At 48.2% G+C, this 69,981-nt stretch overlaps 6 protein-coding genes across 11 annotated transcripts; 3 read left to right on the forward strand and 3 right to left on the reverse strand.

The window, feature by feature from the left end:
• Nucleotides 1-14,529: 14,529 nt before the first annotated feature.
• On the reverse strand, nt 14,530-18,105 carry LOC142979479 (uncharacterized). Its single transcript, XM_076124398.1, has 3 exons — nt 17,106-18,105; nt 15,571-15,730; nt 14,530-15,277 (listed from the first exon to the last, which is right to left on the reverse strand). Exons 1-3 carry the CDS (start codon nt 17,350-17,352, stop codon nt 14,743-14,745), a joined length of 942 nt encoding a protein of 313 aa, XP_075980513.1. The 5' UTR covers nt 17,353-18,105; the 3' UTR covers nt 14,530-14,742.
• Nucleotides 18,106-20,987: 2,882 nt separating this feature from the next.
• LOC142979491 (high mobility group protein D-like) lies at nt 20,988-22,235 on the reverse strand. The gene is made up of 2 exons (XM_076124420.1): nt 22,077-22,235; nt 20,988-21,823 (listed from the first exon to the last, which is right to left on the reverse strand). Exon 2 carries the CDS (start codon nt 21,819-21,821, stop codon nt 21,444-21,446), a length of 378 nt encoding a protein of 125 aa, XP_075980535.1. The 5' UTR covers nt 21,822-21,823; nt 22,077-22,235; the 3' UTR covers nt 20,988-21,443.
• A 2,835-nt stretch (nt 22,236-25,070) lies between these two features.
• On the reverse strand, nt 25,071-27,453 carry LOC142979541 (uncharacterized). The gene is made up of 2 exons (XM_076124517.1): nt 27,266-27,453; nt 25,071-25,873 (listed from the first exon to the last, which is right to left on the reverse strand). Exons 1-2 carry the CDS (start codon nt 27,393-27,395, stop codon nt 25,200-25,202), a joined length of 804 nt encoding a protein of 267 aa, XP_075980632.1. The 5' UTR covers nt 27,396-27,453; the 3' UTR covers nt 25,071-25,199.
• A 2,801-nt stretch (nt 27,454-30,254) lies between these two features.
• On the forward strand, nt 30,255-35,828 carry kel (kelch protein). 3 transcript variants are annotated; one of them, XM_076124212.1, is made up of 9 exons: nt 30,255-30,562; nt 30,796-30,849; nt 33,559-33,872; nt 33,946-34,029; nt 34,101-34,535; nt 34,609-34,885; nt 34,955-35,087; nt 35,152-35,334; nt 35,401-35,828. In XM_076124212.1, the coding sequence occupies exons 2-9, from the start codon at nt 30,828-30,830 to the stop codon at nt 35,774-35,776; spliced, it is 1,824 nt and encodes a 607-aa protein (XP_075980327.1). In that variant the 5' UTR covers nt 30,255-30,562; nt 30,796-30,827; the 3' UTR covers nt 35,777-35,828. The 3 variants fall into 3 exon arrangements, with proteins under 3 accessions (XP_075980327.1, XP_075980328.1, XP_075980326.1); XM_076124213.1 differs by having other exon boundaries at nt 33,564-33,872; XM_076124211.1 differs by having other exon boundaries at nt 33,578-33,872.
• Nucleotides 35,829-36,656: 828 nt separating this feature from the next.
• LOC142979159 (calpain-9-like) lies at nt 36,657-50,141 on the forward strand. 4 transcript variants are annotated; one of them, XR_012959816.1, is made up of 12 exons: nt 36,657-36,893; nt 37,765-37,964; nt 41,944-41,989; nt 42,382-42,541; nt 46,390-46,484; nt 46,562-46,696; nt 46,890-47,453; nt 47,535-47,707; nt 47,784-48,217; nt 48,289-48,721; nt 48,793-49,155; nt 49,496-50,141. XR_012959816.1 is itself a non-coding variant. In XM_076123945.1 (12 exons), the coding sequence occupies exons 2-12, from the start codon at nt 37,802-37,804 to the stop codon at nt 48,965-48,967; spliced, it is 2,286 nt and encodes a 761-aa protein (XP_075980060.1). In that variant the 5' UTR covers nt 36,658-36,893; nt 37,765-37,801; the 3' UTR covers nt 48,968-50,141. The 4 variants fall into 4 exon arrangements, 3 of the variants coding, with proteins under 3 accessions (XP_075980058.1, XP_075980060.1, XP_075980059.1); XM_076123945.1 differs by having other exon boundaries at nt 36,658-36,893; nt 48,793-48,848; nt 48,941-50,141; XM_076123943.1 differs by having other exon boundaries at nt 48,793-50,141.
• Nucleotides 50,142-52,132: 1,991 nt separating this feature from the next.
• Nucleotides 52,133-58,132, forward strand: Mtp (microsomal triacylglycerol transfer protein). The gene is made up of 9 exons (XM_076124287.1): nt 52,133-52,568; nt 52,981-53,178; nt 53,569-53,667; nt 54,063-54,368; nt 55,742-56,053; nt 56,142-56,351; nt 56,461-56,896; nt 57,008-57,315; nt 57,402-58,132. Exons 1-9 carry the CDS (start codon nt 52,317-52,319, stop codon nt 57,945-57,947), a joined length of 2,667 nt encoding a protein of 888 aa, XP_075980402.1. The 5' UTR covers nt 52,133-52,316; the 3' UTR covers nt 57,948-58,132.
• The last annotated feature ends 11,849 nt before the right edge of the window (nt 58,133-69,981 follow it).

A 69,981-nucleotide genomic window follows, 5' to 3' on the forward strand; every position in this document is an offset into this window, starting at 1 on the left:
TGGATAGCGTGCCTGACTGCCTGTATAGGTACAGTTTCCGTCATCATATAAGTAGAAAGAATACAGTATGTTTATGTTAACGAGTATAAACTGTACAAGTGAGTGTTGTGAGTAGTGTGTGTAGTGACAGCTCAACAATGGTCGGTGTGCTCGCGTCAGCTGTTGCCAGGCGAGGCCTTTGTTACGACAGTTCGTTACTTTCGATACTGCTAACGCCATCTGTTACTGTTGCGCGTAAACCGCGAGCACTTTGCTTTTCTTATCAGCTGATTTTAACAGATTATAATAAGATAGCAGCTACCTATGTTTGAAGTCATTAATTAAGTGACGATAAGGCGTTTTGGTGCTAGTAAAATTACAAGTACATAATGACTAATTGGTAATGTTGAGAAACAAAGAGATGACATGCTTTTTATTAGATGTTAAATTAAGTTTTCAGGCATTATGTTAATGTGGAAATATCATATAAGCGCTTACTAAGTATAAGCAGACAAGATGTGTTCCGCGACGTGGCTAACATTACCGAATTACTCGCCGCGAGTTATGACACACCATGTAATTGAATTTGTGGCTCACGCCCTCACACCACCCTCTACACCCTACTGTACCTACTGTAGCTTAAATGTTTCAAAATAAGTATTTACATAACCAATTAAAACACCGTTTTAAAATAAAAAATCTACAAGTCCCAGTTCATACTGACAGTTAGTGTGTAGTTGTGATTGCTGTGTTGTTTATATTGTTATTCAGGTTTCAGTAAACTTATAACTGTTTGTCAAAGAATTTAAAATGTGAACACTGCACTGTGCAAAGTACCTACATTTATGGGTACAGGGAAAGTAGAAATAAAAGAAAATGGTACATAGAAAGTTGAGATCAACTGGTGTAGCTACATACATAGTCATACTGTACGATGTACCTACACGTAGGGAGCATGACAGTGCACACGCATTACTTGATGGTGCGCGAAAACCTCCTTGTTTATAACATTACGTCGTTCAGCTGATATAGCGAGGGGGTGTGCACTCGAGCGATGATCGCCGCCGCGGGGGGAGGGGGAGGGAGCCAAATTAACGAACAAATCATCTTCAGCCGAGTGTGCACCCACTGATGAAGGAAACTGACTTCCATACGGGAGCCATTGATGTGAACACACCTTGTTATCGATACGTTTCACTTGCCTTGCCTATAGTTAGCCCATCGTCTGACAGACACCTTTTGTTTCGTAAGATAGTAGTCAAACCCTGAAGGTATAATGTTTGTATCAAACCATTTTAAAAGAAACAAAACTAAACATTTTGCAAGCGTCATCATCACCACAGTGCCATTAAGCACTTTTAATATTCGGGGCTCCAAATAAAGAGACCGTTTTTTCAGTCACCCTAAAATAAAGCCGGCAGACCTAGCACAAAGATAAAAGCTGGGCTAGCAACAGGGTGTGACCGATGCACCGCGGCGCGGGGCGAGGGCGGGGCGCGGCGCGGCCGGCGGGTCGGGGGCGGCGGGGCTGCCTGGATGTTCATCACGGAACAATAAGCGCATTGTCGTGCTGCCTCCACCACACCTCGCTGTCACACTGCACCTCAACCTCTGCCTAACTGTCTAGATATGAAATGGATATCACCAATTTACTACAATAAGAACTTCCGATATGTCACTCGTGTAAAATAGATGTAAATTAGTCAGACTACGGGACTAAACTCAATTAACTCTAAACACAAGTAGTAGACTGTAAGTTTTCCCCATCATCTTGCTTTCAGGTTATAATGACCCGTATTGTCCCAACATGTACATATAACAGCGTGCTATTAAATGACACAAGCATGTTCTCAACAAACTTGTAGTAAGTTATATCGGATGCTTAGCGTAATTGTTGCACATTACTTCACATTAAACAAATACTTATTTGTCCAAATTATAACGTGCATCCAATTTGTTACTCCCTTTGTGCTCCTCCTGCGTTCTATATTCGACTAAATACCTTTTACGTTAGAGTCCAAAATAGGGTGACAACGGTCTGATATAAGTTAGTACCCCTCTGTTCTATTTTGAACCAAGTCACGTACGCTTTAGAGTCGCTTGTTGTTTGCGTAAGTCGTTGATTATAATTCGAGAAAGTCACCCTTTGTTCGAATCGAACCAGTGCCCGTCCAAATAGCACAATATTTAATTTAGCTCGATGCCAATGTTTCATTGTGTTTTATTGAAATAGATTTTTCAACGAGGTCACTAGTTAAGCAGATAAACGATCACGACGTTTAAACAGCTTGCAAGTACTCGGAACACACGACCACTCTGTATTCACGTACACGGAGCGGCTACATAACTAATGCGAAAAGTAGGTATCCGCGCCAGGCTGCCTAACTCGGGGATCGTTTCACGAACTGGTAAATAATCTCCTCGGTTCGTTAGCAGAGGATTTTTATGAAATCCCTCGAACTAACAGGCACGTGAGCGATGTCGCGGACACTACCTAGTATATATTATCAAAGGGCAGATATTATCGCGGGTGTCTCTACTATTACACACGTGACACACGCGGGTGTCGTGTGTAGTGTAATGTCTCTGTATTAAATTTGATAGTTATAGTTCCGACGATACGATCGCGGCCCATTTGTTTAATGTCTCCATTTCCCTTTAAAGCCAAATTATAGTAATTTGAGTGTGTAAATATGACCACAATCGTCCGCGACCGTCCCGCTTAATGTGGATACCCAATTTGTATTAACTACCTCTAAATATATACCATAACGCTGTTATGTGCGGTGGTAACGGCAGATTTGTGCCTCCAATCCACTCACGCGATTATCGTCATTATTTCTTATGTAATAGGTGTTGTAATATCGTGTACGTGTTTGTGGTTATTTTTTGGACATAGTCATAAAAGTTGATGCGTTGATCTCGCGGAATCGTCGTGTAATATTAACATAACTCTCCTTTAATATTGTGAGACGATACTTCACGATACCACGTCTTATAACGTGTTGTTATGCACGTTTCTTAAAACGATTTCAGATAATTTAATTTTATTTTACGAAGAATGAAGATACTAACCGCGATTATATTAAGTCATTCAATTATAAAAGTAATTTGTATATTGCTATATCGATCCTCTTTACTAAATAAAATAATGTTACGAACTTACAATATGGAACAACTTTAATATAAAGCAATATTGACTGACAGGGCGTAGCACGGTGTTACGTCACTGCGAAAATGCGTAGCAACGGCACTGCGTAGCACCCGGCGCATAGATGCTGCGTAGAACACTCGTAGCGCCTCTACGAAATGTATATTAACATTCATTTAAGTTACTTCGTAATATTTCCCTTACGACTTCTAAGTTATTTAAAAATGTGTGACTGATGACTATGAACTAAGCTATTTTTAGGTATTTTAATGATCCGTGATATTAATACCAAACATTGTATCCATCAGTTTTAACCACACGATAGCACGAGGCTGATAGAAGAACCTATAAAGTATTCATAAACTGAACACTAGTGACGGGAAAGCAATAAAGCCATTGATCATAATATGTTAATAGTATCTGTCAAATGTTTGTACAGCTTCTGAGCTTTATTCATAGCAATAAATAACTGTAGCCATTCATCACCGCGTGGCACCTGTCACCTGACGTACCACTGTGCAACTCAACTGTACATGTATAAAGTACATAGCACTATTTATTACAACAAGGTAGGTTCAGCTATAAAGGGACGCATCTCAGGGTAATTGCCCTCCCCTCCGAGATACTTGATCAAGTGCCTTCAGGAGCAGTGGGGGAGAATAAACGACTGTAAGTCATTTACAGTAAAACAGAATTGTCTTGAGATAGAGCACTCGTTAACGTGCCTATAATAATTCTTGCGTTTAACAGCGCACCCTGGCTATATAGTAGAGAGTCAAATGAAAGTACCTACTGTTAACGACTACTTTTTATAGTTCGTAGATTGTTGTGCTTATGTATAAGATAACCTAAATGAAGTAATAACTTAATAAATAACAATGAACTTTATAATATGTATGAAGAAAGGTTAAAGGGGGTTATCTTACTTAATAAGCAAAAAGTTTGTTGTTTAAACACTGGGTTACTCACGTTATCTCACGATCATGACCCGCATTTGAAGTCAAACATTTTGTTTTTGTATTTTATCCACTACCTACGAATTGATATTTACGTAACTGGAAGGCTTGTATTGATATTGCTACATAGAGCGGTACAGATGAGTTTGACGGAGGTCTGTGCGTCCTTGTGAGTTGTGTGGGGGCGCACCTGGAGCCCGGAGCCCCGCGAGCGCCGGCACTGACCTCGCAGCCACCGGCACAAGGACGCTCCCCACAGACACACTGTGTGCTGCACTCACCTCACTGTCTACATCTCTTCTATTATTACTACTACATTTAGGCATTGCATGATACATTTGAAAACTATATATGTACCTTTTTTGTAACCCATTACTATCCCACTGCTGGGTAAGGTTCTCCTCCCAAACGAGAGAGTTTAGCCTTAAGTCCACCATGCTGGCCAAGTGCAGGTTGGGGACGTTGCATGCCCTCAATAAATGTATTAAACAAATTTTAGGCCTGTAAGGTTGCATTACGATGATTTCCTTCACCGTTAGAGCGTTATTTAAATGTAGAGGTTTCTCGGTAAATTCGGTAACAATTAAAGCCATGACAGATCGTTGCAGCTGCCGTCGTCTGAGTAATCGTTGTCTTCTCCTACAACAATCCCAATAAGGCAACATGCGGGGGGTGAGCAGGGCGATAAATTGATCATCAAGTCACTGGCGACAACAGCGCCACCAGCCGCGGTGCCGTCACAACCTCCCTGCAAGACTCATTCATTATTGTCAGTTAAGTGGTAACTCTTTCCGGTCCTTATGTACAAAATCCTTAACAGATTTTGATATAGAAAGCTTTTATTACAATGGCAGCTTTTATTACATTTCAGCTGGTTTATTGTATTAAGGAAGGTTTATTGCTGATAATAGTGCTGCTAGAAATCTTTACGTAGAAGACCCATTAAACGGCCATTTTTTATAACAAATCGCCGTTTTGAAATGAATCTCAATCTCATGATTCGTCTCTCCGCGCTTTCATACAAATCACAATTACAAGCAGCTCCGGTAACAATATCGACATCAAACGATGTGAACACAGAGCGCGAGCCGTCACGCGTCATCGCGTCACTGTTACACGTCAATTACACATCACAAGTGCCGACAATATATTGTAATCATTTTCAATACGCGACGGAGCCTTTGCCATTAAAAATTCACTTTCTTCTGAAAAACCTTCACCGTACGTAGCTACGTCTTACTTCCTGTCTTTGTTCTACTCTACAAGCAAATATAAACCTTATCACGGTCATATTAAACTCAATGTTATAATCTGAAAACTACAGCCTACAATTTTTGGGTATACAAAGCCGCTGTGCGATTTTCAACTTTATATTGGAGTGTTTTGAGTGGTTGTTTGATTGAGTCGTGCGTATTTGAACGTAGTCAATTGTGAGGCAGTAGGGAAATGATAACATTATACTTGTCTAAGTATAATTGGTGCGGGAGTGAGGCCGAGCCGGGCCCGCCGCCGCCGAGCGACGCCGCTCTCAATGTTAATAAATCAGGGTGAACCAAATTAGAGCACATTTTTGTAGGCACGCGGAGAGAATCAATGAAAACATAATTTAATTTTACTTATTGAAGATAAAACCGAGATAGAAAGGAAAAGGATAAAATGGCGACATCATAATTCTTTGAGGCGCGCAGCTGGTTATACTCAAGCATTCGGTTCAACAGAGTTAACCGATGGTTAACGGATGACTTACAAGTTTCATGAGTGTTGGTCCCTGTTGTCTAAGTCACTGTTCAATAGTCGATAAACCAAATGAAAGACACTGAGGGAGCTGTACGCGTTCAAACAGAATTACAACGTTATTGAACGTATCACATGTTAATAGAGTGTATCATATAAGAGGCAGCATCAGTGGGGGATATACCGGGAGGGTGCAGTTTATCACGAGTGCACAGCATCACGTCACGTCACGGCGCTCACGGTCGTTACATGAGCACAGCGCGCGGATGATAACCTGCCGTTGTTTGTCCCTGACATTACCGCTCCACACCGCCGGGGCCATGGTGCTCAGCTACACAGATAATATACATATTGTGTACACATCAGGTGTGAGGGACGCGTGGTGCCTCGCCGTGCCTCGCCGTGGTGCATGGTGTCGCGATAACATTTCAATCAACACTTCACACTAACGACTGTGTTGTGTGTACGAGAATAACTCACGAAGTTATCTTTTTGGATGTCCTGAAAATTTTGTACGAAGCTTAAAATAAACTCTTGAAGAGAATTCAACATTATTATGAGGTTCATGACAATTGTGGCGTATAATGTACGTAGTGTCAGCAGTCTTCACTTACTTGGAGGATATTATCCGGTTAAAGACCATTTACAGACGTGCAAAGATATGGCAACATCACAACAAATGTTACAGACACATGTCTATATTGTATGAGTAGAACATTCTTCTCATACACGATACTTGTGATCGTAAGGTCGACTTTTATTGCCTCATAGATACGTGTATGTTTCCATTGTGTCAGGACAACGTGGCTTAGTTATTAACATTCAACGTGATAAACGAGAAGTTTACTTTTAAACATTAAAATATTTGTTTTTATATTTGTGGCTAGAGTAGTCATTTAAAATGATTAACTAATGACAGGATATTGATAAATACCTTGTGGTTAAATAGGTAAATTAGCTTGGATAGACTAACTAACGATAGATAAGGAAACAAAAGATTAAACAATATGTTTTATAATTTACCTACTGTCATCAACGGAATATGATAGTACCTAATAATGAAAAACAAAACAAGACGTCGTTACGAGACTGCTTATAGCCTAAGGGAATTGATAAAAAAAATCACAATACTTATCGTCTCAAACAGTGGACACGTAACCGCTAAGAAGTCGCGATCTCCATTGTCTCCGCACAGCACCCCTGTACCGAGCTGGCGTGCACCCGCGCCCTGCCGCCACTCGCGCCTATATGTATGATAATCATATTTTATAGCGAGCGAAGTCGCGGGGCGCAGGGAGGCAAGTGATAACAGTTTCCAATCACAGAGAGTGTGCACTGGTTTACGAGCACACGACATGTTTTACGAGTTCACCAGCGACATCAAGTGATGCCTGCTCACTGCTCACTGCTCCTCGGAGGGTGACGCAGCGAGGAAGACTTCATCAAGCTCGGCTGTTAAACACATCCGTACTACCCTCTCTGTAAATATCACCAGACATCTACGTAACAGTTCTTTATCAACTTTGATAATAGCCAAAGTGTCGTATAAAGTTTCAGACGATTCTTATTAGTCAAGCAGTCACCCCTTTACTTCCAAGAAAACCTTCTTAGATAGTGACACGTTGTATTGCACAAGAAAGGTAACAGTGGACTGTACACGACAGCAGTATACTGGTACAATGTACCCGTATGAACAGCGATATGATACAAAGTTTTAATACCACCACGCTGGGCATCTCAGTGCCTCGAAGGGTACACTACAAATCCGAAACAACAAGTTTGAGACGTTATTGATCAAAATACGACAAAGTAGGTAGTACTTCGGCAGCTTAAACAATTTTGATAGTTCAACCAACAAAAATATGATTAATAAAACACGCATGTGTTTCGTAATGGGATATTAAGTCATCGATTTAATACCTGCTCGTTCACAAATGTGCGCTCAAACATCGAGCCTCGTTCACACCGCTGCGCTGCCGCTGCCGTAAATGGTCGTGTGACCGTCACTTGCCACCCACGACTTGTACGAGTAAACTTGCACGTGCCTACCCGAAAAACTTCATAAATTAAAGAGCATCAAGGAATATCCAAGTCATCAGTCAGATGTGTTACAATCCAGTCTCTGTATAGAGCAAGATATACATTGTCACTATACAGTAGTATCAGCGACGCGCTTCCATGAATTATAAGAAGTTAAAGTGGTTTAGCGATAGTTTTATGATGTCGCCGCTGTGTTATTTCACCACAAAGCAGGCTACATAGTAAGTACGTTTTATATTTACGTAGTTTTATTGTCTAGTCTTAACATGCCAGTTGCGGTCTACATCGCTGGCACATTCAAACGGGCAGTCGGCGTATAGCAAAAGAGCCTAAAGGAGCGCTCGGCTGAAAATGAAAATGAAACAAAATCGTAAATAACTGGCTCTTCCTCTTCACCCCCTCCTCCCGCACCGCGTCGCACCCCTTGCTTCGCTCTACTGTTCTCGTCGACAATAGCCTTGTATCGTTTGAAGGCATCTGTCAACATGTGCACAACTTCGAACAAGTTATACAACTACAATAATACTAATCTACATATTATATTATCTACTACTAACTCATAGTGTAGGTATTCTCTGTGTTACGCACAGATTGTTACCGCTACTGTTGTGTTAGTTATACTGTTATACGATATCCTAGGCAAGTAGCTACTGTTGTTGCCATACCGACGTAACACCACTTCCACGGACCTCTTTACACTTACCGATTGAGATAAAGGCAATAAACAACTATTTCAAATACAATGTTTGTTATGTTAAAAAGGTCCATATTCTTAGTAGACACAAACAAAAGACAACCTTACAATGAACTAAACGCGAAACAATTCGTAGCAACACTCATTACTGCGAAATGACCACTACGCACGTGGTGATTTAATTATACTTATTACTCTCTAGACTACTCTAGAGACTCTATATAGTTCTAAGCTCGAATATGAACTGCTACGTCACAGGTAAAAGCTCGCAAAGTGTGCCCCTCATTATCTCAACATCGTGTGGTAGCAACAGTCGTGGTATATAAAAGTATCGTGAGAATCCTTATTGAAGCGATATATTCCAGGAAGCCGGCAGTTACAAATTGTTTCTTGGAATTAATTAGGTATAAATTGTTGATGTTGTTTACCAAGTACTGTTATGTACTGGCATGTATCGGTACATAGTAGGTAGGTACATACTGGTAGGTAAGGATATGTTAGTTCAAGAGACCTCTCAATTGAAGTGTTCGTCATCCGTATGATGTTCAATTGTCTGCTGCCAGGCTATTCTTTAATTTTGACCAGGTATCGGCTGCCTTTATAAGCATTACTGTAGCTCGATTCTCTAATACTATCGACTACCGACAACCGGCTAGCTATCGAGAAATTTTGCTCAAAAATCTGTTTAGCGCCGCCGCCACCGGGCTTCGTAAGCACTCTTTTGGCAGTACATTTTATATGTCAAACTCTCGATACTCGACAGAATTGCGTTACTGTCTATTCCTCTCCTGACACTAGAAGCATATTTCAGCAACTTCAGCGAACTGAGCCGGTTTTCAGAAGGAGTCTGCGCTGCTCCCTGAGCCGTGGTGGGCGGTCTCTCGCACTTCATTAAAACTTCCTCCCTTATCTTCACTCGTAACTCGTAACGCAGATAACAGCTCCGTCCTCCCGCTCACTGCCTACTATCTGTCGATAGAACAATGTATCTACTTAATGAAATCACTTTATACTTCTAACATAAATATACCACCTGACTTACTTACGGGGCTATAACTTGCTATTTACTTTGACACTCATTTAGTTAATTGAATTGATTTGGTTTAAACTGAGATGAACTACCGTGAAAATATAATGATTCTTTCAATTCTATAGTTCTGTTTATAACTACTAAGCTTTAGGGTTATCAGCAAGCACTGCTCAGCACAACACAGAGGCGGCACACAGCAACGCACTCATATAAAGAAGTGTAAGTAACCTCAAATTATAAACAGTGAGCGAGTACTTGGTGTGCTCCATGTAACGTACCCTCACTTGTTCCAACATGTCGCGATGTACCGCGGGGCACGGGTGAAGACGGGCGCGTCGCTAAGTGCGCTCCTAAATATTCATAAGTGAATACAAACTTTGAAGCGTTTTTTCGCTCGATTGAAAGTTCTCGTTATCTGCCGCCAGGGGGAGCCAACTTCCACACAAATTGATAAGTGGAGTTATTCCTTTATGAATTTTATATAAGTAGCTACATTGAAACTCCTCAAGTTTGTATCGATACGGCGCTACTTTCAAACGAGTTCTGAATTTGTGAGCACTTCATTGATACCAATTTGTTCAGTTATAACTTTTGTAGGTCGTTCACTACACTTGCATATTTGCTGTCCCTTAGTTGCTGAACTTGCTGATGTAAACTGTACGATATGATCAAATATCATTGAGAATTGCAGTAGAGACTACTAGAGACATATTAATTTTATTGGTAAGCCACGCCATGACGGCGTATTCGTGAACCTTATTTAGCGTTGGTAAAGCACTTTGGTTCACCTGTATTAAAGGACAAGTTTGTAATGGTGTCATTGTAAAATTAAATGAATTAATTTGGGCAGTGACATAATGTTCGTGTGTGGTGTTGTACATGGCGCCTGGTGGCTGATAAATCAGTGGCAGGTGTAAAACAATCGCCGTCACCGCTCATCTGCGGCCGCATTCATTACGTGTGGGGTGCGTGGGGTGCGCGCACACCCCACGCACCCCACACGCACCACCCCGCGCACCCCGCGCCGCGGCCCGCGGTAATGGAGTTACCATCAACACGCGACATGTAAATAACAGTTAAAACATTAACGACCTCGAGTACACTTGCCACTTATACTTATTCCTCGTGTACCACCAGATGGATACTCATATTCTACTTAATGAGTGTGCGTATTCACCCGTCAGGCGTTTATAAAGACACTAGCACACGCTGAATGTTAACATCCTTGCAATCGCTGGGCATTCGATGGTTCCCGTGCTACACTGGCTTGCGGAGTGAGACATGACGTGGCCCATGCTCAGAACAACGCTCCTGAAGTAAACCGAGCATCAAAAGACTATACTTAGTTTAAATCGACAACAAAGCTGGCAGTGTCTTCTGAGACGAAGAGTTCTTCATCGTTGTCGTCAGATGATACCAAAACAAACATTGCTGTTTGTGTTGGTAACATGAGTAGATACGATTCACGAATGTCTAAATAAATAATTTACAACAAACACAACAGACACGCCCTCGTCGTAATCACAATACTCTACTTATCGTCTATTCCACGGTTTGTGTTCTACTCATCATTCGGGAACAAGTCAAGTTGCAGTACACCTTCATCTCAAGTCACTTCATACAATCGGATTAGATACGGATTATGAAGCCTAATAAGATATCCGTAAAATGCTTTAATTTGATGAAAATTCTCGCCTTACAATAGAATCGTCAACAAGATGCGTTTGTAACCGCTACATGATAATGCTCTACACAATGTTACACCACGGATGTGGTCACTTTGCTTCAAATATGTACATTTATGCACGAATTTGTTTGACAGTGAAGTTATTGCACGCTAAACATAAGGTAGACTAAATGTTTTAGAACTTAAAATGTAGCTTATTGTCCTTATTTGTTTTGAGCCTAAATATTCTACCGTATAATTTTGATTAATTTGATATTGTTGAAACAATAATGATTGATCGGCGATATCATACTATAATATGTACACTGTGTTGTGTAGTGAAACTAATTATGAGGTTACAATAGCTCACGAGAGATGTATTATATTGTCTTCATAGCGCGGTAAGATGATCCGGAGGTGCGCGTCGCTCGCGCTTGACGCCTTGACGTGGGTCCGCACTCCCCGGCTGATGTAATTGGCCGCTAATTATCGTGATGAGGGTCCCGGCTCTCATGTTTCATTACACTCATGTACTAATATTTAGGTACAAGTTGTTGTGGTGCTCGTAACGTGCGGTGAAAACTATCTCATATCTCAAACAAAACGAGTCAGTAGGCGTTAATTCAGTATTTTAAATAACATATGGCTATCACCTTCGCGTTTGGCGCAGTAGTTTAAGTGGTCAGCCGTAGAGCTGCATATGGTGGGTTCGCATCCCACCTGGGACAAATCTTGGTGTGATGAGCACGATTATTGTTCTGAGCCTGATTGTCAATTTAACCATATACGTATGTATTTACAAGTAGGTATATAAGTATGTCTATCAGTTATTTGGTTACCATAGTACAAGCTCTGCTTAGTTTGGAATCAAATGACCGTGTGTCAGTTGTCCAATGATATTTATTATTGTCGCTAGGCGAATGGCAAATGTATGACGTATCAACATGTGTAACGAGTGTATAGATGTATGATGACGTCATCGTCTATGGTGGTCGTTCGTTGACGGCGCAGTGTCGTCGACAATCACTTAACACATGCTCCGTGTCACCCGGACTCGCCTGTCACTGTCTCCGTGTCTCTGTTCAAGTATCGCGACATTGTGTATCGCGGAGGTTCCCGCTACTTACTATTACTGGTTAGCGAATAGCGGCTGCAGCACCCGAGTGTCCTCTGATTTTCCTGTGTAAATGGTTCTTCAACTTTTCTTTCTAAAAGGTGACTAAACAAGGCTAACGTGTGCATGATATAAAGTTGTAGCACAACAGTTACAACATTATCCTGACGTTATTACTTACAATGCCTGGTAACTGCTCCAGCTAACGTAGAGCATGCGTGATGGGCTGTGGGCATGTAGTTTCATCTCGGTAGTTCCATGAGTGAGATTGAAACCTATGACACTTCAAACACAAGTCTGATGGTGACCACTGAGCTATTGTCACTCTAATGTGTTAGGTGATGTAAGTTCAAGCATCAGTAGCACGATTCGCTACAATCAATACAATCGAGTATCTAGAATTTGACATTTCAAATGTACTGCCAAAAATAGTTCCTACGATGCGCATTACAGGCGCTGATCAGATTTTCACACAAAATTTCTCGATGACAAGTGGTTTGTCGGTAGTCGATAGTAGTAAAGAATTGAGTTCATTCAAGATTGTAGTTGTAAAACTGAATAAATGATACAGTATTATGTATAAGTTATCTTAGTGTGTTAGTGTGTCACACATACTCGACGTGATTAGGTGATAACAGGACGCCACGTAGGTGAAGAGTGCAGCTCGCTCACTCTCCCTCAACATAATGACACTGATGCCTTGATCACACCTACCGAGTGGTCGGGCGAGACAGTGCGCTCGGCCGAGTACTCGGTGTGTATTAACACTACGACGAGTGCATGGCCGAGCTCTCGGCCGAGTTATTTGGCGAGACAGCTACTCGACCCCTGTTCTATTTGCTAGGCCGAGTATCCGCCCCCGCGCTTCCCCGCACTGTCTCGCCATCCCACTCGGCAGGTATAAACATGCATTCGGCGTCGGCCCTTTGACGTCACTCGTTCTTGTGCTAGGAGCGGTATGAGCAGCATTGTGCACTTTTTAATTACCGTTTTTTGATCCATCTCCTATGCTGAAACTGAACTGACTGCCTAATCGACGCAAAGTTCTTAAAATACGTGTAAACACCTACTCGCTCAGCCAACTCTCTCGGCCTAGTATCATTATACTGTCTCGCCCGACCACTCGGTAGGTGTGATCAAGGCATGACAGTTAACACAGTGCACAGTAAGCGAGCACCTGGAGCGGCGCGGCGGCGGTGACAACAACACTTACATATTATTATAATACCTCTCACACTTGACACTCACGCTGTACGACACGTGTGTGAGTGGTCACACGCACACACACACACACAAACATGCAAATTCAGTCTGTCGTCTCATTTAAACATAGTATTGGGAAGGCTTCTATTTGATTTATCGGGTACTCTGAGTCCCCCCGCGCGCCGCTCCCCGCCGACCCGAAGGACATTATTATCGTTTAATAACGCACAAATAAAAATATACCTTATTCACCAGTCGATAACGTCGATATTTGTGTCTGGGTCCATTAGGTGAGCTCGAGTATGGTAAGCGAGTAGGTATTTCCTCAGAATAAGTGAGTTTGGTCCTCCCGAGGGACAAAAAGGTCCGCCCGACAATAGATTCTTTAAACAGGCCAAATGACGTCACGTTTCAATTTATCCCAACTATGGACCGGCGCTGGGCGAGGGGGGGGGGCGACCAATTTGCGTTTCTTTGTTGCGCAACGCGCCGCCGACTGTGGATTTATTCCAAAATTAGAAAAAGTTGCCTCCATTTTACTTGTTCCCTTTACACCACTTACGATGGTGTCACGAGAGACACTCGCCAACTCGAAACAAACATAACACCAGTACAACTTTTAAGATTTTGATATATGTAAGTACATTATACACACCTAGTACGCAACCTTAATTAAAATCCGATAAATAAATGTAAGTCCCGCTTGTAGAGAAATGCAACATAGTCCGCAGTGTCGCGCCGGCGGCGGCGCTGACACTCAACAACATGGAGTTTACAGTTCACACATTGAAAGTGACAGTTCTGAGAGTATCGCCCGTCGCCACACACTGACGGGGATCCTTTAAAATTTGGTTCATCTTTCACTCTTAGTACATCAACGAAATCATTTGGAGCATTTTAATTTAAATAATAATGTTAAAACATTACATTGTCACCGGTAAAAGAAATGAAACAAAGCAGCGTAGTCAGAGATCTTAGTTAACACTTAGTGTATTAATACCTATAGTAATATGTATTATTTACAATATTTAACATATAACGCTATATTCAGGAGCACAACCTTGTACCTCGACGCATGAACGATCACTAGATCACTACGCTACTGTACACTGTACACTAGCAACTAGTAGGAACTTCAGTCAGCGCGCACGTGCGCTCGTCCCGTCTAGTGGCGTCTAGTCACCTTCCGTGGACGCGGCGGGACTGGTGGGACTAGTGGGATTAGTGGGATTGGTGAGGTTTACTTCGACGGTTACTCGCTCATTGCACAGTCGTTCCGCCACGTCGTGGTCCTCCACCTGCAGGTCGTCGAGGATGGACAGCTTGGAGTCCTGGTCGTCGAGGAGGTCGGCGGCGCGGCTGAGGTCGAGCGCGCCGTCCTCGTCGTCCAGCAGGCGGTGCAGGAAGCCGAGGCACTCGCGCCGGAACAAGCGCTGCTTCCTGGGCGGCAACTCCTGGTAGTCGTTGTGGATGCCGCGGAAGAACTGGAAGTAGGCGTCGTTCTCGTCGGGCTCGAAGGAGGCGGAGCTGGCGCGCTCGGCGGAGGGCTCGCGCGGCTCGGGCGCCGGCTCGGGCGGCGTGGTGAGCGCGTCGTACCACGGCCGCGGCAGCAGCGTCTTCAGCACCGCCGGCTCCATCACCACGGGCGGCGCCTCCGCCGGCGGCTTCAGGTCCAGGTACAGCGGCGTGTACGCGAACCGCGTCGGCCGCCTGCTGCCACATACATATACATACAATATACGATACGATAACAATCAACTGAGCTTTGTAGGTTTTATCTTACACTTGCAAATACTTAAAGAATTAAGTGGTATATTCTCACAAAATGAACTGAAACCATAACTTATTATAATAAGGTTTCCTTTTCTTTTGTGAATCTATGTTCGAATGTTTGGAATCAGTTCTAATGATGGTTATGCCAGTTATGCCTCAGTGATGATGGATCACGTGTGCCGTGTGCGGTATACTAGTGTATGCGGTATAGTGTAAGTAGGTATACTGACGTGTCGGTGGCCATGTGCTCGCGCAGGAAGTCCAGCTCGTCGGCTAGGTACCACTTGGAGACCATGCGGCCGCGGCCGGTGCGCACGCCGTACAGCTCGTTGCGCAGGTGCCGCGAGTACGAGTTGCGGATGTGCGACCACTTGCGCCGCACGTCCGCCACTGAACAACACAACATTAAACATACATTATAATATAAGCTATTCACACTTCTCATACGAGTCTTCTATCTACATCTCACCACATATCTCTGTTTCGTAAGTATGGTAAATACATATACCTACTATTACAATAGGTATTTACTATTACTGACACAAAAAAGGAAATCGTCACTAGATGTGCCTTATCTTTGTTTAAAATTAACGTGAAGCGCCCAGGCATTTCTAAATGAATCCTACAATACTATTATTCTTAATATCAAGTGACAGTAGCTCGATTCTCTACTACTATCGACCACCGACAACCGGCTATCGATGAATTTTACACGAAAATCTGTTAAGCGCCTCTCCCGGGCTCCGTAAGAACTACATATTTTGGCAGTGAGTGGCCTCTGTGGCGCGGTCGGTAGTATATGCGACTGCGGTGCGAGAGGTCTCGGGTTCAAATCCTGGGTCGGGCCAAAAAGTCTTTTCTGAGATTTTCTTCTGAGTCAAACTCTCGTTACTAGACAGTACGACTGTAGATAATTGCGCTACTATACCTATTATATTATATTATATTATCGCTTGCGTCACATAAGAGAGAATGGTTCAAAATTTTCCCCGTTTTTGTAACATTTTTTATTATTAATCTGCTCCTATTGGTCGTAGCGTGATGATATGTAGCCTATAGCCTTCCTAAATAAATAGGCTATGTTACACTGAAATAATTTTTCAAATCAGATCAATAGTTCCTGAGATTAGCGCGTTCAAACAAACAAACAAACTCTTCAGCTTTATAATATTAGTATAGAAGTATAGATTAGTATAGATAAAAATACCACGACCAACTAAAAACATTTATAAAAAAAATGTGATTTAGTTTGTTCTGTACATAAAGTCAATGTTATTGTAGTTTTAAAACCATCATCAGTTAATTGCTCTGTAACACACGTCTAGCCTGTTAGCTAAGGTAACCTCAACTGTTACTCTATATCTATACCGACAGCGAGCAGTCAGTCGAGATGTAAGTATGAAGTGTATCGTGTGTACGAGTGTGTCGTCACATCACATTCACCACCATTCACTCACTCGTTTGTAATGTGCATCATTATCAATATTATCAACTTAGCATACCTATTTGCCGCCTACGCTGACACTAACAAACCACTGTTTTGACGACGTGGACTAATTTATACCTTATGTTCACATACATAGAGTCGTTTCTTAAAATAAAACAAGTAGTGACAGCTGATAGATGCCCAACGACGTGTCACAATGGTGACTGTTTGTTTGTTGAGTAAAAGCACAAACAAATAAACATAGTGACGAGCAAGACAAGTGTGTGTGTGTGTGTGTGTGTGTGAGCGGTGTGGGTGCGTCATGCGTGTGAGACGTACCGGTCCAGCGCATCTCCCGCGCGACCTGCAGCCAATTCTCCTTGACCTGCGTGTAGTAGGAGGCGACGGGCATGTTGTTGCGCGCGTACAGAATGGGCCGCTCGCGCACCAGCCGGATCATGCGCCGGTCGTCCGCCTGCCCCGAGTCCACCATCCGGCCCACGTCCCACGCGTCCCCCGCCTTCGCCTCGTTGATCACCTTCAGCTTCAGCGCGCCCGGCATGGCCTGCTTGCGCTTGCTCGCCATCAGTGTGCCGCGCTGATCACCGGCCGGTCGTTGACATTGAACTCGCGCGAAACTAGCACGAAGTAGCGTGGATCGCGAACGAACACGAGTATCCGAGGAGTACACGTCACCCCGCGGCGGGCGCGCGCCGCAAACACGACGACGCGCACAGCGCCAGACACACACGCGCAGCGAGAAGCAAGCTCGCAAGCGTGCCGTCTCGCTCGCACGCCGCGCCACAGATAAGGAGCGACCGGCACAAACACGAAAACACGTGAAAAAGCAAGAGCGCAGACGCTCGGCAGGCGAGGGGCGCGGGCCGTGGCGCGGGGGGCGGCGGCCGTGGTTGCTTTTATAAATTCCACATCGCTGGTTATCGATTCTCGTCGCCACTCGCCGGCGGCCGGCGGCGCGGCGGCGCTCGGACGTGCGCTACTAGTTTTTCTATAAACTTGATTTATTTTCGGCAGATTCTATTTACACTCTGATTATACCTAATCACACCACGGCACCGTCACACTCACTCAACGTACCAACTCGTTCATACACATTCACTATTCATTCTATTTCATACATACCTAATAAACAATACGTTTTAGACAATACTCGAACAATAACTTGTGCTAATCAAGACGGAATGGACACTGACTTTTGCTCTGTATTATCTTTCGACGTTTACGCTGAATATATTGAATTTATAACAACTGAACAGAAACTGCAATAACAAAAGTAAAACAATAATAACATGTAATTTTCGCAAACACCATTAATACTTGTAAACGTGAAAAACTAACAAACAAGTAAACAATCACGACGCGTTGCCATGACGACGCATCAATAAAGTCAATAAATTAGGGTTGCCATCTCTAAAATGTGGAAAACCGGACAAGACGCGTGAAACCCCGGAATTTAGAGTCCGAAAGCCGGACACATCAACAAGAAGAGCAACCGCGACGGGAGGAGTGGGGGAACGGTGAATATACTTGGTTCGTCGGTTGATCGTGGTGTGCGAGCATAGTGCGTGTCTCGCAGGCGGCCCAATTTATTTTATTTATATTTTTTTTAAAACCCAGTCTACAAATCAAATCTTCCCCGGACGCTCCCCGGATGCCCTCTAAACTAGGACAAATCCGGGGAAACCCGGACGGATGGCAACCCTACAATAAATAAAGTTGCCAAACCGGCAGTTGGTAACGTTCCGTTTTAGTCTTAAAAATTGCTTAAATACCTGCTTACCTACTTATTTTTATCAAAATTAATTCTTTATTTTTTCAAAATAAAAGAATGTTATTTAATTATTTGAAGTACCTAATAGATGTGAAGAGACATGACACATAGTCACATAGACTGACATAGACAACCACGTTTGTTGTCGTAGAACATGTTTACTTTTACATGTTCTACTTTTGCTTAACATGACTGTAATATATAGATTTTTCTATTGCACGTTTGCCGCAGTGGTTAAAGCGGTCACCTCGACGCAATAAGTAAATAAGTTTGTATGTAGGGGGTAATCTCTCAAAATACTATTTTAAACCGATTTTGAAAATTCTTTCACTTACATGTAGCTCTCTGCATTATCCCTCAGTGCTAAAGTCTATACATTATCTTTATGTCATGCATATTGACCAAGCTTATATTATATTATAATATATATTTGTCAAGCAAGTCGAACAATTCTGCCCCTTAAAAATAGAAATATTTGCATACGCTGCCTAGACAGTTGCATAAAGCTATAAACAATGTACCTATGGCAATTTGGTTTGTCTTCATCTTGAGGCGGTGAGGCGGTGAGGCGGTGAGGCTGACTGAGGCAAACATTGAACGTAGCGTCACGTTTATTCGCCGCGCCGAGTGTTATCAGTTATCAAGTAATCAGCCGATACATGAGACTACATCACACGCTACTATGGCCACAGAATAATAAGTACTCTATGGCTCTCTCCTACCATTATTATTGTACCATTAACCACAAGTCTATCAGAGGATCTGAGTCGATAGCGAGAATTTTTACGTAACAAATAACAAACAAACATAGGTACATATTGACAAACTTCGCATTTATACGAGCATAAGTAGAATGTCTGACGTGAAATAATGTCAAAACTTATTTGATTTGATATCTGAGTCGTGACTCGTCGCCGCCGCGCCGTGCTGTGTGTGCATTGTCGTGTAGATGAGATGATGTGACGGGGTGACGCAACAGATCATCGACAACCAAGCGACCCCTAACTTTCAAGAGCACCCCCCCTCCCCTCCCCGCGAGCCTGCGACCCCCGGCCCGCACCCCTCACGCTGCTGCGCTGCAACGCTCCCAACTATTATTTAGGGTTGTCGACCGACTCGTTTTATCAAATCATATTTTGAGTGTTGATTAATATGGCGCTCATAAGATTCATAGCACGAAAAAATTGTATCATGTCTTTGTAGTTAATTCAAGATATATTATTATTCATGATATATTATGTAATAAAATCGGTGCATTGGAACACCACCAACATACCAACGTTCACGTACGTAGGTGCACCGTGGTTAACTGTATGTACCCGCGCGTCACCTAGCTGTACTACGATATACTTCATGTACCCTGGTTTGCTTGTAAATAAAGATACGGTGACGATACTTATACTTATTTATTTATAAAGCTCTTGCAAATAATATTTCATCAATTAATCTAATCTAAATATAAATATATAGCTCAAAGGTGACTGACTGACATAGTGATCTATCAATGCACAAACCACTGGACGGATCGACCCAACCTTGGCATGCAGGTACATGTTATGACGAAGGCATCCGCTGAGATAGGATTTTGATAAATTTTACTTTATCCCCAAGGAAATAAAATAGGGGATTATGTATGAAAATTCTGTCCTAAATTGCAAATCATATAATAATATAGTCTATAACTTTACACTAGCTGACCCGCGCAACTTGGCTTGCGTCACGATAAGAGAGAATGGGTCCTAATTTTCCCAGTTTTTGTAAAAAAAAATACTGGTACTCTGTTCCTATTGGTCGAAGCGTGACGATTTATAGCGTATAGCCTTCCTCGATAAATGGACTATCTAACACTGAAAGATTTTTTCATATCGGACCAGTAGTTAAAGGCAAGGCAGACGACTTCACGGGCTCCCCACTCCGAGGCACAGAGGCCTGCAGTCTCAACCTCGTGACTCCGGGTATTCAGGGACAATGTTTTTTAAAGAAATCTAACAAATTACTTTTTGGTCCTACCCCAGATCCGAACTCGAGACGCACAGGAGCCGCAAATTTTATTATGTACAGTATGTACGCAGTAACGCGATTATTCAATAATTATGATAGCGACTGAAGGAGGTAATGAAATGGTCGGTCGTGCGAACATTGTGTACTGTGGAGCATCGTCTGCCGCTCTATCTGGTGTTGCTCCGTGTTACCCATCCTTCCTCACTTGAAACCAGCCGCTATTTCACATTTTGGGGTCTTATTATTTTCCTGTTGAATAAATAAGTTTTAGTAAAGCGTGCCTCACAGTTGGCAACCCTGCGATCACCCTTCATACATTTCACCCCTCATAATTATAGCGCACAGCTTTCATTCAGCGCTACAGTTTTTTACTTTCTCGTGTGAAGTATTTCAATGGCACTGGGATTATAATGGCGGAACAGAAACTATTGTTATTCACTTAAATCAATATATTCGTACCACATCGTACACTCGTACTACTTACAAATGCAATCATATCATTATTATTATTTACAATGTCGTGAGATCTATTTAATACAATTTTATTCTTTCAGATGACAACCAAAGGGAAGGTTTCTGGAAGTATTTCCGAAGGAGAATCCAACGAATTGGATGTACTTAAAGAAATTTAAAACAATTGCAATGTGAATGGAACATTAAATCACATTTACATAGCTACTCGTTCATACGATACTACGAATAAAATGAATAACTACAGCTACCGCAGACGTCACATCATTACACTTATACTAAGGAGAGTTCTCTCGTCGAGCGCGCGGTCACTGCGCGGTCACTGGGCGGTCACTCGGCGGTCACTAAACTAATGCAATGTTCGAGTGCGTGGGCGCAGGGCGCGGACCGGCGGAACGCAGGCGGCGGGCGCTTCACTCGCTGTCGCCGGGCTCGTCGTCGTCCAGCCCGTCGTCGTCGGCCTCGTCCTCCGACTCTGGCTTCTTGGGCTTGGCGCGCTCCTTCTTGGGCTTGGGCTGCGCCGGCGCGCGCGGCTTGCCCCCGCGCTTCACGCCGCGCTTGGCGAGCGGCTCGGTGGCGTTGAACGCCTCCAGGTCCTGCGTGTACTGCTCCTTGGCCTCGGCGGCGCGCTGCTCCCACGTGCTCTTGTCCTCCATGGCGCGCCACAGCTCGCCCGCCTTCTTCGCCACCTCCGTCACCTTGAGGCCCGGATGGTCCGCCTTGATCTGAGCGCGCGTGCTATTCAGCCACAGCAAGTAGGCCGACATCGGCCGTTTCGGCTTCTCCATCATATCTGGCGGCAAACATAATTCCATTATTACAAACGCACTCCCGCTGACCTCGAGGCCCGGCGTCGCGCGGCGCGTCACTCGCGCGCGCTCCGCAAACGTTTTTTATTCATAAACGATGCGCTCTCGAATGAACGCGAGTAACGACGCCCCATAGCATTGTTTTATTTGTTTATACACAGTGTACTGAGTACTAAAATAAGCAATACGAAGAAATTTATGAAAAAATGCAAAAGATAAAATTGAAAAGCTACTTACTTATAGCGGGTCGTGAAGTCGGTGCAGGTAAAAGAATCCAGAGAGAATGTAGTGCGGGCGCGGCGGCCCTTGTTCGCTGGAGGCTCGGGGCGCACTGTGGCGCGGCGTGGCGCGCGCCGCCGGCCCCGGCTCGCCGGCTGCCCCACAGGACGCCTCGCGCCGCCCGCTCTCATAAACACGTTTAACGCTATCGATTTGAATTCCACTCGAGCGCTGTAATGTGTCAGCTGCTTTATTTTTGCTAGCGCTTCGAATGTAGAGTCGCGCCGAGGACGCGTCGTCGCATCTCTTGCGTTGATAGCGGCGATGTGTCGCGTCGGCGCGTCCTGTGTTTAGTTATGAGATGCAGGAAGTCTTCGTTTTCTCTTGAACTCGGAGATGAGACTCTAATATAATGTGGCGGGGTTTAAGAGTTAATGTAATGTTGGTTGATATTTTTTTTGTAATTAAATAATAATATGAATGAACGATGGTAATGAACTTCTTGGCACACGGAGCATAGAGCGCTAACTTTAAAAATTAATTATGACGTAGAGCAACATTTTACGGCACTTTTTAAAGCTCTTATCTTTAGAGCGATCCACAAAGTTGTGCGATAAATTGACACTTATATTAAACGGGGAGGTCGGGAGCGAGACGAGGCGAGGCAGAGACGCAGCGACGCGTCGGAGACAGTAAAACTTACATCAACCCGGGATCGTATGATTCCTGGCGGAATGAGCGAATCAGTTTTTTATCGTAAATTGGCATCATTTTTACGAGCGCACCCCGCCGGCACACACCGTCACGTGTAACGGTAAGATCAGAATACAATGTTAGACGTCTTCATCGCAATGCAACTGAATATTGGATTGAAATGAAATCAAAGCCTCCGTGGCGGAATGGTTTAAGTCGCCATGCCTTGATACCATTGCGTCGGGAAGTCGTGAGTTCGATTCGCGTCTGGTTGCACTTTACTTTGTGTCCGTTGTTTGCATATTTGTTAAAGTCCCCACGACATGAGAGCAATAATTGATAGTGGGAGATTTATCTTTAAAAAAAAATACCGGTATTGAATGGGAATAGTGCTGTTAGGTAAATAATATATTTACATCTATTATATTATTTATTTGTATAGGTACATGAGGCCTGTTATATCCGTAAATGTCGGTATAGGACCAGAGCTACATGTAATAGACCGGCGGCGTGTCGCAGTTTACGATGTTAGTCCCCCAAGTAATACGCGGTAAGCCTATTGTCTTACACCGGGCTGGACCGGGCACGCGCACGTTATTGTGCGTGATTGAGAATAATTTAATATCAATTGGGAAAAGACAGATAACACTGTCGACCTAAAAATCGAGCCCGATACCTCGTGAAATGATTTAAACAACTATGATACTAGGTTGACCACAAACCATACGATGAATGATCAATGAAGTTTTAGGTGGTAGACGGTACTAGCATGTGATGAGTACATAAGATATAATTATGTACTCTCTTGGCTGACGTAGAACTTAAGATGTTAAAAGAATCACCACACAACGCGTCACTAGTAAATTGTCGGAGCTCTTAGCTTTAATGAAAAAAATCGGAAGGAACAGGAGAAGGGCCTGTCGTTTTCTGCGAAACGCGTAAAATGGGCTCGGAGGCAGTCGGAGGTGTTACGAGACGTGCAGTACGTGCGTCGAGCAGGCTCGTGCATGTCACCGCTCACATGTGCTTCCTCTGACAGAAAACAGCTGTAGTGTTCCGGGAACGCGTTAACGAGACATGTGGCATCACCCGGCGCCGCCACACTCAGCTGATCGGCGCCGGATGCCGCTACCTGCGCCGCCGCCGACTACGGATTTGTTTACTGTTCCCGCTATGTTCATTTACCTAAATATTTGACTTACTTACCTGCCATATGCCGACTTGGAAATACTCCTAAGGATCTTTTTTGTAGAGAGACAGTAACGTTTTAAAAGTTCCTTGCAAGCTTGACATATAAAACTGCGGCGTCGCTATGGTTCAACAAGCAGCGCCGAGACAAGCACACAACGCTGTGAGTGCTGACTACTGGTGACTACTGGTGACTACTGCTGACTACTGCTGACTACTGGTGACTACTGGTGACTACTGGTGACTACTGGTGACTACTGGTGACTACTGGTGACTACTGGTGACTACTGGTGACTACTGGTGACTACTGGTGACTATTGGTGACTACTGGTGACTACTGGTGACTACTGGTGACTCTGCTCACTGTGCTGCAGCCGACTGACCCCACGTATTGTGTGTCACGGATACATTACCGAACCCGTATGGTTTGTTCTTCCTCGTATTCCGCTTGTAAGTTACATCAACATTCAAGCACATATGTTGTATCATTGATTTACTCACTTACCCATTCATATTTTATGTTTTATACAAGGAGCAGGTTTGAAGTTACTTTTGGTTAATAGAGTTAATGTTCATTGAAGCGGCCAGCTTTAAACATTCATATCTGATAGCGTTAGGGCTTCCCGGTCAGTCCCGGTACCACTAGATAGCAGTATTTATACTTAAGTACCTGTGAACGATAGGAGCAGGATAACCCCGTCGAAATGAACAAACAACGCACTTATAAAAACCTTTATTATTTTAGAGATCCTTGTTTGCATCTATTACAAAATAAGTATCTTAGTAATATCTATACACAGTGTTACTCATACAAAACAGAAGACTGTAATGAACTTCCTGTATTCTGTTTTGTATGTTGTTACTCGTCTAATACGTATAAATTCCTGGGCGCAGCACTTGACGCACAGAGCTTCGTCATCTGTGACAGCTAAGTGCTACGTTCTATATCACACTCATACGTCCACAGCTATTCATACAAGTGTTTATTCCGCATTATTTATTAACTTACTAATCATAATTCAGTCTTTTTTTCTAATGAGATAATGATAGCAACTAGATGCGCTACGAGTGCGTGAATATGGTGTCAGCACCGGATGCATGCACTGATCGTCACTGGTCGTCAGTGGCGTAGAGCGTGCGCTCCTGGTGTTGGTAGTACTGCTGGTGCTGGTACTGCTGGTGCTGGTACTGCTGGTGGTGCTGGTAGAGCGTCGCGTAGCGCAGCCACGCGCGGTAGAGGCGCGCGCGGCGGCGGCGCGCTCAGGAGGCGCCGTCCTTGTCGTCGTCGGGGTCGGGCGCGTCGCTGCTGGACGAGGAGCCCGCCTCCTGCGCCCACAGGCTGGCGTAGCTCTGCTGCTCGGCGATGAGCGCCTCCTCCGCCTCGATGACGGCGTTGAACAGCGTGCGCTTGATCTTGATCTGCGTGGGGAAGGGGAAGCGCTTGGTGGACTGACACATGCTGTTGAAGAAGATGTCGAGCGGGTCGGGCTGCGGCGGCGGCGGCGCCTCGCGCTTGCGCTCGTAGGGCGGCTCGCGCTCGCGCTCGCGCTCGGCGCAGTGGCGCTTGGCGCCGGCGCTCGCCTTGCACAGGTAGTCGAGCTTGCGGTCGATGACGGTGAGCTGCTCGCAGCCCTTGCGCTTGGGCGAGGAGTCGGCGTCGCTGTCCGACTCGTCGGAGGAGTGGTGCTCGAGGCCGTTGTGCGCGGCCAGCGGCGCGGCGTCGGGCGCGGCGGCCGCGGGGTACGGCGGCGAGCCGGCCGGCTTCTTGCGGTTGCTCATGTAGGGCTGCAGGAACTGCATGAGGCCCGTGTACTTCCACGGGTAGTTCTTCTTGGCGGGGTTGCCGGGCTCCTTGGCCTGCATGTCGCTCTGACGCTTGAGCGCGTCGCGGTAGCTGTCACGCAGCTTCTTCCACTTCAACTTGACCTCTTTGACTGCAACAAACAACTCAACATCAGACAACATGTAGCACACCGCCACGCGCCACGCACGGCCGTGTATCTATCGCTAGGCGCTAGCACAGTCTAGTACCTATGCTCATTGTTAGACATTTCCTCCATTTATCTCAGTTCGATTACCTACAGTTGTTATATCTTACTCCCTCGTTACTTCATACCTGACGACTACTTACTGTTAATATTGTGTAATCAAGAGAAAATATGCCAATGGGCTGTATATATTACATACCTCCTAATCGGTTTATGACACTGTTTCGCAAGAAGAGCCCTCGCAGACGAAGCTGTGCTTAAAAAAGCTAAATGTAAAGTAGGAGTAGTAAGCATATCAAGGAGGAATGTTTTCAGTAAACAATTGAATGCCATTTAAATTATTCTATTAGATACCTGGGTACAGTTTTTTACAAAATTAAGTACCACTAGCATGATTACAATTTAAAGTTTCCTCATTTTTACTTTAGATTCGGTAGTAGTAGCAGTAATATTCGTGAGACTTGTACTAACGAATATACCTGTATACTTTCGTATATAAAATACCAGTTAGTATTGCTACAAGCACTGACCTACCCTAACGGCTCATCGTGCTCCCGCGCCGGCATCATCTGTGGACTCCCACTACATACCTACTCATTTAAGTTTTTGTTTAGGATGTCCCATTAATCGACAACAAACCAAAAACGATACATAAATAGTCCCAGGTATAGTGGTTCTTTAAAAATGTATTTAAATGATACATTTTCAAAAATATATGTTAATCACCGCCTTGTACTAAATAATTTTTCAAGTAAAATTAATGTTCAATTAGAAATGTTCACTTTGCTTATTTTATTTTTTTTTATGATTTGTAACTCAACAATGCTACCGTACATAGTACTTGAAAAATTATTACAAGGTGCTGATTTATATTTCTTTTAAGGCTGAATAGTGAATTGTATAAAATTCATGACGAAGTTTTCTATTTAAATATTTTTTTTGAGAACGTCTACGCTTGGCTCATCTTTCGTTTTAGCTTGACTTTGATTTATAAGACAATGATAATAAGTAATGTGGGTATTCATATTAGCAACAAAGTATTGAACTCGTATCGGTCAGTCCCATTAGCCACATACAAGAGCTGGTAAGCACAGCGCAGTGGTGGCAGGCAGGTGGCGCCAGTGCAGCCCCGGGCGGCGCCGGGCGGCGCGCGGCGCGCGGCGGCTCGGAGCCCCTCAGCGAGCACCTCGATATCGCACTCACTGCGCGCCGAGCTACTTTTCTTTATGCGCCTTTATATGGCAACAATAGAGGCGCGACGTGCGCGTGTGTGCGTCGACGCGTGTACGTGTGTATGTGTGTGTGTGTGTGTGTGTGTGAGGGGGGCGGGGTGGTCACCTGACGATAGGTCGGTCTCCTTCATGACCTCGGCCCAGGCGGCGTCCTTGAGCTCCTGGTCGCGGTACTCGATGGCGGTGGTGTTCCAGAGGCACGGGTACTTGCGCACGGTCTCGATGAAGTGCTCCATGGCGGCGGGCTCGGCGCGGGCGGTGCGGCGGCGGCGGCGGGCTCGCGCGGCACACTGAGCGCGGCCGGCGGCGCGCGGGCCCGCGCGGGGGGCCGCGCTGCCGCTGCCGCCGCGCCGCTCCGCCCGGCCGCGCCGCCCGGCCCCGTCCGCCGCCGCTCTTACGTGACTCGCACTCGCCGCCGCCGCGCCGCTATCGCCAGCCCTTCTATCGCACGATGACGTTCATCAATTAACAATTTGCTATCGATCGAAACCACATCAATTTCTTACTACTCATTGCAATATTAACCACGAGTCAACGCGCATTTTTTCATCAAGCATCTAGGTTTCTTCTTATAATGCGAATGCCTAATATTAATAGCGGCAGGTAGATAATAGTAGGTACCTACATATGTTTCCCGATATTGAGAGAGATTCAGGCATTTGGCCCTTTATAGCTTTTAACAAACAAATAATAGTTGATTTGAGCCTATCGATTAATTATCCGCTAACCCACTCACTGGTGGCACACGGTGAGGGAAAAGCGCTAATAGCACTTAATAACCCAAAAATAATTCGTAAAACCGACCTAGTTACCTACTTATAACTAGATATTACGTCTCTCTATTCGCATATACATTTTCGTAATATCTAGTTCCTAGGCACAGGCAGATATTATGCAGGTAGTAGACAAAAAAATTCTGTAAGTATAAACAGACTTCGCAAGCCTCCGACCGACCCCATGAAGCGACCTGCGACAGGCGGCGGCAGGCGGTGCCGGGAGGCGCGCTGTGCTCGCACAGACAGTGTTGTGTTGTCCAAATAAATAAAGGTTCGCAGCTTCGGAAGGAAGTTTCATATCCGCGCGCCGCAGCCGCCGACCGACTATCATCGTAATATTTATAGCCACGTTTGTTATTACTTACGTCTCTTACCCCATACCTTTGTCCTGTTTACCCGCGGCCACTCTCCCACTGTGTTATATATTTATGATTATAATATCAATAACCAGCCCAAACCATTAAAACAACTGTTCGATGATAACAACAATATTGCTTGCTACGACTGATGATGAAGGTCTTGCCACGCTTACGTGCCAGACCGAAGATGACAGGCGAGTGCAAAACATGCAGTACAGAGATGTTTAGTCCCTCCACGAAGATGTTTAGTCGAACCAGTGCTACACGATATATAATTTCTTTACGTCTTCGACTTCAAGAATTAAGTTCTCTCGCTCAAGGAAGGAACGTTTATTCCCGCTGCCAGTTTGTTGGTACTGATGCCTACTTACGCACTACTTTAGACTTTCTTAGTTTTTGAACTTCGCCATAGGTTAAGGAATGTTTGAGAGAATCAACGTAGTTGCAGTCACGTGTGGGTGCTACGTAAAGAGCAGCACCTTATGGACCAAGTCCAAGTCCACAATCACATCTTCGGTGTTCTAGCACAGGTACATAATTATTCATATCGTTGCAACTTCCACACCTCTCGGTTTTTAATGAAGCTTACTCCTTGCCCTCACCCCCAGTTCGACCGCACCCGCCGGCCGCTTAGCAACAGTCAAAATCAGCTGGAGTGGAGACTCGCTACTCCCCGCCTCTCCCCGCAGCCCATAAACCTGCCCCCGTCGCACCCGGGGCTCTAGCCGACTCATGTCGTCTCGCTCTCTGTAACCGCAAGAAGCCACGCCTATCGTGCACTCTTTGACACTCTTTGTTCATCAACAAAAATGTAACAATCAAACCAACAAATACGATTCTGACAAAATCAAAGAAGGACATTTGCCTGACCGCTTCCCCTGAAGCTTACTAACAGCAGTATTATCTAGATGAGATATAAATAAGATGATAGTTGCGCTATGCAAAATGCCGGCCGGCGCGGTGCTGGCACAGCTGTTCTCGGATCGATGCGCCCCCCGCGTGGCCTTGCACCGCGCCGTTTCGCCCGCCGCGCCTGCACTCGCCTCACCCCACTGCTCGCCGGGGGCTCTCTCCCGTCTCTCCGGTACAGCGCGGCTGCACAGCATCTCCAAAGCGCTCTCACATAATGATAACGTCGATCTAATATTATGCAACATCACTCGTTAGTACCTGCGCCACCCTTTGCACCCTACGAGTCTATAAGTCTTCGCTGTGTGCGCCCTACGCACCCGAATTGTCATTCTTCATGATAATAAAAATGTTTTTTCAACTTGTACATACTAGGTCAGTGACTTCCTTGTCTATTCCTAATTGTAATCTATAACTCTAAGCTCCCGGATTCACACTTTTGAATAAGTAGCAGCTAAACAAACCAACAATTAAGTTAAAACCTGCCTGAACATTGTGTAAGGTTTGTTACATATTTGGTTAGGTAGGTTAGAGCTATTAGTAGGCGGTGGAATTAAATTAAAATTTCAAATGATTGAGGTTTGAGTCGCTAGAAAATAAAAATGACACTTGCTTTCTATTTTAGCCCCATGAGCTCGATAAGACAACACATAATTAGATTGTACTAATTACATTTCACAATAGTACACAGTAATAGTTACATTCAATAATAGTTATATTATTTTGTTGTATTAATAATATTTTACACACTCATAATAATAATAAGCAAAATAGAATAAAGCGATCTTCAACTTCGTAGTTTTTAAGCGCCATCTATGCGTTATTAGGCGTACTACTGACAGTCCCACGAAGTTCCAGTTTATTTCCGCCAGACAAATCCCCCTGCAAGAGAATAGGTATTAACGATATTTATTTTTCCTAGCAAAAATATAAATTAATATTTATAATCTGCATCGATTATTTATCCAATATTAATGTAAATTTGTTCTGCCTTAAGTAATTAAAATTTAGTGAATATAACGCGTCTCACTGACATCCCTGAACTGACAGCTGTCTATGTTTGACGGTGTTGACATTCTGTTTGCTAACATAATTTGTCAATAACATCTGTAAGTTTATAGTAAAAAATTAACCACTTTAATGTTTCGTGAGTTAATTTTGTAGACAAATAGTTTCTGTAATCGTTTAATACACCGTATAGAAGAATACACAGTGAATGATTAAACGTGCAGTGTCAGTTGGCGATGTATACATGAGAAAGTTGTAGCGAGTGTTGGTAAGCTGGAGTCAAGAGCTGATCGTTAGCGCGGGGCGCTCCACCGCCATGGACGGACAGCCTGACGCCGACAGGGACAGAATGTGAGTTACTCGTTCATGTTTCTATTTGGCTAATCTGTTTCAACAACAGTAAATATTGCGAGGTCCTCTGACCTTTACCTCGAGGTTTACCTTGTAACCACCACGTGACGCTGCCTAAATACTCGAGGTCGCATATTATTTAACGTAGTTACGAAAAGGTTTCCTTTTCAGGCATCAACTTGTTGTAAGTAGGATGATGTGGGCAGAATTGACAGCACTGTGTTCTGTTGCAGCTTGGTGGTAGACAACAGCGCTGCAGAAGGCGATGGAGACAGAGGACGATTCAGGTTTACTTCATTTAGACATCACTTAAGTTTACCATGCTGCATGCACATTGTTCACTAAATATGTTGCAGCTGTGCCCTATTTGTAAGGGAACAAACAACACTCAGTCTTTTTTGTGTCACTCATTGTACAATGTGTTTGAAGTAACAAGCGAGACTGACACTAGACAGATGGACTGACAGAAGCAGGTCACGTCACTCATCACTAAGGTCCGGTGCTAATATGACATGGGTATTATTATTTTCAAGTTTTTCTTTTTACCATACCTATTTCTCTATACTACTACCTGAGACCCATTTCCAGATTCACACAGGAGGATAAATATTATTATAGTTTCATGCGGGAGCCTTAATTTTTTTCTCACAATTAAAATTGCCTTGTATTTTTGTGTCAACTGGTTACAAACATACTTACATTCCAATCTTGCCTCTTTATAATATACACAGATTTATAATAATGGTACAGACAAACTTGAGGTTTTTAATTTATAGGAGTCAGTTTACATGTCACTCACATTCTTGCATTCAGTAACATACTTATTATTATGCATGTTGAGGTAAATGTGTTTGATTATTCCCCCTGTGAAGAGTAAACTGTGACTCTGACAGATTTAACCAGTATTTAATACATCCATACTAATATTATAAATGCGAAAGTAACTCTGTCTGTCTGTCTGTCTGTCTGTCTGTCTGCTACTCAATCACGTCTGAACTACTGAACCAATTTGCATGAAATTTGGTATGGAGATATTTTGATACCCGAGAAAGGACATAGGCTACTTTTTACCCCGGGAAAATGACGCATTTCCCGGGAAAATTCAGAAAATTCAACGAAGTCGCGAAAAATCAATGTAATAATGACATTGAATTAACAAAATTCCGTTGCCATGGCAACTGTTTTAATGGCGGATATGCCTTAGCGCGACTTCGTTATACTAAGAGATATAAATAATTTTGAGAATATTTTTCGTAAAAAAAAGCATATTTTATATCATCACGCTACGACTAATAGGAGCAGAGTAGGTGACAGTAAAAAGTGTTACAAAAACATTGAAAATTCTGACCCATTCTCTCTTATGTGACGCAAGCGAAGTTGCGCGGGTCAGCTAGTCTCTTATACATTCTTAATAATATCATTAGGGATCTATCAATGTATGTAAAACTGTGTTTGCTCTTTTATATTGGCTGTTTCTTTGCATAGCATTGTGTAGTTTCATGATTTTCTGTGTGCATTATCAAAATCATGGTCAAACTGATTGGTTGATACAGCAATCATCAAATTGACAGTACATTATTTTGAAACAGACTTGTAAGAAGCAACAAAGTCCCAAGCTTTCTTTTTATCAAAAAAAAATTAACAGTGTAATAGGTACCTACTTAGCATTAAGTTACTAATTTATTTTATTTATTTATTCTTTAGATCAGACACACAGGTCCATATTATTTTATATACAATACTATATTCTATACATTGATAAAATACTATAAACAAATATACTACTCAAAACAAAATAAGGGCCACTTAATTTTTTTAATAGAATTTTCTTAATTAGATTATTTATTTTTTAATTTAATTTACATTAAATCAATGAAATCCGTAATCAGCAGAAAAAAAATACAAATACAGTTTCAAGCAAAATGGTAATTTTTGACGAAAAATACGATTACGGAAAACTTGCTATAATTTTGAAAGGTTTGTGTATCATATTGTTTTTTTCTAGTTTTTTAGTATTGTGTGTGGCCTCCTCTTTTGGGAAAACATGCATCCTGAAGCCAGGGTAGCACGCTTTCTATCAAATGTCTCACTGTTTCTTCAGGAAACTGCTCCCAGCTTGATTTTACCACCTGAGTCGGTGGTCTTCTATTATGAACCGGTCTATCGGCATCTCGAACGTTTCGTTTGAGTAGATGCCAGATGTTTTCAATCGAATTGAGTTCTGGACTGTTTGCGGGCAACGGTAACACCCGGATATCAGCGTCTTCTAGAGCCGCTCTGGTGGGTCTTGCTGTATGTGCGCGTGCATTGTCGTGCATTAACTGAAACTTTGCACCAATTCTCTGTGCCAATAGGACCAAATGGGGTCTGACAACCTTCTCAATGTATCGCTGAGCAGTTACAGTGCCTTGATTGAGAATTACAAGCTTAGTTCTATCGGATATGCTGATACCTCCTCACATGGATGAAAGGGTCCGAAAATCGCTCACCTTCTCGTCTCCATACTCTAATCCGACGATCATCACAAAAAAAAATCATCTTACTCTTATAGTAACCAGCACTGTACCCCAATAACTCATGTTCCAGTTAAGATGTTCCTTACAAATGCTACGCGGGTTGTACAGTGAGCACTAGCAAGTGGAATGCGCACTATACGTGTCTAGTTTCCACTCCAATAACATGTGTCTACACATAATATTACTGTCTCATAAGCATCAACCACTTAAATATGCATTTAAATCAATAAATAACCCGATTACAAAAAAAAATTAAGTGGCCCTTATTTTGTTTTGAGTCGTATATAAACAATAAACACTACATTCTAAATAACCTGTAATTCAGATGTGGACTGACATGTAGTGTCAGTAGCCGTCCTCCGTACCGCCGGAACACAACACTTCTCGGCCAAAATTTAAGACCTTAGCGAGACGATTCACGCTTCTAAATTCATCTACAACCATTCATCCCCTATTCGAACCGCTCAAAAAGTGTAGTAGTGGAGGTGTGTGTGCGCAGCATCATGGTGCGCTGCGCGTCGCAGTCGTCGCTGGACGAGTCGTCGCAGCGGCCGGCGCCGGGCGAGGCGGGCGGCGGCGCGGGCTCGCTGCACGCCACGCGCCTGCTGGACGCGCTGGGCCGCCTGCGCCGCGCCGCCACGCTGTGCGACGTGCGCCTGCACGCGCACGAGGCGGGCGCGCCGCCCTCCGCGCCCGTCAGCGCGCACCGCGCCGTGCTGGCGGCCGCCTCGCCCTACTTCCACGCCATGTTCACGCAGTTCGACGAGAGCACGCAGCCCACCGTCACCATCCAGGTAGGCGGAGCGCCGCGCGGCCCCCGCCCCGCGCCGCCCGCCTCGCTCGCTCACTGCGCCTTGTCGGTTTCAGAACGTGGACGAGGCGGCGCTCGAGGCGATAGTCGAGTACGTGTACTCCCCGGAGTCGCTCGTCATCACCGAGGAGAACGTCCAGGTGGGTACCGTTCCGCGGACGCGTGCGAGCGCTCGTAACGGTGTGCGTTAACCCGTGTGTGACGATCGCAGAGCCTGCTGTCGGCGGCGTCGCTGCTGCAGGTGTGCGGGGTGCGCGAGGCGTGCTGCGTGTTCCTGGCGAGCGCGCTGTCGCCCGACAACGCGCTCGGCATCCGCGCCTTCGCCGAGCTGCACGCCTGCACCGACCTGTGCCTCTGCGCCCAGCGCTTCATCGAGACGCACTTCGTGGAGGTGCTGGACACCGAGGAGTTCCTGGCGCTGGAGGCGGACACGCTGGCGCAGCTGCTGGACAGCGACCGCATCACCGTGCCCAACGAGGAGGTGGTGCTGGACGCCGTCGTGCGCTGGATGCAGCACGCGCCCGACGCGCGCGCCTCGCAGCTGGGCGCGCTGCTGGAGCACGTGCGCCTGCCGCTGCTGGCGCAGGACACGCTGGTGGCCCGCGCCAGCGCCGAGCCGCTCGCCAGCGCCGGCCTCCGCGTCAAGGTGAGATCCCCCGTCCGGCATTGTCACTCCGCCGGGAATGCGAAGCTTAAATCCTATACCGTCGCGATTTCAGGACCTCGTAATCGAGGCGCTGTCCTTTCACCTGATGCGGCCCGAGAGGCGGCTGGCGGCGGCCGCCACGTGCGCCCGCGCCCGGCCACGCCAGCCGCCGCGGTCCCCCAAGGTTCTGCTGGTGGTGGGCGGGCAGGCGCCTAAAGCCATCCGCGACGTGGAGGCCTACCACATGGAGTGCGGGCGCTGGCGCTGCGCCGCCGAGCTGCCTACGCGCCGCTGCCGCGCCGGGGTCGCCACCGTGCAGGGCAAAGTCTACGTCGTCGGCGGATTCAACGGTCGGTGAGAGTCCGCCGCGTTCTCGAGACCCTCACTCGCGTGACGTACTGACCGCTGTCGTGTCGCAGGCACCCTGCGCGTGCGCGGCGTGGATATCTACGACGTGGCCACCGACACGTGGAGCGCCGGCCCGCCGCTCACTGCGCGCCGCTCCACGCTCGGCGTGGCGGCCGTCGGACACATGATCTACGCGGTCGGCGGGTGAGTGCGGGCGGGCGGGGAGACGACCGGACTCACCGGGCGGTACTGACGAGAGCGATCGCAGGTTCGACGGTGCCACGGGGCTGAGCTCGGCGGAGGCGCTGGACACGCGGGACGGCACGTGGCGGCCCATCGCCGGCATGTCGACGCGCCGCTCGTCCGTGGGCGTGGCCGTGCTCGGCGGCAAGCTGTACGCCGTGGGCGGCTACGACGGCGCCTCGCGCCAGTGTCTGCACACCGTGGAGAGGTGAGTGCGGGCCGCGGGCCGGCGCGTGTCGCGGCCCGCGGTGCTGAAGCGTGGGCGCGTGTGCAGGTACGACCCGGCGGCGGACGCGTGGGAGAGCGTGGAGGAGATGAGCGCGCGCCGCTCCGGCTGCGGCGTGGGCGTGGTGGAGGGCGCGCTGTACGCGGTCGGCGGCCACGACGGGCCCGCCGTGCGCCGCTCCGTGGAGCGCTACCGGGCGCCGGACGGCTGGAGCCCGGCGCCGCCGATGCACACGGCGCGCCGGAACGCCGCCGTCGCCGCGCACCACGGGCGGCTGTACGTCGTCGGCGGGGACGACGGCGCCGCCAACCTCAACACCGTGGAGGTGTTCGACCCGGCGACGGACACGTGGACCATGCTGGGCGCCACCATGTCGGTGGGGCGCTCGTACGCCGGCGTGGCCGTGGTGGAGCGCGCCGCGTGATGCCGCGCCCCGGCGGAGCCGCCGCCGCCGCCGCGCTGCCGCGCCCCCGCGCCGCCGCCGGGCCGCGCGCGCGCCGCCCGCGCCGAGCCCGGCTACGCCAACGTGGGCGTGTACGGCGCGCGCTGGCGCCCGCTGTACGTGCAGCGGCCCGGCGCCGGCTACTGGTGCTCGCAGACGCTGGAGTTCAACGAGCGCTGCGGCGCGGCGGGCGGCGGCGCGGCGGCGCGCGGCGGCACGGTGCCGCGGGCGGCGCGCGCCCCGCTGCTGCGCGTGTCGCTGGGGGACCTGGCGCTGCCGCCCTGCGTGCTGCTGCTGCCGGCCGCCGCGGCGCCGCGGTACCGCGCCGAGCCCGCGCCGGGCCCCTCGGCACCCGCGCCGCTGGTGCCGCTGGGCCCGCTGGTCCCGGCGCCGCCCGACGACTCGGACGACTCGGACGACTGAGCGCCGCCGCGGGTCGCGACGGACGCTCTTCTGAATCTCGATGTGACGTTATTTTTCTATCGTTAGTGGTTAGCGACGTAGACGGTCGTAGAGACGTAGCGAAGCGAATGCTCCTGTTTCCTCGTTATTATTATATTATGACTTTCGATAGTGAGCTAGTGTATCTCTATGTAAGTTAAATAATAAACGTTCATTCCATTGTCGAGTAGCGTCTTTCATTCGCCTGCACCCTGAGCGTAGTGACTTGCCGCCCGCTTCACGTAAACCGGCGGTATCTACTTTCTGGAGGGCGGAAGCGCCCGAACCGCAGTCGACGATATGCTTCGTGCAAATATAGGCTCTCCCGAATAAGGGTACTGGCGGCGTGCTGCGCGCTGGAGGCTCGCGGCGGTGCTGCTCGATTGTATGCTAATGGCGCGCGCCGGGCGAGTGGCGCGAGTGCTGCGGCCGCGCACGGCAGCGCTCGGCGGCGGGCCGCGGCAGTGCGCGCCGCGCCGCCGCCGCGACCACACGTGCCGCCCGACGCTCGGCCGCTTGTCACGCGACTCGTGTCATCGCAGTGACGACAGCTCTCGCCCGTGTAACGGCACGCGCCGCGCCGTTACACTTGTAGCGTAGTAGTTCGCAGTATGCGCTCGGTGAGCCGGCTCGGTCTATCCGCACGTTCACTCGAATCGTAAGTATGTAACAGTTCAGCTGACTAAGTGACGCGCCGCGCCGCTCGGAGCCTTAGGACGGCTGGTCTCCGAGCCGCCACCGAGGAATGACCCCGATTTAATTTGCACTATGATTTATAATATACACTTTAAATAGATAACTTTAGTTTCGACGACATATATTTCATAGATACACTGCATGACACTTTAGGTAGGTAATTTTTTCATGCAGTAATGTAAATGTTTGGTTTTAGTGGTTCCCTAAAGTAGCCGCAGTACTCTGTTACTGTGAAACACAAGTTCCATGTATATTTTACAAGTGTAGACAGGTACCTACACACGAGTATATGCTACATATTCCTACTGATAACAACAAACAATATTATAAATTGCTCGACGAGCTGACCGCTCGCATACAGCTGTAGATATCCATGTAAACCCGTTAGTGTAACGTTGATGTCAGTGAGGCAGCTGAGTCGGTGTGTCTCGGAGCACCCGCGCACCTCGACGCGGACGCGGACACGCATCATGTGTGTCGACAGCAGCATTAGGTGCTCGCGGCACATCGCCGCGGCTCGCTGCGGCTGTAAACAATCATAGGCCACTGCTAGTTTCCCGCGGTCAAGACCGAAGCGAATGGTCGGCCGTAACCTCATTCTAGTGTCGTTCTCTGTTTTGACAAAAGTAAATTAAAGCCATTACGACGTTCGGTCGCCGTACGGTGAGCGAACCGGTCGGAGGTTTTGATATTTATTGGAGCGCGTACGCGTAAGTAGGTACGTACAAAGAGCTCGAGGCCTGAAGAAGTTGCGAACACGTAACAGTGTGCCTCGCGTGCCGTAAGTGCTGTGAGTGAGTGGTGTGGGTGGAGTAACGTGAGTGCTGTTGCAGCGCGCACGTGCGATGAGCAGGGCGCCGCGCGCGCGCCATGAGGAAGTTCATGCGCACGCGCGCCCACGCGCCGCCCGCCGCCGCGCCGCACCCCGCCCACCCCGGACACACCGGTCACCCCGGACACCCCGGCCACCCCGGCCCGCCAGCAGCCCTGCCGCCGCTCAACGGACACGCGCACAAGACTAACGGACACGCCAGTCAGTCACCTCACGACTATCATTGCACCACATTCGATCATATCATGCACAATTTACAGAATTGCTCCCAATACCGTTGTCAAAAAATCAAGGAAAATCAGTACCACAGTCTTCTTAATAGCTGAGTATCTTTAAGTTGTCTCACAGTATGCGCACACTGCAACTGCATTTTCAGCTGAGTAGTGCTAGTATGCGTAACTGGGCACAGTTCTGCAGAAACGCCCAGCGAAATGATCATTTAGTAAGTTCAAAACGATAAAAATACGTGTGCTAGCAGGGAGTGGGGACGTTTTGCGTAAAACAAGGTGAAAACACAAAGCGCTTCGAACTTTTGAACTTATCCTTGTATTATACATTTGCTTTCCGTTCACCTCCTGAACAGTCCTGGTGTAGGCACTCGCTCCGTTTCACAGCCACACTGCGTCATTGCATACCCTTCCGAAAACCATACTTAGATGAGTTTAGACATTATTATGTTTTCTATAGAAGACATCATTACGAAAGAGCAATAGGGGTAGTTTTCCAAAAACAACGAAACACTCATTTACCCATTTATTTGTAACTAGAGGCCGTTCGCGTGGAAACCCTTCCCGTGTAAATCCCGATACCTCGGAAACTCCGGGATAAAAAGTAGCCTATGTTATTCTGGGTCTTCAGCTCTTCAGCTTCCTATACACCAAATTTCATCGTAATCGGTTCAGTAGTATTTGCAAAGAGTAACAAACATCCATACACACATACATTCTCACAAACTTTCGCATTTATAATATTAGTAGGATAGCATGATTCATATTTACGCGCTTGTTATTATAGCGTATTTCATTTCATGTACTTATAAGTTTGGTGTTTCTATACCGATTTCTATGATTCTTTTCTTATTGAAAAGGTACCTACTAATGTTAATTTTAAAAACATAGGGATGAGTGTGAGTATTATTGGTATAATAAACGTAAGAGTAGACAAATATAATCAGAAATCTCCGAACTGCTACGCTATTGGAGGTTACACGTGTTATTGTGAGTCAACCATAATAAATGATAGACATATGCGGTCTGAGATATTTTTATATCATTTTATCTAAACATATTATGAAGCTGAAGAGTTTGTTTGTTTGGTTGTTTGAACGCGCTAATCTCCGAAAGTACTGGTTCGAATTGAAAAAATCTACTTGTATTGAATAGACCATTTATCGAGGAAGGCTTTAGGCTATATAACATCACGCTACGGCCATGAGGCAAAATCGGGCAAATCTTTCTCTTATGTGACGCAAGCGAAGTTGCGCGGGTCAGCTAGTGTAGAATATTTCCGTTATGTACATGATTTCTATGTAGCTTAAACCATTAAAGCTGCACACGCGACGGAAGCTTAAAAAACCAGGTACCTAACTTCTCCCGTTTTCCCAACATTTCCTTTCACTGGTCTGCTTCTATTGTACTAAGTTTCGTTGAAATCCGTCAAGTAATTTATGTTTCTATAAAGAATATAGGAGACAGACAGACAAAAAATTTACTGATTGCATTTTTGGCATCAGTATCGATCACTAATCAGCCTCTGATAGTTATCTTAAAAATATATTTAACTAGCTGCCGCCCGCGACTTCGTACCCGTGAAAAGGTTTCCTGTAGTAAAAAGTGTTATATGTGTGAATCTAGTTTAATTTCTAAGAAGGTGGTTTAATTTCTTTTCTAAAATCTAAGAAGGTTTACACAAACTTCCATCCCCTATTTTATCCCTTTAAGGGTGAAATATATCAAAACTGTTTCCTAGGCTATGTTCACGTCGTAGTACCTGTATGCATGCAAAGTTTCCGCAGCCGCAGCCCGGTCGGTTCAAAATTGACGAAGTTCCATGCCAACTTTCACCCCCTATTTTATCCCTTTAGGGGTAGAATTTATCAAAATCCTTAGCGGGTGCCTACGTCATAACATCTACCTGCATTCCAAATTTCAGCCCGATCCGTCTAGTAGTTTGGGCTGTGCGTTGATAGATCACTATGTCAGTCACTCAGTCAGTCAACTTTGAGTTTTATATATATGTTACTGTAAAAGCCCGAACGATGGTAAATCCTAAGATTTTCCGGTATAACCTAAGATTTACCAACTCGCAATGGTAAAAGTCCGAATAATTCTTTTAATTCGAACTTTTACCTATACTCACTTGATGATGTCGAGATGTCGCCGGAGCCCCGCTTCGCGGGGCTCCTCCTTCTGGGTGGTTCAAAAAAAATAGCCACGAAGGCTAAGGTGGGAGCATCTCTTCGCTCGCTCCCACCTTAGCCTTCTAACCTAACCTACCCATGTCGCTTTGCCCAAAACTCCTTCTTTATAACTATGTCACAGTATATAATTATACCGTGAAATAGTTATAAACATAGTTATGAAGGAGGATTTTTTTATAAATCGCAACATAGTTTTTAAACTCTGGCTTGTTCGGACTTTTACCATTGAGAGTTGGTAAATCTTAGGTTTTACCGGAAAATCTTAGGATTTACCACAGGTCGGGCTTTTACAGTAACATATATATAGAAGAAGATAGATAGATGTACAAATTTGACCTCTCTACAGATTTATTATAAGTATAGATTATAGAACTGAATATAAAGTTTCACTTTTCTAGCGCCAAGATTGTCGAATTTCCGAACATTCATCCCCTCTCCCCTTTTACCCATTTTTTTGCGATAAAAAGAAGTTAATGTTCTTTCTTCGTAACTCTATCTCAGTACCAAATTTCATTAAAATCAGTTCAGTGATTTAATTAGACGTGAGAGCGTAATCCGCTGAACTGAAATGTTAATGTTGTAAACCGGCGGTGAGTAACTTGATTATAAGTAACTTATAGTTTAACTTATAGTTATTACCTATCAACTCATCCATTTGTTACTTATTAAGTAAGTATCTTTGTCGTTCTCTGCATTAACATCATCTGTGAAAGAGTGTTGTGTTAGCCGCTCAATGTGCTAAATAAATAAGTGGGTGTTGCGATGTAGCGGTGAGGTAGCGGCGAGGTAGCAGCACAGAACTAGGTGAGACGGAGGCCGCGGCGGTTAACATTCAGTGTGCTAGTGAAGTGGTACATTTATAATAATAATGAAAAGTGAAGCGACTGGTCGCTGGAGCGGCGCATTCCCACGCCTCCGCCACCGCGCCGGCGCAGCCACATCACATCAGTGCGCCGCACGCACTCCACACTCCGCTCTCCGCAGTCCACAGTCCAGAGTCCACACGCACCGCGCTGCCTACACTTACCAACCAACTTGAACCAACGTGTGTGGACTCACTCGTACTGTCTGACACTCATGTACCAGAATCAATCTTTAAGTTCAATTAAGTAATTAATAGGTGACAGACACATACACGCTTTGTCGCTTTACTGTTAAGTGTTAGTATACTTAGTAATGAATGATCTTAATGTGCGCATAGCTTTGATTTCTTATCAAAACACTTTCATCATAAAGATAACTCCAAATGGTTGTCATCGAATAATTTGTTCAGATTGGTAGTGGGTCTCTGTAGGAGCTGCCGTGGAGACATAGCGGCGAGTGATATCGTGTCGCTTAGTCAGCCACAGCTAGTAGAACGATCGCGCCGCAAGATATAGAAGTGATGATGTAATTGTAATTGTAATTGTAAGGCTAGCAAGTGGTCGCTCGCCGCGCGGCGCACTGCGGAAGCGATGCCGTGCAATTTGTTCAAGCAGCGTCTAGAACGCACATCGGTAACACACAACCACATAACACTCACTTCCACACTCAAGTACATTTAGGGTTGCGTTTTTCAAAGGACGGAATTCAATTGTATTCAATTACAAGGACCCTACAAACTTCAACTTAATTATCTACTGGAACCCTCCCCCCCCCCCACATGAAAAAATAAAGTTGCGTCCTCTGAAAACACATGTTAAGGCCTAAAAAATGTATCATTTCAATGGACTATCACTAATTTACAAGTTCGAGAGTATGATTAGTGTCGACTGTTGACAGATGGCGTAGGCGCGCGCCGCGACGACCAGCACTCCACGCTCTCCAGGTGAGTGTGACATGTGTGACGTGGACACTGGATGGAGCCACATCGTTATCCTGCCGTCGCCGCCTACACACCTAACACGTAGCATGAACATGGACCGTGGACTCTACTACTGAGTGATCGATGCCACCGTCACACTCGCCGTCATGGTTGTCAGCAGTGGCGCAGTGATCTTCGTTACCATTACATTACACAATACTGACAATACCTACCAGTTATTGTCATCAATATTTATATTCAACTCGTTTCGCAATACTACCTCCTTACTGGTCACTACGACTAGTGTCTGTGTGGCGATAGTGCCCAACTGCAGATAGCTCGTCCAGTCAGACGTCAGACGTGGGTCATCAGTAAGTGGGTAGTGTGGAGATTAAGCTGGTGTTCCGTGGCGGCAGGTACTGGAGCGGCTCCGAGTGCTCGGGGGTGGCGGCGAGCTGCGCGCCGGGTGCGGGGTGTGCGGGGGGCGCTCTGTTCGAGGACGCGCAGTTCCCCGCGTCGTGGCGCGCGCTCGGGGACAAGCGCCTCGCCGCCGCCGTGCGCTGGCTGAGACCTCACGTGAGCTCCACACTACATACTATACGCTACGCTTAAGTCCACAGCTTGACGCGAGTCAGTATTAACCCTCCCTTGTTCTGTCTCATAAAACTCACCGTCACCACGCTCAATTCTTGAAATGAGCCTCTCCACCTCATTCATTATGGTGCACCGATTTATAAAACCGCTCAGCCGATTGGAACATCACAACACTCACAACTAGTCACAAGAGTGGAATAATGTCGGATCTATTGCATAATCTGCTCTTAATAGTCTCAGAGATCCCCAAACATATAATATAATTTTTTATACAACATTGCTTTGCATTTACAGGCTCGGTTTTTTACATCTTATCCAGAGGTATTGCACGGTTTACTTGAGTTGTTAACTTGATAGCAACGCGCGACCCAACGTATACTTACAAGCGCTTGCACAACCTCAGTGTATTAAATACATTATGATATTTGCGAATAAGGATCCAAAATCGGAGTGATGGGTCCAAGGTGAGGCGCTGTGGATCATAACAATTACTAGTATGTCATTACGTGTAGTGTGAGCGGTGTGTGTGTGTGTGTGTGTGTGTGTGTGTGTGTGTGTGTGTAGTATACATTGTACACGCACACCAGGCAGTACACGCGCCCGCCATATTGTTGTATGTAAGCATTATGTGATGATCCCGATATACTGATACCTGCAGCTCGCTCACTGATACACGCACACTCCTCAGAGCGCTAATTGTGCACACACGCGCGCCGCGCCGTCCAGCCTCGAGGCCGACTCACAGGTGACACATAGTACAGTATCTCATGCACCGTACACGGATAATCGGTTTGATATATTGAATTCCACTAATTCCACCATTCATATTGACTGATACGATTATCAGAAGTGCGTACGGGCGGTGGGGGGGGGGGGGGGGGTCGGTCGCCAGGGAATCTAGTCCGAGACCACAACCGCTTTTACGATGTAGGTTTCACTCACTTAAGATTTGTTTTTGAGAGTTGAGTCTAATAGCCTATCGTAGCACGTGGCGCGGCGTGTTCCACAGTGTCGAGTGAGCTAACTGTTCACCGCGAGACGGACGCCACCCACCGTCATCATAACATAACACGAGGTACTACAAACACTACCACGTACTTGTACCGCTCCCTACACACACCTGACACCACACACCCTGACTTCAACTCAAACGTTGGGACGTTTATAGGAGGTTTGACTTTTATTATAAGTGATTAAATACCTACTTTATAATAATGGATGTTCATATTATAGGGTACTAGGGGTAAGGTATTTGTGGAGCGGCAGATGCAGTGTTGTTGGAGGCGCGTTGATTGTTGCTCGATATTGTGCCGCCCTACTGTGTAGTGGGTGTAGTGACGGTGGCGGTCACGCGTCATCTGTTTCTCATATTAGCTGCACGTTGGCATTACATCACACGCCACGCTACATACACTATCTATTTATATCGACGTTGTGCATCACCGGCGCCGCGTGTGCTTGTGTCGGTGTGTGCGCGCACAACGGGATCAGCTTCCGGCGAGCGAGTATCGCGCGGCCCGATACTATTATATTATTATATGATCTTTATTATGTACAACTTGGTATCCACGCGCGCCGTGCTACTACGAAGCGAATTCTCTGTTTTTCCTTGCCAAGCGAGAGGGTGGTACAACGTCTGACATTCGGTACATGAGGTATATTCGGTAAATCGGTAATATGTTATAGGCTTCCCTGGCATCGGTAATATAGTATTAGAGGATAACACGTAGTTACGTTATACACGGCTGAATGGATATTCATTCCAGCCACATAAACATACTATATGTCGCGGGCATTGCAGGTGTCATTACTTGTCCTTACTTGGCCACGGAGCTGATTGTTCACGTGAAGGCCCGCGCCTCTCCCGCCGCCGCGCCGACGCGCTGCTGCGCCACCTCGCATACAAAAGACATCAACGCGCCCTCGCTTACTTTGCGTCGTGGCGGTCGTGGGCACTGATACTGACATATCTACGACGGTAACACAAAGAGTCTTATCGTCGCTGTTATCGTAGTATTCCACTTGTATTGACGTGATGCATAAAGTAGGTATAGATCGCAGTTAACAAATGTGTAATAAATAATAAAATAATGACAGTTTCGTCTGTATGACCGCGTTACAGTTGTTTTGAGGCAGTAACGGTCCCGGCACTGACTCACCGCCGCGCTGTGGGGACTAGTCGGGAGTATTGCGTGTGCCGTGAACTGTGCGTATTTCTCTCCAGTAGGGTGCGTCAGCTTATGTTCCGACACACTTGGGCCAGCGTAAACATTGCATACAACGAGGTTGCACTTGTGCCAACATACTGAAAGTAGGTCCTGCATGTTGATAGCGGCCTCCCCCCACCCTCCCCCCTTATCCCCCGCTCGGTCCGCGCGCGCACGATCACGTCGCAGGTGTTTACTAATCTCATTAATGTTGAAATATTTGTGGTTCGACGTGAGCAGAACCTACTTATTTGCGCACACTCGCCAGTACACTGGTACTATACTATTGCTACACTTCACACAAAACGTCGCCGACGTGCGGGCGTCATGTGTTATCACTTGATAATGTTCACTTGTGGAGGTGCATTGCCCTGCGCCCGCACTCACACGCAATAGTATAGTGAAGTAGCGTGCTGATGACGAGCCCACATTCTACGAGGCACCGGGGCTCACCGCCACTCACCGCCACTCACCGCCACTCACCGGGCACGCACGAGGGTGGAGCGAGCTGAGAGCTCTGCTTATTACTTCATATCTGTAACTGTATCAGTAGTTGAACCGTTACAATGACGTCACGCTGTCGTGCCGCCATTTCTGCGGCCGACCGCAGGCTCTCAGTGAGTGTCAGTGTAAGCCACTGCCGACTGTTTACTGCCATCGATGAAGGCGGCCGCGGCCTCTGAGCCGGTGTCAGGCGCTACAACTCGACACAGCACGTCGCCTCGTCTCGCCCCGTCGAGCGTCGAGCCACAACATAGTTAGCGGCTCACTTTGAACTTTCTTATTTTAATATTGCGCGTGTCGCGTGTACCAACAAGCACCGCAGTAAGCGTGTACCGCGTCATGCACACACATACACACACATAGTCGCTCTGTGCAACGATGTCACAAGTGCAGTTAGGTGACGCGCCGCCCTCGATACCGCTGACACCGCACTTGTAGGGCTATTACTAGTCGCACTCGCCTGCGATATTTCCCAGCGAGTGTCGGCGCCACTCACACGACCGATCGCTTTCCGAGAACTAAAATCTCACCAGAATCCGTGCCATACGATTTCTCCGGAACGTGCGCCACATCTCTCCCGGCGTCTCCGGCTCAGAACAATGTGCTACACGCTCAAAGCGTCGCACGCGCCACTCCCGGTGTGTCTATAGGTCTACTCGAGTGTGCTGTGGCGCGGTCGCTACCCAACTAGCAGTGTATGCGACTACCACGCGGAGCTCTCAGGTTCGAATCGAGTACCGGAACCGAACAAAAAATTGTTCCTTAGTTTTTCTATCAAGAAATACTCAGTGAATTGCCCAGAGTGAGGTAGGTGAATTTATAGGCCTCCGGGCCTCGGAGAACAGCTCGGCAACTGAATATCGGCTAGGAGGACAATATACTACAGTAAGGCCAATAAAACGAGATAAAAAAAATGTTTAAAATTCGAACTGTATAAAATATTATATATTATTATAATATATATTTTCAAATAAAAATGTTTTGAACCGCTGAATCTTTGTTTACATTCTTTATCTCGTCAGGTTGGCCTTACTTGAAGTAGTAGTGGCCATCACACGTGCAGCGTGCACTGTGTCGGCGGCTGGTGTGAGGAGGCGAGTGACAGTGCTCGTGTTGCAGGAGCTGTGCGCGCGCCCGAGGTTCCGCGGCGACGAGCGCGCCGCCTCGCCGAGCTCCGGCGCGCCCGCCGCCGACGACGACGATGAGCCCGCCAGGTACGTGTGCCGGTGCAGTGCGTGTGCGCGTGTCTCGCGCGGCGAGCAGCGACTGTTGCAGTGTTGTTGTTGCGCAGGTGGCACGTGGAGGCGGGCGCGCTGGGCGGCGCGGCCGTGTGCGTGGCGGCGGCGGCGCTGGCGGGGACGCCGCGCCTGCTGGACCGCGCGCTGCCGCCGCAATCCTTCACGCACCGCTACTCCGGCGCCTTCAGGTAACTATCGCACCCACCGATCTATCTGTTTGTTGTCACATCACGACCGACTTATTCGATCGCCTCGATTTTGACACGCGATGCACCACCTTCGCCAGTGGTCGAGGGTTCATACTTATCATGAATAATAAATTTGTTTTTATGCTACCGTGAACATCATGATGGCCGCTATTTGTAACGCGACGTGGCGCAGGTTCAGGTTCTGGGTGTTTGGCGCGTGGCGCGAGGTGGTGGTGGACGACCGGCTGCCCGCGCGCGGCGGCCGCCTGCTGGGCGCCGCTTCGGCGCTGCGCGACGACTTCACGCTGGCGCTGCTACACAAGGCCTACGCCAAGCTGCACGGCGGCTACGCGGCTCTGCGCGGCACCGGCACCGCCCGCGCGCTTCAGGACCTCACCGGCGCCATCGTGCAAAGCTTCTCGCTGCGCCACCAGCCGCACGCGCTCACCTTTCAGGTGCTCAACTCCGCCGTGCCGCGCTCCACGCTGCTCGTCGCCACGCTGGCCCAAGACGGCGGCAAGCGGCCGCGCCACGGCCTGCTGGCGGGGCAGGCGTACTGCGTCACGGGGTTGGCGCGCGTGCGGGACGCGGGCGGTGCGGCGGGCGCGGGCGGCGGCGCGCTGGTGCGCGTGCGCGCCGTGTGCGGCCGCGGCTTGTGGGCCGGCGCCTGGTCGCCGCTCAGCGCCGAGTGGCGCGCGCTGCCGCCCGCCGACCGCGACCTGCTCGCCGACCGCGCCGACGAGCCCGGCGACTTCTGGTGCGTTCCGGACCTCTCGTCGACGGCCCTCGCGGGCTTCTCGAGTGACCTTCGACGCTGATCTTAGTCTCTCGCGTGCAGGATGTCCTTCGGCGAATTCGCAGCGACCTTCGGATCGCTGGAGCTGGTGCACGTGGGACCGGACGACTGGCTGCGCGAGCCCGCGCTGCACGCGCGGCGGCCGTGGCGCGCCGTGTTGGCGCGTCGCCGGTGGCGTACCGGCTACAACGCGGGCGGCCCTCCGGCCTGCACCGGTACGGGCTCCGACGTCGTCCCCTCCCAGTCTCCCATCGGACCGGCGCTCTAACGGTCGCGCTCGTTTTTCGACAGAGACGACGGGCACGAACCCGCAGTTCCACGTCCAGATCCCGCGCGCGGAGGCGGGCGGCGCGCGCAAGTGCCACGTGGTGGTGTCGGTGACGCAGCAGTACGACGTGCGCGGCGCGCGCCTCCGCGCCATCGGCTTCTGCGTGTACGAGCTGCCGGCGGCGGGCGGCACGCTGCGCCGCGAGCCGCGCCCGCTGCGGGGGCTGCGCGCGCTGGACGTGACGCACGAGTCCCGCGCGCGCGAGGTGGTCACGTTCTTCACGCTGCCGCCGGGCCGCTACCTCGTCGTGCCGCACACGCGCCGCCCGCACACCGACGCCGCCTTCCTGCTGCGCATCCTCACGGACGACCACACCGACGTTTGGGAGCTCAACGAGGACAACCTCGTCGTGCGCGACCTGTGCGCCGAGTTCCGGGACGACGAGCGCGCCGTTCCGGTACGAGCCCGCCCGACCGCCTCGGCCGAGTCGCGCGCTTCCCTCCTCACCTTGCCGCGTTCGTGTCGCAGGCGGAGATCCGCGCGGCGGCGAGCAAGCTGCTGCCGGAGGGCGAGGCGGAGGAGGCGCAGGTGGACGCGGCGGGGCTGCGCGCGGCGCTGCGGCGCGTGTGGCGCGTGTGCCTGTGCGCGGCGCCGTCGCTGGAGCTGTGCCGCGCGCTGGTGGCGCTGCGCGACGCGGCGCTGAGCGGCGCCATGCGCGCGCGCGACGTGCCGGCGCTGCTGGCGCTGCTGGCGTACTGGCGCGCCGCCTTCCTGCGGCTGGCGGCGCGGCGCTGCGGGCCGCCGCGCGTGTCCAGCTACCGGCTGCGCGCGCTGCTGTGGGCGAGCGGCGTGACGGCCAGCAACAAGGTGCTGGAGTGCCTGGTGCTGCGCTTCGCGCGCCGCGCCGCGCTCAGCGAGGAGGACTACGTGATGGCGCTGGCGCGGCTGCACCTCGCGCACGGTGCGTATACCGCCGGGTGGCTCGAAGGCGTCTCTCTTCGCGGAGTAAAGCCGGACGTGTTGTTGTTCCAGAGCGCTACCGCAGTCTCGACGCCAAGATGAAGGCCAACCCGCTGTCCTTGGAGGAGGTGCGTCGGCCGCGTGACCGCGTCGTGAGCCCGGGCGCGACTGCGTCACACTGACTGAGCACTGAGTGACGTGAGCGCGTTGTTGTTCGCAGATGATCCTGATGACCATCTACTCGTGAGCGCGGCGCGAGGGGAGGCGCGGGGCGAGGCGGCGCGGGGGCGCGTTGTTACTTAATGTTATTCTGTTGTCTGTTATGTCGGCCGCACTCTGCGGTCCAGAGTGTTCGTCGATACGTACATATATCGATGATCGTATGTTATTATTTATTGCACGTTCCGAACGTGAACCTGTAGCTAGATACTTAAGGTAAAGATATTGCTAATGCGAGCGCATAATATCGCACCCTTGGTGCAACACTGTCACTTATGCAAAAATGTAGTTTTTCAGGAGAAGCATTTAAAACTTTGACACCTCCCACAACAATCACTTTATATGATATTGATAAGATGAATACATCAGCGAATACTTTAAACTTTACTTTTGCGTAAATAATGATAATAGACAGACAGTAGTAGTGCTTTAAATCAATTACTACATAAGTAACTCATATTTGCATTTTTTTACAAAAGTGACATTATTGCACCGGGGGTGCGATATATCGTACAATAACCAAAGATTTTATCCGTTCCAAATCACCGGGGTACAGTACAAAGCTGTGCGTGTGCCGCAGCGTGTGTATCAGCGTGTGAATCAGCGTGAACACACACGCACGCACGCGCACGAGCGACACGGAGACACGATGTGATATTGTTCTACTAGTTACTTGTACTTAGTAAATTATGATTGTTATATTGTGTTAATGATATAGAGTAGAAGGGTGCTATTTATCGTAATGATGTGTGCAATGATGTAACTGTAATAAAGATATACTTAGTGCGAGGCGGGGGCGCCGGCGACACGAGGCAGCACATGCCGGGGTCACAGCGAGCGCGGCCATCTTTAACACAAAGTTGTTTGTGTAGGTACAAGTCGCGAGAGTTTAAAATCGTTAAATACATTAACCGTTTGAGCTACATTGTTTCCGAGTCATCAGTATTGTTGTGTCTTGTACCTAGACCACGGTGGCAGGTGAGTGGCTGAGTGGTATGTTGCTAGTTATATCACAGCAAGTGGATGTTGTTGTTGATCACTCGGCAGCTCTGCGCTCGTCTAATGACGTATTATGAACGTATTTGCTGACAATTTACAAACGACTCGTGTCATTATGATAATGAGTGTTGTTTGTTTGTGTTCGGTGGCGCGGCATGGCTCGCCTCCTCCTCGATAATGGTTCAAATAAATGTTTACAATGACGTCTGCGCTGTTTTAATTACCCTGCACTTAGATAATGAGTCACACAAACGAAGTTTGTGGATACCTTATCTTAATTCGAGGAACAAGAAACTATTTAACTTACTTGTTACTACTCAAGTAAGTATAAACATTTACTCTTCCACCCCCAGAACGGCAAGATAGTTCCCATGCAAACTGTTATCCTCTATAAACTCTATATTAACACTCTCGGGGATGATTGTATCAAACCTCTGAAACATGTATTAATAATCATTATTATTTGTAATCATAAAGGAACTGGATTACCTACATAGCTTTCAATCATCTTAGCACAAAAACATTAACAGCTCCAATACTAACTTGCATTCTCCACATTTTCAAGGATAGGTACCATGCAATACAATTTATACATCCATGCATTTTTAACCCCCAACGCAAACAGAGGGGTGTTATAAGTTTGACGTGTCTGTCTGTCTGTGGCATCATAACTCCCGTAAGGATGCAGTGATTTCAATATTTTTTTGTATTATTGGTGACTTATGTGCGAGTATTTTTGTCATGTTTGATGAAAATTGGTGGAGCTGAATAAAAGTTATAGGGGGTGAAAGTGGGGAGATTTACGAATGTCTGCAAATTTATTCGGATGGGGTCTCAAAATGCTTTGCATGATGAGAAAGATGATGATGGGATGGCTTAACGTTACCACCCACAGGGGTCCAAATCTCATAATACTAATTAGGTATTTTATAAGAAATTTGTTTTAATAAAACTTAGGCAGCAATTTACTAACAAACTTTGTAATAATAATAATTATATATGTAGGAAGAAAGATTTGGAATAAATGGCTTTATTATTTTTTTTAACCTAACCACAAACATATAAAATGTACCTACCTACACATAAAAAAAGATTGAGGCTTTTTAAAATTTATAGTTATTAGCACTTTATTTCTGAACGTTTTAGTCAATCTTTCTTCACACAGTTCACAGCGTTAAAACTTTATTTTCTGTTCCTTTACTTCTTCCTTCTGTTTCTCAACTCTCCCTACTCTTCAAAAGGTGCTCTCCTATATAAAATTATTTTAGCTTTCTTGGTGTGCTTATACCTGCATAAGTCAAAGGTAGGCTAGGAAATAGAAGGTAGATGATAGAAGTAGCTGGACTTGAAGTGTCATAATAATAATATGTAAAATGCCAAGTACTCGACTCGTTTCCATGATTTTCATAACATTTTTGATCGCCACCATAGCCCATGACAATTATTCCTCTTTATACTGATCTTTTGGTCTTTTTGATTTTATATTCTAAAACAAGCACCTAAGTTTTGTGCCAACATATCCACCCACAAATTTGAACCATAATGAAAGGATTTTAGACCCAATTTCATTTAGCAAAACTGACGGCCGACTATGGGATATGTAGGTCTAATGGTCGGCCTTATGAAATTCACAGACTTTATATGCGGCCGACTACTGGTAAAGTACTCAACGCAATAGTTAAATTGAGAACTATTCGCCCTGTTAATTTCAACCACATATATGAGAATTACAAACAAGCCAGTAGTCAGCCACTCATGGCCGATTACTGGATCAACCTCATAATTTGGAAACCCAATAGTCGGCCACGTTAATTTTCGAATCGTAATTGTGCATATTAGTCAATAAGATTATACAGATTAGATTAATGATTATTTTATTGGTCTTTACTATTTTCGACACTAATTATACGGCTACAAAGCCTGTAAAGGCTGAGTACTGGTTGGGGGCTGACTATAGGGTGTTTTACCCTACCTAGGTATTTCCTTTGTGCCCTATTGTACGAATCGCAAATAAAAATGTCGTAGACACAGCATTATTCTATTGTAATTTGTTAAAGGCCATAGAAAAAAAACACAGAAAGAATAGATAGCTTTATCCATATTCCATTCATTGCAATATTCATCAAAAATGTACCGGTCGTAATCGTAAAACGGTCGCGAGCACTCATTGGCGGAAGCGGCGCGCCCCGCCCGCGCTCGCCTCCCCCACCGCGGCGGCGCCCGCGCATCGCGTCAAACGTGATCAAACGTCAGTGTCAGCCGGTCAGTGACACATGAGCACATCGCCGCCCGCACGCGTGATTCGCTCGCCGGCGTAGAGTAGTGCGTACGGTTCGAACAATAAGTTTGTAATAAGTACGTGTTAGTACCCATGCACGATGCGCGTGTGGATGCGCGGTGAGTGGTGCGCGGTGCTGTGCGTGGCGCTGGCGGCGGGCGCGCTGGCCGTGCCGCGCCGGGACCACGCCGAGCTGCGCCTGTTCGCGCCCGCCTCCTACGAGCTGGACACCACGGTGCTGCTCAACGACGCCGCGCGCAACGACAAGGAGGTCGGCTACAAGATCGCGTCGCTCCTCGACGTGGCCCCCGTCTGGTCGCATCTACACACCGAGTTCCTTCTACAGTTCCACGTAAGCCTCCTGTCACCATCTATCTATGGGACCCTCCCTACTAGAATTATGCGCTTCCGGATACATGATTTTAGATCAGTGATTTCAATTTTTTTTTCTTTCTAAAGAAATGAAAGACTGAGATGACTGTTGGATAATAATATAATATATTATATTATAGATAAGCTAAGACTGTAATGTTATATGACGTAAGTACCTACATTACCTATATATATATATATATATATATATTATCATCTCAATGTATCTTCATCTTTGGGGACAGATCTTCTGAGTTGAATGCTATGTATGTAATTGCTTATAAAAGAACATATATTGTGGGCATTCAAGTAAATGCTTACAAAGACAAACTAATAGGTAAGTATTAGGTATTGTGCAGTGGTAAATTGTCAAGTGTAATGTTTACCCGCAGTTACGCACTCCCAAGCTGCAGCTGAGAGGCAAGCATGCACTGGCCGAGTTTGTGCCATATGAGTCAGTGTGGGACTCACACGGGGACTCCAAGTTCTATGCTCACTGGAAAAACGGTGTGATCCAGGCCGCTTACCTCCATCCTGATGACCCACTGGATATACTCAACTACAAGAAGTCCATCGTCAGTCTGTTCCAGGTAACTTTTACACTAATCTATAGTTCACTATGTTTTTAATTGTGTAGTGCTAACCATAACTAACGTTACAATAATATGTATATGATTTTCAGGCCCATGTTTCAAGATACATACATATTCAATAATAGAATTATAGAAGTCTTGTGTTGTCTTACTACAAATCATGAGAAACTTAACACCTGAGTTTTATATTCTTTTCCATAGAAATTGAACCATAATTATATCAGATTTAAGCACTTACTGTAATAAGAGAAATGAGCAGGTATTGTATAAAGTAAACAGATACTCAAATGTCAGGTTGTTTTGCCTTATATTTGAGGGCATTTGTTTTCATACTTGTAAGTATAGATGTATAATTATTATTGTCTCTGATCGGCTAAATCTTTACAGTTCCAAGTGCTGGACGGTGAGTACAACGAGACAGACTCGACGGGTGCCTGCACAGTCCTCTACGAGACCATGTCCATAAATATCTTCAGAAAAATAAAGGTAAACAAGTTTTTACATTTACTTTAGGTAGTCGGTCGATAGGTTCACGGATCGGTACAAACGGTCACCGGATGCCGCGATAACTTTGATTCCAGAACGTCCTGCGACTTAGCGAACGTTCTCGGACCGAAAGTGTCGCGTCACCAAACTTCGCATAAAACAGTCGATTCTACCACGATTTCACTCATCGCCAAACTAACATGATAGATATCGAATTTTTTTTACGAAAATTCGGTAAACTTCAGCGAAACATAGTAGGCCTACTGGTACCGGGCCGTAACCGCGCCGCAGCCGATATGTACGAATCGATCGTATAGAGACTCGCCGGCGATTCCCTATACAATCGAGCAGTCTCGGAGTCGCACCTTAACGACACGATAAACGTGCACGTGCAGCGCTGGTGCTCGGCGGACGACGGCGGCGCCGTGGGGTCTGCGCGGCGCGTGGCGCGCTACACGCTGAGCGCCGAGCTGGACGCGCTGGACGCGCTGTTCGCCGACGAGATCGTGACGCTCGGCGACGACGAGCTCGGCCTCAAGGCGCGCTCCTGGATGCGCCTGACGCGCCGTGCCGCCGCGCCGCCCGCGCCGCCCGCCGCCGCCGACCTGCCCGCGGCGCTGGCCGCGCTGCCGCCGGGGCTGCAGCCGCGCCCGCTGGAGCTGGCGGCCGCGCCCGCCGCCCACGACGAGCCGGACGACGAGGTGAGTGAGGGGCTGACTGAGGGGTGAGCGAGGGCCGATAGCCGGGGTCGGCGCGTGACCCGCCGATAACGCGAGCGCCGCGTGGTGCGGCGTGGTGCGGGCTCGCCGCGCCACGTCAGCGCCGTCTGCGCTTATCTCCCCGGTTGTCTCTTCACGACGCACGTCTTTGTCGTTATTTTTACACTCGAATGAGCAGAAATTCAGTTATCTCATTAGTATAAGACTACTAAGCCGTCTTGAATCTAAACATTTTTAAAGATCCGGCGGTCCATGCTAATCATTGCTGATGTATTTACATTATGATCGGAAATAGAATTGCGTGAAGATTTTTATTCGCTGGGGGGTCAAAGCCGCAGTACGCAGTACGCACGATAAATTAGTTATTTTGCTTCGGTGTACATTTTTTTTTATTAGATTCACTAAACTGAACAAAACACATAATGCACATATTATATACAATTACACGATACATTCAATTGCGTTTGTTCTTCTTAAAGTGAATACAACATGCTAGCTACGTAGAGCTTATAAATAAACGTTTTAAGTGTACATCACAACACTTAACTATAAAACATGTTATAAAAATATTTATATATGTACAAAACTATGGAAACTATATAAAACTATGACAAAATAATTGAGCATTTTTGGATAAATAAATCTTCAATGAATGAACAGTTGCATTAAATATGTCAATATTATTAGTTATACTATTGTATTTAGTAGTAGTTAATGGAAAGAGCGTCAGTTATCCAAGTATGCTATCCAAGTTGTTAGGGGAGTCTGCGGGAATTAGAGAATTTCATTTTATTAACTGTCAAAAAAAGCTCGAGCCGATTATGCGTATCGAATACTAGCTGACCCGCGCAACTTCGCTTGCGTCACATGAGAGAGAATGGGTCATATTTTTTCTTCATTTGTGTAACATTTTTTGCTGGTACTCTGCTCCTGTTGGTCGTAGCGTGATGATATATAGCCTATAGCCTTCCTCGATAAATGGGCTATCTAACACTGAAAGAATTTTTCAAATCGGACCAGTAGTTCCTGAGATTAGCGCGTTCAAACAAACAAACTCTTCAGCTTTATAATATTAGTATAGATACCTCAATTTACTTAGAAACACTATAAAATATCACTTTAAAGATTACGAGTTAGTTTAAAAATTTTTTCGCTAACCCAGTCGACCGGGTCAATAGGGTATTCACCGCAACGTAAGCGAACGGGCCGTTTCGCGACCCCGGTCTGAACGAGGGGCGCACATGCACCTTTAATTTTTTTTTTAACCTGTAATGCAGTAATACAGCTGCACCCCTCCACCTAACGAGAGGACGTAAGCGAGAGTGTGTTTGTAACGTGACCGTGTGCGTCGGCAGGAGGTGGCGCAGGCGCTGGGCGACATCGACGCGGCGCTGGAGGGCTCGGCCGGAGACGCCGCCGCCGCCGCCGAGCGCGTGCTGCGCCTGCTGCCCGCGCTGCGCCGCGCGCCGCCCGCGCGCCTCGCCGCGCTGCTGGCGCGCCCCGAGCTCACGCCGCGCCTCGCCACGCTGTGCCGCCTGCTGGGGCTGGCGGCCACGCGCGCCGCGCACTCCGCCGTCGCCGACTTCGTGCAGCTGGGCGCGCGCGACCCGCTGCCCGAGCTCGCGCACGCCTACCTCGCCGCGCTCGCGCTCGCGCACGACCCCGACGTGAGTGCGCCCGCCCGACGTCCGACCTCCGACAGTACGAGTGTACGAGTGTGAGCTAAATCGATATTCCGCGGCGCGTGTGTTACAGGAGTGGGTCGTGCGGGAGGTGCTGCGCCTCGGCGAGGAGGCGCGCTCGCCGCCCGTGGCCGAAAGCGCGCTGCTGAGCGCGGCGGCGGCGGCCCGGCGCCTGGCGCCCTCGGACCCCGCGCCGGCGACTCCCGGCGCCCCGGCGGCCTCGCCCGACACCCTCGTGCAGACCGTGCGGGACACGCTCGCGCGCGGCCTCGCTCGGTGCAAGGTACGCTAATAGAAATGAACGCGTCTCACTCGTATAAATTTAAACGTACCGAATATACGTATCGAAACGAGAGCGCTTCGGCGTGTGACCCGACGTGTGATGTGCGCAGGACGAGCGGTGCCGCGCCGTGCGCCTGCACGCGCTCGCCAACCTGCGGCGCGCCGACACCGCCGACCTGCTGCTGCAGCACGCCGAGCGAGGCGCGGGCGCGGGCGGCGGCGCCGACAGCCTGGCCGCCGCCGCCGCGCTGGCCGCGCTGCCGCTGTCCGAGGAGCACGCCGAGCGGCTGCTGGCGCTGGCGCTGGACGAGCGCGCCGCGCTGGAGCTGCGAGCCGCGGCGCTGGACGCGGCCGTGCGCCGCCTCGCCGACGCGCCGCTGGAGCTGGCGCACGCCTTCGACGCGCTGCACGAGCGGGGCCCGCACGAGCTGCGCCGCGTGCTGTGGGCGCGCGCCCGGGAGCTGGCGCCGCGCCACCTCGCCCTGCGCCGCCTGCTGGCGGGGCTCGAGCCGCGGCTTCGAGGCTGGGACGGCCAGGCGCACGCCGGTGAGTACCGCGTCGCGTCCCGTCCGCGTCGGACGTTCCGTTATCTCCGGAGGTACCGCAGGGAACGTTATGCGAAACCGTCGCACTTTAACGGCCTGTCGTTTCGCGCAGGCACGTCGTCGGTGCTGGTGAGGCCGACGGGTTGGACGGGCGCCGGGTGGAGCGCGCTACTCGAGTCGGTGCAGGTGGCGCGCGGAGGCCTGCTGCGGCGCGGTGCCGTGACGCTGCAGCTGCGGGGAGTCGGCGGCGCCGAGCTCGACGCGCTCGCCGTGCACGTGTGGACGCGCGGCCTCGAGGCCTTCGGCGGCGCCGACGCCGAGCCCGCCGAGGACGGGGAGCCCGCCGAGGAGCCCGCCGGCGGCCTCGCGCTCGGCGTCGCCGGCGCGCGCATGCGCGACGTCAAACTCTTCGAAGGACAGGTGAGACGCGTTTCGATACCGACGAGGCTCTCGCGCGGCGTCCGCCGATCACGACCGTCTCTCTATATCTATCGTTCGCCCGGCAGGCGGAGCTGCTCGGCCACGTGTGGGCGGGCACGGCCAGCTCGCCGACGGAGGTGCTGCGCGCGCTGCGGCCGCTGGCGGCGGACGAGAGCGACGTGCCGCTGCTGGGCGGCGCGCCGCTGCGGGCGCGGCGCGACGCCGGCCTGGCGCTGGCGCTGGACGCGTCGGCGCAGGCCTCGCTGTGGTACCGCAGCGCGCGCGCCGAGCTGGAGCTGCGCGGCGGCGTGGCGGCGCGCGTGGCCGCGGACCTGCGCACGGCGTGGGGCGAGCTGGCGGCCGAGGCGCGCGCTGCGGCGGCCCCGCGCCTGCGCATCGGCGCCGACCTGGACTTCTACTCGGGCGTGGCGCTGTGCGTGCGCGCGCGCACGGACGAGTGCGAGGCGCGGCGCGACGTGCTGCTGACGTCACAGCAGGGCGCGCGGCGCCTGCGCGTGACGCGGCGGCGCGGCGAGCGGCGCTCGACGCCGGGCCGCACGCTGGCGCTGGGGCGGCCCAACGACGCCACGTGCCGCACGCTGCGCTCGGCCGAGCCCGACGCCGACGCGTAGAGCCGCGCCGCTCGCTAGTCCCTCCGCACCAAAGAACCCGAAGCTTTACGTAGATATCGATAGGCGATCTACGATTGATCTACGACGGATATAAATTCATATCGAACGCGTTCGACCGCATTTAACTCGAGATCTGACGTTGTAATATGTGTAGATACGATAAAATATAAATATATTTTTTTTTATTAACGACGTTTTCTTTTTCTTCCCCTTGTGCGACGAAGTAATGCTCCAACTGAATTATTAAACGGATCGCAACTTGCCATCCGAGATTGAATTATTATAATACTTATAAAGAAACCACCATCGCTATAGTGTTGTGTAGTTAGTAGGGCACTCGTCTTCCCGCACTGACCAGCCAGTTTCACAATGTACCTATGAAGTAGGTGCCAGTGAACCTATTCGCTAAATAAAGTGATATGCATGCCTCCGAACATGAAAAAAACTGTCCAAGTGGTGAAACCGAACTTAACATTTCTAAAACTTATGATATAAGTTATGTAAGCGCCCAAGAACGTATGGAAGTGGTACCATATTGAACATGTTATAATCACAGGACATGCGCACATGCTATAGGTCAACAATACATATAACAAGTCTGTAAAGAGGTCAATTCTGTGCATTTAATGGGTGTAATCTTATATACAGGGTGTGGCGTAAATAATCGATAATCCTTTACCAGCGGATGGGCGACCCCCCAACTGATCTAAAAATTAAAATCTATCTCTGGCACAAGTATCATAGTTTTTGAGATTTTGGCCATTTTGTGTGTTTTTTAAGAAAGCGGTTTACGCTCGTTCTTTTTGATGCTGTGATCACAATTTAAGGCTTTTTTTTAATCCGTTTTTTGCAAATAAATCCTGAATAGATGTGCTATGAATCTAGAATCTTGTTTTGTTATTGCTACTTGTTTTTTATTAAAATTATGCATTCAAAGTTAAATTTTATAATCTTTCAAATTTTTGTGCAACTTTGAGTACTTGTGGTGAAAAAACAATGTATGGTGGCTTTACTGCCCACGCCATAAATAATTTCTAAAGGAGAATGGGCAAAATAGTATGGAGCCTGGGCGATCCGCGGCCAAACTTGATTTAATGTTTTTTTAATGTAGTTTAGTCCTATAATTACCGTGTAGAAGTTTTATTGCCGCGACGCACTTATATGACGAACAAAATACATTTTTGTTTTTGAGAACTTTTAATAGTATAAAAACATATTTTTGGCTTATATTCGGAGATTAAATAAAAAGTACTATTTATATTATTGCATACAAATGTAGACATTATTAATATTCGAACAATCATAACATGTAAATATATAAATATCGTAACAAGTAAACATCTTGCTCTTCTATAATATATTCACTGAGACGACTTATCTGTCTTGAATGCTCAGCTTAAAAACCAGGCGTTCATAGCCAGTTGCGCTCACTGGTCGGTAAACGATCTGTTGGTTAAGCAACCGTTGGCGCGGTCATTCTATAGATGGGTGACCGCATTGTGGTATTTGAACTGAGCTTCTCCGTGCTTTCGACGGCACGTAAAAAGTCGGTCCCGGTTGTTGTCAACTAAGATAACATTCGGGCGGCTTGAACAACTTTGAAACTAGGTGAACCATATGATAGATATATACGAGTTACGATTATTGTTCATTTTGATGGCATTGCAATCATTATAATAAGATGTAACGTTATTACACAACATTAAATGCATTACAGACACGAAAAAATTGTATTTGTTCTATGAAATTCCATTATATTTACATGTCAATATATTGTTTCCTGAAAGGATTGCAGCGAAACGTTCTTAGTAAAAGTTGTTCCTAGTTATCATTACTTTAATTTGACACTACTTTCATTAATGGCCGCCGACCGCCCAAGAGTGCCCATTCTCATTTTATTAGAATTCTGAATTGGTATAACATGCAGCATTAATACCGATTATTGTCAAAATATTACCAAAAACTTAAATTATTAACACTTTTGCCGGTCGACTAATTTTATTTCCTCCTTCTGGGTGGTTTAAAAAAAAAAATTACTACGAAGGCTGAGGTGGGAGCTTCGCTACGCTCGCTCCCACCTCAGCCTTCTAACCTAACCTACCCATGTCGGTTTGCCCAAAACTTCTTCTTTATAACTATATTACGGTATCTAATTATATCCCTAGGGATATAACTATGTTACGGCTTTATCTATCTTACTGCGACATATATACATGTCAGCCATTTTTTTTATTCCTGACAAATACCGTAAAACGGGGTGAATAGAATTCGCGGGGTGAATAACCCGACAATAAAAATAACAAGTTATTCGCAACAAATTTTTAGGACAAAGTTGAAAATTGTTTCTATTCACCCCGTTTTACGGTACCTACTCAATTAATAGGTACCGTAACAATGACATCGAATGGGTGCGTTCAGAAATTTATTTTGTGTAAAATGTCTCGAAAGTTTAAGACATTAATTTTTGTCAATTATTTATTTGCACAAAAGAAATATAAAAGTATTTTATTATGATGAGTGGTGATGAGTACATACAGAATGAGAATAAAAAAAATTGAATTAAATTATAATAATTAGGTAAGTGGTTCAAAAAGAAAAAAAAAAATTGAACTTCAAACAGATGTCCGATAAAAATGCTTGAAAACTATGTTGTGCAGATTGGGATATACTCGGATTAATTAATTAACCAGATTATGTATTACTATTAATTATTGTTCCCGCCACCAGAGCCATTGCGTTCCCTGCTTTATGGCATAACACTAGAATCACGACATTTTCTAGCGAACATTCAAAAATGCAATGTCTGTTTCCAAATGAGTTCATTTGGGGCGGAGATCATCGAAGAACACGTATACATGTAATCCGATATTTGAGTATTTGAGGTAATTTACGTTAGAAACTTTATTTTCTATGATTTAAAAAAAAAATCGTGAATGTAGTTGTTAGATTTCTGTACTTGCCTCTAAAATAGAAAAGGCTTGTTATTATTAAAAAAAAAAGTGTTTGTAAATCTATACATCCATACTAATATTATAAATGCGGAAGTAACTGTCTGTCTGTCTGTCTGCTACTCAATCACGCCTAAACTACCGAACCAATTTGCATGAAATTTGGTATGGACATATTTTGATACCCGAGAAAGGACATAGGGTAGACCAAACAATTGTTGGCACCCCCCAGTGATTGGCACTCTGATATAAAAATCCTGGTATTAAGAGACAATTCCTGTTTTTTTTTAACGGTTACAATACTTTATTTGACAGTTTATATAATTTTCTAATGTTGTCAGCCATCTTTATTTCACAGCTGATTGTGAGATGTTGTAAAAAACCTGTTGTCGTGATTGCGTGCGTGAGCGAAGTTTTTTTTTTTTTTTTTTATTAAAAGTTTAGTACTGGAAGAAAAGGTACGCGTGAAAAAGTGATTTTTAGGTAAGTTTCTAAGCAAATTTATTTGTTAATATTTGTAATTGTGTTCAATAAGTATATATCTTGCTATTTGTATTGATATCAGAATGCCGCAATAAGCATGCCGGCTATTTCATGAGTGCCAATCACTGTTTTTTTTTTTTTTTTTTTTTTTTTTTTTTTAAATTGGGAGGTAAAAGTTATGTCCATTTTAAGAAGCCCTGATAGTTCGCTAAATTGCTCAGATGCAGTCAAAACCACAATCTAAAACAACAGCAAATTAGCGGATGCGTAGACGTCAGACTAACAGCGACGCCTCATAAGATTTTCTTTTTCTTTAGTTGTCAACAAATCGCTACTTCGGGGAAGAAAGGGCGTAAAAGCCAAAATAGCAACTTTACAGGGGAGCGAAAAAACGATTTTTTTTTTTTTTTTTTTTTTTCCAATAGAGTTAAATTCGAATGAATTGGAGATATTTACTTGCATTTAAGTGCTCTTTAATATCAAGAAGCTTAATTTTAAGTAGACCTTATGGTTTAGAAGATAGGATGGATTTACGACCCAAAATTTTAATAAAAATGGCTTTTACACCGTCTATAAATACGTACTATAGGACGTAAATCCACAAATATCTATAATGCTAACATACATCGTGTCGTATAAACCATCTTTAGACAGTGAAAAGGTCGTAATGACTGCACCACTTATAACAATTATCGTGAGTAAACCTACAATTATTATAATTTTGTAAGATTTAATGTGGTGACTATTGAAATTAAGGTGCATAGAAGCTCAAAATAATAGCATAATAATTATTATTATCTGATTTATCATAGTTCTATATTACAAAATTTATTATAACGAATTAGGTTACCTACCTGTTAAGTTAAATGTACACGTTTCATGAATAGTGAAACAAAAGAAAAGATTTAATTGAATTTAACTTTGATTATTCATTAATTTAAATTTTAAGTTAACTGTGATAAATAATAACTATCATCTAATAAAAAGTAAGAAAACGAAACAAAAAACAGAAAAGGAAATAGAAAAAAAAAAAAAAAAAAAAAAAAAAAAAAAAAAAAAAAAAGAAGATTACTAATTATTGTCAATTTGATTTGATTTATGAATGAATAAAACTGATTTGCATCTTAACTAAATTTATTTATTTAATACACCAATACCTACCTAGTAGAATAAATTACAAACATACCATTATTTTATACTATTTTATCAATTTTAGTTAATTTGTACGTAATAAATATTGTATTTACGACCAAATATTCTTTCATACTATGGTGATACGCCCTTATGAATTTGAAATAATTAAATAATGTCATATACGTAATTTTTTCATGTTTTTTTTTTTTTTTTTTTTTTTTTTTTTTTTTTTTTTTTTTTTTTTTTTTTTTTTAAATTGAAATTTTAAATATACAGATCGATAGAGCGTCGAAAACTAAACAAAGTTGCATTATTAACTCATTTTGGCCAAAAGTGGCTTTTACGCCCTTTCTTCCCCGAAGTAGCGAAATATAAGCCATAGACCAAAAAATATTATTTAATAAATGAAATCTTTGTACCTTAATAATTAATTAATCCGGACTTTCAAAACAAAAAAAAAAAAAACTCCCAAATTAAAAATTAAAAAATAAGTGACAGTGAAACCCTTTTCCACAAGTCATGATCTGCTGGTAACTGGAAAAAAAAAAAAAAAAAAAAAAAAAAAAAAAAAAAAAAAAAGATTTGTAGAGCCTGCAGAAAAAGTGGTGTGATTTCGACGGCAACGAAGTGTGACAAGCGACCTGAATAAAGGATGGTTAGGTTAGGTTAGGTTAGGTTAGGTTAGGTTAGGTTAGGTTAGGTTAGGTTAGGTTAGGTTAGGTTAGGTTAGGTTAGGTTAGGTTAGGTTAGGTTAGGTTAGGTTAGGTTAGGTTAGGTTAGGTTAGGTTAGGTTAGGTTAGGTTAGGTTAGGTTAGGTTAGGTTAGGTTAGGTTAGGTTAGGTTAGGTTAGGTTAGGTTAGGTTAGGTTAGGTTAGGTTAGGTTAGGTTAGGTTAGGTTAGGTTAGGTTAGGTTAGGTTAGGTTAGGTTAGGTTAGGTTAGGTTAGGTTAGGTTAGGTTAGGTTAGGTTAGGTTAGGTTAGGTTAGGTTAGGTTAGGTTAGGTTAGGTTAGGTTAGGTTAGGTTAGGTTAGGTTAGGTTAGGTTAGGTTAGGTTAGGTTAGGTTAGGTTAGGTTCGAACAGCTCCCCCTCGGGGAGTCTCCACCTTGCCGTGGTGAGGGGGCTCAGTAGCCGTGGCAAGCCAGCCACGGTGAAGCCAAGAGAGGCTCACAACCCGTAAGGCCCACGCTGGGTTCGGGGGCTGCCGTCTTTCGGGGCGGTGGTCGCGAGGAAGAAAACCTCTATAAAAAATTACCCTGAGTCGGTTCCGTTCCTCATACCACAAGTCTTCGGATCGGTGGTATGGCGAGCGGCGTTGATTGGTGTAACTGGGAGTAACGGTGAGTAATCTCCTCGCGGGGATTGCTTGCCGGTGCTGCCAGGTGGTGGGAGGGCGGGCTCTCCCGGTTTCGGTATCGTCTCCGGGGGGGCAGACTTCGCAGTCACCGCCCTCAAACTCGTTATCCCAGCGGAGGTGTCGTGGTCACGTCTCGCGGCCACTGCTGGGACCGAGGGCCTTGCCTTAATTGGCCGGGCCAAGAGGACTTAACCTCAATAAAAAATTTAGTTTGTAAGGTCCCGTGAAACCTGCCCGACCTCACGGTGTATATAGGGTTACCCAGGTACAGGGGGCTCTGCCTGGGTGGACGGATTATTTCCCCCACACTCGTGGGATTAATATGGATAAATCTTTAAATATTAACTTTTTGGATGGTGGTGAGGTGGACGATGTCCCTGGTGGGGACGGGGGTACGTTCAAGCGTCCTGCGACGCCTGGCGGTACCCAAAAATTGGGGGGAGGCCGTTCATCGGCCGGCTCCCCAATCTTCGATGGCTCTTCTGCCAAAAAGGGCAGTCTTAGAAGCCGCTCGTCGAGTCGGGGCAGCGTCGCTGCAGACCCGCTAGACGAGCCTTGTGACGAACGCCGCTCGTTCTTCCGACGTCCGTCAATAACCGGAAGCGAGTCGGGAAGGGAGGGGGTCTCTTCCTCGGGCGGAACCCTTAAGTTCAGAAGGGGGCGCCAGGAAAACAGCGAACCCGACGGTGGTTCGACTGACAGGGGGGGCAAAGGCCGCAAACGACCGGTTTCAGTCGTTAGCGATGGCGGTGAACCCCTAATTGCCGACACGCCGCGTAAAAGCGGCAAAAAGAGGAGAGGGAAGGCGCGAACGCCTCCCTCAGGTCAGGGTATTGACCTCAACCGTGCCATGTCCGGGTCTACGACCGATATGGACATGGCCGGGAGTGCCGGGGAGGGGTCCACCCTCCGAATGCCAGTGGGTCCGTCGGAGCGAGACCTCGAGGAGCTGCCCGCGACGGATATTGCCGACATAATGTTGCGGCATATGGAAGTGGTCCGCTACGTCGCGGACCGCTCCTTAAATTTGAAGGGCACCTTCGTTAAGTCCTTGAAGGACGCGGAGAGGGAGGTCCGGCGGGCGGCGTCCGAGCTCAGTCGCCGGTCCGCCACCGTGGAGAACATGACCCTGAACGCCACGAACCGCCGCCTTAATATTAAGGTAGACCTCCTCACCAAGGAGGTAGCGGCGCTCAGGCAGGTGGTGGAGTCAATCCCGGCACCCTCTACGGTGGTTGAAGCGGGACCAGGGTCGGAGTCGGAGTTCGACCGACGAATGGCGGAAATCCGCTTCTTTTTAGATGCCCGCCTCGGGGCAATCGAAGCCCGGCTTCCGCCGGAGCCTCGTCTGCGCCCCCCATTAGCGGCGGACAAAGCAAGAGGGGTGGTGCAGCAAACACCCGCCCCAGAAGCCGCCGTCCCAACGTCGGAGGCCCCTTCGACCTCTGCCCCTTCTTCGGCCCCCCCAGCTTCCACTGGAGGAGCCAAGGGCAAGTCGAGAAGGAAAGGGAAGGGGAAGAAATCGGGGGGTGGGTCTGTGCCACCTCCCGCCCCAGCTCCTGCCTCGAGTCAGGCTGCCGGTGGCTCCTCTACGGCCCCATCGGTCCCACCACCCCTTACAGAGGGGTGGAACGTCGTGGCGCGCAAAGGCCCCAAAAAGGGGAAGAAGGCTGCCGCACCGGCTCAGACACCGGTTGCCACCTCAACGCAGCCCCCCCTTAAGAGGCAGGAAAAGTCGGTGGTCCCGTTACGCCCCCCCACGACGGCTGCGATTATACTCACAGTATCGCAGGATGCCGTCGCGCGGGGGGTCACCTACGCCGAGGTGATCGCCAGGGCGAAGAAGGACATCGTCCTGGCGGATCACGGTATAAACGGGATCGCCAAAATCTGTGCCGCCGCGACCGGCGCACGGAAATTGGAGATCCCCGGGCCGAACGCCGAGGAAAAGGCGGACTCCCTCGCAACTAAATTGAGGGAGGTCCTGGGTGGTGACGCAATCGTGTCCAGACCCGTGAAGTGCGCGGACATGCGCGTCCAGGGTCTGGACGACTCGGTCACCCCCGAAGAAGTGGCCCGGGCAATTTCGCGCGTCGGAGGATGCCCAGTTGAGGCGGTGAAAGTTGGCGCGGTCCGCAGTGGCCCGCGAGGTGAGGGATCGGCCTGGGCAAAATGCCCAATCCCGGCTGCCAAGAGAGTCGCAGACGCCGGAAGGTTGTTGGTGGGGTGGGTGTCGGCCCGTATTCATGTGGCCGAACCCAGACAGATGAGGTGCTTCCGGTGCCTGGGCGTCGGACATGCCCGGGCCGTCTGCGACTCGGACGTCGACCGTAGCGACATCTGCTATCGCTGCGGTAAGGCGGGCCACAAAGCGGGCCAGTGCTCCGCCGCGCCACGGTGCATTCTCTGCGCACAGGCGAAGTTGCCGGCGGAGCACCGTCTTGGGGGACCCTCATGTAAGGCCCCCAAGGCTAAGAAGAAGAGGGGGGGCAAGGCCCCCCAAAATTCGGGGGGCAAGGCCCCCCAGACTAAGAGCGGCCAGCCGTCATCAGCTGGGGAGGCGATGGAGCTCGGCAAATAATGGCCGAGATTCGCCTCCTCCAAGCGAACCTCAACCACTGCGCCGCAGCTCAGGACCTTCTGCTCCAAAGCATGGCGCAGTGGTTGATGAACGTGGCTATAATATCTGAGCCATATATGGTCCCGGCCCGTGACAACTGGGTCGGGGACCGAACGGGCTCAGTAGCCCTACTGAGATTGGCGTCCCACGGCTCCCCGCCCTTCGAAAAAGTAGCGAAGGGTCGTGGATGCGTGGCGGCGTCAATAGGATCTTTGACGGTGGTCGCGTGCTACTGCTCTCCGAACTGTGCCCTATCTGACTTCGAGCAATTTCTTCTTGAGGTGTCGTCGCTCGTCAGATGGGCACAGCCCTCCCCCGTTCTTGTGGCCGGGGACTTCAACGCCAAATCCACGGCGTGGGGTTCTCCGGCAACCGATGTTAGGGGTGAGGCGCTGGAAGAATGGGCCATTTCGCTCGGGTTGGTTCTGTCCAACCGGGGCTCGGTCGACACGTGCGTGCGGCAACAGGGCGGCTCGATTGTGGACTTGACGTTCACCAACGCCGCCCTAGCACGCCGTGTCCAGGACTGGGAAGTGCTGGAGGAGGTCGAGACGGCCTCCGATCACCGATACATCCGGTATCGGATTCTCCCTCCTTCGGCGAACCCGAACAGTCCGGGTCGGGCCCCTCGCGGGGCCAGCCCGAGGTGGGTGCTGGGGCGACTCGACCGCGAACTACTGGTCGAAGCCGCCCTGGTACAGTCCTGGAGTCCAGCGCCTGAGGGTCCGGCTGACGTGGAGGCGGAGGCTCAATGGCTCGCGGACGCTATGTCGCGCGTTTGCGACGCGTCAATGCCGCGGGCCCGCCCCTGCCCTCCCAGACGTCAGGTGTACTGGTGGTCGCCAGAGATCGCGCAGATCCGTCAAGACTGCGTGGTCGCAAGACGCCGGTACGCCCGTAGCCGGCGCCGTCGCCGTAATGAGGCCCGTGAGGCCGAATTGTATGCCGCCTACAGGGACTGTCGTCGTGCCCTGTCGGTGGCTGTTGCAGAGGCCAAAATCAGGGCCTGGGAGGAGTTCCTGGGGACCCTAGATCGGGACCCCTGGGGGCGGCCATACCAGATGGTGCGCGCAAAATTGCGCCCCTGGGAGCCCCCAGTGACGGAAAGTCTCCACCCCGTGTTTCTGGAGCAGGTATTAACGAGCCTGTTTCCGGACCGGGGGGAACATCCTCCCCCGTTTGCGGCGGCGGCGGATTCGGAGAGCAGTAGCATCGAAGTGACGGAGGAAGCAGTCGCGCCCGAAGTCACCTTGGACGAGTTGCACCGGGCGGTGGATAGGCTAAAAGGCCGCAACACCGCTCCGGGGCCCGACGGCATTCCTGGTCGGGCATGGGTATTGGCTCTACCCAACGCACTCGAATCCAGGGTGATGTGGCTGTTTTCCTCGTGCCTGGCGCAGGGTCAATTTCCCCGTAAGTGGAGGACGGGACGGTTGACCCTGCTGAAGAAGGAGGGACGCCCGCCAGACTCGGCGTCGGCCTTTCGTCCCATAGTCTTGCTCGACGAGGTGGGCAAACTCTTTGAGCGCCTTTTGGCAGCCCGCCTCACGGAGCACTTGATGGGACCAGGACCGGACCTTAGTGAAACACAATTTGGTTTTCGTCGTGGCCGGTCCACGGTCGACGCGATCTCGCGGGTGAGGTCTCTCGTTGGGGATGCAGTGGAAGGTCGAGGGGTGGTCGTGGCGGTGTCTCTTGACATCGCCAACGCTTTTAACACAATTCCCTGGAGCTGCATCCTCGCTGCGCTCAGCCACCACCGCGTGCCGGAGTACCTGCGGAGAGTTTTATCATGTTATCTCTCCGACAGGTCCGTAACATATCCCACGCGGGATGGGTGGCGCCGGAGGGTCGTCAAGTGCGGTGTTCCGCAGGGGTCAGTTCTTGGTCCGACCCTATGGAACATCGCCTACGATTGGGTGCTGCGGGAACCACTCGTGGCGGGGGTCGACGTGACTTGCTACGCCGACGATACCCTCGTCACGGCCCGCGGCAATACATACCCGGAGGCGGCCCTCTTGGCCACGACCGGCGTCGCCGAAGTCGTCAGTAGAATTCGGCGCCTAGGGCTAGTGGTAGCCCTAGAGAAATCCGAGGCCATTTGCTTTCACGGGCCTCGGAAAGCGCCGCCGGTCGGAGCGCAGCTAGTGGTGGGCGGAGTTTCCATCAGCGTCGGTCAGTCGATGCGGTATCTGGGCATCGTTCTGGACAGCAGATGGAACTTTCGGGAGCACTTCCGTCGCCTCGCGCCCAAACTTGTCGGGGCTGCGGGGGCATTGGGAAGACTGCTGCCGAACCTGGGGGGACCCTCGGGCGCATGCCGTCGTCTTTACACCGGCGTTGTGCGTTCGATGGCTCTCTACGGGGCGCCCATCTGGGTGGATGCCCTGAATCGCCGGAATATTGCGGTCCTCCAAAGACCGCAGCGAGTGATGGCGATCAGGGCCATACGGGGATACGTGACCGTCAGCTTCGAGGCGGCATGTGTCCTCGCCGGGACTCCCCCGTGGGACCTCGAGGCTCGTGCCCTGGCGGAACGCTACCGCCAGGTGAGAGCAGGGGAGGTCGAGGGGACCGGATCGCTGCAAACGGGGGCAATGGCGCGGCGTCAGTTCCGCGCCGAAATCCTCCGGCAGTGGTCCGAGCGGTTGGAGGAGCCAAGCGCCGGTGTTCTGACCATCGGCGCTATCCGACCGGTCCTGGATCGGTGGGTCAACAGGCGGCACGGTTCGATGACCTTCCGGCTGACGCAGGTCCTCTCCGGGCACGGCTGCTTCGGGAGGTACCTGTGTCGGATAGCCGGCAGGGAGGCATCAATGGCTTGCCATCATTGCGGCTGCGCCGAGGACACGGCGGGACACACACTCGCCGTGTGTTCGGCGTGGTCAGGGCCACGTGCGGCGCTAGTTGACGCCACCGGAGCCGATCTGTCGCTCTCGGCCATATGCCAGGCCATGGTCGACAGCGACGAGGCATGGAGCGCAATGGTCACCTTCTGCGAAGAGGTGATCAAGCGCAAGGAGGAAGCGGAGCGGGTCAGAGAGCTAGATCCACTAGCTGACCCAATCCGACGACGCCGCGTCGGGCGCAGGCGTGCGGCGCATGAGCGCCGTCTTCCTCCTTAACGGGGACCTCCGGGCGGCGGGTATGGGACATCCGTCGTCCACAGGAGTGGTGAGGTTCCCCGGTAGGTGATGGGCGGGTGGTGTCACGTCCATCGTCTCTGGTGTTTGATGCCGTCACTATCCACCCAGACGGCATCACCCAAGGAAGGGCCCCCGTGGTGGGGCAAGCCGCGCATGGCGTGCGTCTTGCGGTGCTTGCGTATAGCGGTTATCCCGGCGCACGTCGTAGCGGAAGCGGTCGGACACCCGTCAGGTGTTTTAGTGGGCTCTCTCGGTGGACCACATACCCCGTCTGCGCAGTCCCAGCGCGGCGGGGACCTAGCCGGTGGGTCGTCTCTCTACAACGACCCCGAATGGTTTCCCTGACGGA

The sequence above is a fragment of the Anticarsia gemmatalis genome, chromosome 16 (assembly GCF_050436995.1).
Source record: "Anticarsia gemmatalis isolate Benzon Research Colony breed Stoneville strain chromosome 16, ilAntGemm2 primary, whole genome shotgun sequence".
Classification (NCBI taxonomy): Eukaryota; Metazoa; Arthropoda; class Insecta; order Lepidoptera; family Erebidae; genus Anticarsia; species Anticarsia gemmatalis.

Excerpts from the sequence above, each read along its gene's own strand:
- LOC142979479 (XM_076124398.1), bottom strand. The coding sequence starts at position 17,352 with ATGGCGAGCAAGCGCAAGCAGGCCATGCCGGGCGCGCTGAAGCTGAAG. Across the intron at positions 15,731-17,105 it reads GCGGGAGATGCGCTGGACCG|TGGCGGACGTGCGGCGCAAG; the intron begins GTACGTCTCACA and ends TGTGTTGTTCAG. Across the intron at positions 15,278-15,570 it reads GAGCACATGGCCACCGACAC|GCGGCCGACGCGGTTCGCGT; the intron begins GTCAGTATACCT and ends ATGTGGCAGCAG.
- LOC142979491 (XM_076124420.1), bottom strand. The coding sequence starts at position 21,821 with ATGATGGAGAAGCCGAAACGGCCGATGTCGGCCTACTTGCTGTGGCTG.
- LOC142979541 (XM_076124517.1), bottom strand. The coding sequence starts at position 27,395 with ATGGAGCACTTCATCGAGACCGTGCGCAAGTACCCGTGCCTCTGGAAC. Across the intron at positions 25,874-27,265 it reads GGAGACCGACCTATCGTCAG|TCAAAGAGGTCAAGTTGAAG; the intron begins GTGACCACCCCG and ends TGTTTGTTGCAG.
- kel (XM_076124211.1), top strand. The coding sequence starts at position 30,528 with ATGGACGGACAGCCTGACGCCGACAGGGACAGAAT. Across the intron at positions 34,886-34,954 it reads CGTCGTCGGCGGATTCAACG|GCACCCTGCGCGTGCGCGGC; the intron begins GTCGGTGAGAGT and ends GTCGTGTCGCAG. Across the intron at positions 35,088-35,151 it reads ATGATCTACGCGGTCGGCGG|GTTCGACGGTGCCACGGGGC; the intron begins GTGAGTGCGGGC and ends GAGCGATCGCAG.
- LOC142979159 (XM_076123943.1), top strand. The coding sequence starts at position 37,802 with ATGAGGAAGTTCATGCGCACGCGCGCCCACGCGCCGCCCGCCGCCGCG. Across the intron at positions 46,485-46,561 it reads GACGACGATGAGCCCGCCAG|GTGGCACGTGGAGGCGGGCG; the intron begins GTACGTGTGCCG and ends GTTGTTGCGCAG. Across the intron at positions 48,218-48,288 it reads ACGACGAGCGCGCCGTTCCG|GCGGAGATCCGCGCGGCGGC; the intron begins GTACGAGCCCGC and ends TTCGTGTCGCAG.
- Mtp (XM_076124287.1), top strand. The coding sequence starts at position 52,317 with ATGCGCGTGTGGATGCGCGGTGAGTGGTGCGCGGTGCTGTGCGTGGCG. Across the intron at positions 53,179-53,568 it reads CCATCGTCAGTCTGTTCCAG|TTCCAAGTGCTGGACGGTGA; the intron begins GTAACTTTTACA and ends AAATCTTTACAG. Across the intron at positions 53,668-54,062 it reads ATATCTTCAGAAAAATAAAG|CGCTGGTGCTCGGCGGACGA; the intron begins GTAAACAAGTTT and ends GTGCACGTGCAG.